Source organism: Prionailurus viverrinus, chromosome F2 (assembly GCF_022837055.1).
Source record: "Prionailurus viverrinus isolate Anna chromosome F2, UM_Priviv_1.0, whole genome shotgun sequence".
Taxonomy (NCBI): domain Eukaryota; kingdom Metazoa; phylum Chordata; class Mammalia; order Carnivora; family Felidae; genus Prionailurus; species Prionailurus viverrinus.
In genome coordinates, this window is record NC_062578.1 from 33,497,663 (window position 1) to 33,569,751 (window position 72,089).

The 72,089-nt window shown below is 38.9% G+C and overlaps 1 protein-coding gene across 3 annotated transcripts; it reads right to left on the bottom strand.

Annotated features, from left to right (window-relative positions):
• Positions 1-32,719: 32,719 nt before the first annotated feature.
• Positions 32,720-45,735, bottom strand: CA1 (carbonic anhydrase 1). Of its 3 annotated transcripts, none has more exons than XM_047842443.1 (8): positions 45,638-45,735; positions 43,831-43,909; positions 43,132-43,329; positions 41,616-41,734; positions 38,804-38,899; positions 36,151-36,213; positions 34,655-34,810; positions 32,720-33,060 (listed from the first exon to the last, which is right to left on the bottom strand). In XM_047842443.1, the coding sequence occupies exons 2-8, from the start codon at positions 43,865-43,867 to the stop codon at positions 32,944-32,946; spliced, it is 786 nt and encodes a 261-aa protein (XP_047698399.1). In that variant the 5' UTR covers positions 43,868-43,909; positions 45,638-45,735; the 3' UTR covers positions 32,720-32,943. The 3 variants fall into 3 exon arrangements, with proteins under 3 accessions (XP_047698399.1, XP_047698400.1, XP_047698398.1); XM_047842444.1 differs by having other exon boundaries at positions 43,831-43,890; positions 45,638-45,732; XM_047842442.1 differs by lacking the exon at positions 45,638-45,735 and having other exon boundaries at positions 43,831-43,935.
• Between the last annotated feature and the right edge of the window lie 26,354 nt (positions 45,736-72,089).

Here is a 72,089-nt window from a genome sequence, read left to right on the forward strand (position 1 = left end):
ATGTTTATTGTAAATGTGTCAACTTATAACCAGGTCAGATACTACCTTTTAAATGGCTTGGCAAAATTTAATCACATGCTATTGCTCTGTAATAACTTCATTTAGGTTAGCTTACATGTGAATATTCAACTAAGTCATAAGTTCTTCTCTGTCACCTTCCTTTACTCTTCTTTAGTCTTGGCATGGAATCAGAGAGAAATACTAAGTACTCAATTATGAGTTTAGTTATTTACTAGACATAAATACACTGGATACACCCACCTACACATAGGTACATACACATATAGATATATACACACACTCATACCTATAATACACACCCACAACTATACATACATGTATGTGTATGTACATTTCTATCTCTTCACTTTTCTTTTTTTCTTTTCTTTCTTTTTTTTTAACTCTTCACTTTTTTTTTTTTTAGCCTTTTTATTCATTTTTTGAGAGACAGAGAGAGACAGATCGTGAGCAGGGGAGGGACACAGAAAGAGAGAAACAGAATCCGAAGCAGGCTCTAGGTTCTGAGCTGTCAGCATGGGGTCTCACGTGGGACTTGAACCCACGAACCATGAGATCATGACATGAGCTCAAGTTGGCCTCTTAACCGACTGAGCCACCCAGGTGCCCCCTCTTCACTTTTCTTCTGAGACAAATCTCCTGGTTTCTTTTGTCCTCTCCAGGTGTTTGTTTGTTTTTCTAGTTTGTTCTCTCTTTATTTCACTCTTTTCTGGGTGATTTTTTTTCTAGTTCCATGATTTTAACCAACATTTAGGTACACTGATAATACCTGTATTTGCATCTCCAACCACAACCTTCCCCCTGAAATTCTAACTCATATATCCAACTGTCTAGAAGACAGCTCCATGGGATTCCTGATAGACCTCTCACAACTAACATGTCCAAACAGGTCCCTTGATTCCATTCGCCATCCCAGTTTCTTCCCTGCGACACCTCCTCCTCCCAGTTCTCTCATCTCAGTAAATGGTACCACCAGCTACTTAAAACACATTCATCTCTCACCCCTCTCTTTATCTTAAACCACGTGAATCTGTCAGCAAGTCCTATGGACTCTGTGCTTAAACTATGGCTCCCAAGTGGTCTCCTGGCTCCAGTCTTGCTTCCTACAGTCTTCACACAGCAGCCAGAGTGCATCTTTGAAAAAGTAGGTCAAAGTGCTTCATTCGCTTGAGCTCCATGCTTCAGGAACTTCCTCTCACTCAGGATAAAAGCCACGTGGCTTACAGGACTTTGTGTAACCTGTGCTGGCTGCCTTTGTCCCATTCTCTCCTACTATCCCACCCACTGCCCTCTGGTGCAGACACACTCACTTTTCCAACAGGCCTTTTCAAGCCTTTTCATCTGACCTTCTCTTCACCTGGAATGCCCTTCCCTGGATCTTCCCACAGATCCTCCCTCATTCATTCAAATGTCACCTCCTGAAAGAGACTTTCCCTGACCACACTCTCTTTCTCCTTACTTTGCTTGACTGTTTTTTTTTCGTAGAACTTAACCTAACATAATATTATTTATTTCTAATGTTATCTGTCTCTCTTTCCTCCTAGAATGTAATTTTCCTAAGAGCAGGGTTTTTATTTTGTTAGCTAGTGTTTCTGGCATCCAAATAGTGATTGGCACATGCTAGACATCAATAAATATTTATTCAATGAACAAATGAATATATTTTCTTGCATATTTAAAATAACAGAGCTGATACAAACTTGCAACTAGAAGATGAATAAATTCTGGAAATCTAATACAGTTTAGTGATTATAGTCAACAATACTGTATTATATACTTCAAAGTTGCTAAAAAAATTAGACCTTAACTGTTCTTACCACAGTAAAAAGGAATAATAGTTATGTAATGTGAGGAAGGTGCTAGCAAACCTGAGGTGGGAATCATATTGCAATATATAAATGTATCAAATCAACGCTTGCACACCTTAAACTTACACAATGTTATGTCAATTATACCTCACTAAGAAAAAGAAATAAGATAACATAAAGATTCACACTATAATCTTTAATTTTCTGGATTAGTTTTGTGCTTCCATAGAAGATTGGGTCTAGAATTCTATGTCAGCTTTGGTGCTAGATACAGTGTGCACTGTTTCTTAAGAAAACTTCTTTCAATAGTGCTTTAGTACTTTGAAAGTCTTCTAAAAATTTTCATGCAGTGTTCGAAGGTTTAGATTTACTGTCTAGGGGCGCCTGGGTGGCTCAGTCGGTTGGGCGTCTGACTTTGGCTCAAGTCATGATCTCAGGTCCGTGGGTTCGAGCCCCGCATCGGGCTGTGTGCTGATAGCTCTGAGCCTGGAGCCTGCTTTGGATTTTGTGTCTCCCTCTCTCTCTCTGTCCCTAGCTCCTCCCCCTCTCAATAATGAACATTAAAAAAAAAAAAGTGGGGCACCTGGGTGGCTCAGTCGGTTGAGCGGCCGACTTCGCTCAGGTCATGATCTCGCGGTCCGTGAGTTCGAGCCCTGCATCGGGCTGTGTGCTGAGAGCTCAGAGCCTGGAGCCTGTTTCAGATTCTGTGTCTCCCTCTCTCTGACCCTGCCCCGTTCATGCTCTGTCTCTCTCTGTCTCAAAAATAAATAAACATTAAAAAAAATTTTTAATTTACTGTCTAGTAGTTGATTGACTCAAAGACCCTTACTCACAATTTAATAGATGCCATATTTCCCAACTCAGGTGTCACTTTGCCCTGGACACTGTTATCTTCCAAAACACTGCTGAGTGAGACTAAGAGAAAAGCAGCACAGGAGAGGATGATGAAGAGAACGATGTTCTCATAGTGAACGGTGTTTGAAAGGGAGAAAATGCAGAGGAAGAAAGAGTATTTTAATAGGCATTAAAGAAACTTTAGGAAGAAAAATTTATGTGACCATAATCTCCCTAAAGGGCGAAAAAGGAAGGGGTTAAAAAGCAGAGGGTTATTCCTTCTGTTAACCACCAGGTGGTGGTGTTGGAAAAGAAAAGCTGATTTGCCTTCCGGGGAGTGGACTGGCCAGTGCCAGACCAGACGCCAACGGCCTCTAGCACGTTATCATTCTTTACTTCCTCTGCTGGTGCCAGATTCCAGTCCCTTCCAAAGGCTCCCACTTATCCTTTACTTCTAAGTTCTTCCAGGGAGTGTCTCATTGGTGTTCATGGATAAGTCAGGTTAGCTTATAGTGTCCTTTCTTCTATTGTGTTCTGTCCTCTCTTTTCTCTCCTCCCCCCAGGTGCATCTCCTAGCCACCATGCCCTCTGGGAGCATCTCTGACACCTGCTCAGGGTATTGCTTAATCCTCTGGGCACCATACAGATTCCACTGGGCTCTGTTTGTGCCCCTGCCAGGGGAGAGAAGGCTCAGGAAGTATTCATTAATAGTAAACATTTTTGTGCCTACTCTGTGTTTCCTACCTTTTTTTTTTTTTTAAGTTTATTTATTTATTTTTCAGAAGGAGACAGAGACAGTGAGCAGGGGTGGTGCAGAGAGAGAGGAAGAGAGAGAGAATGTCAAGCAGGCTCTACACTGTCAGCACGGAGCCCAATGTGGGGCTTGAACTCACAAACCATGAGATCGTGACTTCAGCCGAAACCAAGAGTTGAACTCTTAACTAAGTCTCCCAGGCGCCCCGTCTACCTCTATTAAGCACAAAATCAGGGGAAGTGGCCCGAGGTGGAAGCAAGTTTGCATGTAAATTTCCTGAAGTCAAGGCTGCTTTGATACTGGGTTGCTCTTCACTTCTATAAATATGTCATCCTTTCCTATGTTTTCAAATGCCATTGAGTCTCATCTGTGACTGTTGTCTTTCTTTGCAAAAGGGATGAACTTGATTGAGGTCTTCAAGCAATGCTTAAGATCTATCAGCAGATATCGAGGACTTATTTGTTAAAAGCTTTGTTATCAGAGACTTACTTATAAACATCTCTGTGTCATTTTTACCATCCTGTCCTCTTCAGCATGCCTCATTCTTGTTGAGACTCGTGGTGGGGTTAGGAGACCCACTGGTATTCTTTCTTCAATCTTCATTTTCTGTTGGGTGAAGACTGCGCTTCTGGCTTTGGGCAATCTACTGACTTGCTCAGTCTGGCTTTCTTCCCTTAGATTCCCTATACGACCATCCGCCACCCCCACACCTCCCCTCCTCAGAGGCCATTCCTACAATGAGGGGAATTCAAAGAACATATTTTATTCAAAAAGAAGTTATGAGAGCATGAATGGAATTTTTCTAGCTTTAGGATTCTAGAGAAATCAGGTTACTGCTTTCTCATATAAGAAAAAAGTAATTTTTTTCTTTATCTTTTCTCAAAGGTATATCTTTCTCTTTTTGAGAAGCCTTTGGGATTTCTGGTCCTACCCTCTCACAACTGAATCATCAAGGCCAAATCTGAGCCCTCTTTTCTGGCATATTTTTAGATCTGAGGTTAAGGGCAGTGTCCCTGAAGGAAGTACTGATTCTGGGTTTTTTTTTTTTTTTAATGTTTTTAACATTTATTTATTTTTGAGAGAAAGGGAAAGACAGAATGTGAGTGGAAGAGGGGCAGAGAGAGAGGGAGACACAGACTCTGAACCAGACTGCAGGCTCTGAGCTGTCAGCACAGAGCCTGACGTTGGGCTTGAACCCACAAACTGTGAGATCATGACCTGAGCCAAGTCGGATGCTAAACCGACTGAGCCACCCAGGCACCTCCGGAAGTCCTAATTCTGATCAGGAAAAAGGAGGATGAAGTGCAATGGCTTGTGAGTAAGGGGAAGACTTCTCCATGTCTTTCTTTTCTAATTCACACACACACACACACACACACACACACACACACACACACACATTAGTATCAACATAAAATGTTTTGTGCATCTTAGGTGAGATGAGGCACTTGAAGGAATTACAACAGGTCTTGGCATACTCAATAAATTTATTATTTGAATGAACACGGTCTGTCAATGAAGGAGATACAAGTAAGAACAATCTAGTAGTTCCAAATTCCTTTTAGACTCCAGACACTAGATGTCACTGACGAATGGTACTTTCCAAGTGGAAATTTTAAAAAGTTCTAAAGGAAAAAAAAAAAAGCTTGGGGGATTGGGAGATTGCTTCTTGAAAACATCAGCCTGAAAGCATTTCTTTAAATATCGTGTTAAAAGTGAGTCAGCTTTAGAAAAATTGTAAAGCTTTAATCAACGTGTTTAGATAGCAAGGAACCCAGTAGGGTTTGCTGATTAACCGATTGAAGTTAATACAAAACTAAATGCTATTTCTGTATTTAAGAAGTTGCTACTTTGATGGAAGTCTGAAACACCTCCCTCAGAAATGGGAGGCTTGGTTGAGGAGGTGGGGAGGGGATGTTAGCAAACAGCTTCCTATGCGCCCTGTATTTAGATGACAGGTAACATCCGGGCAGATATGGATCTTTCCTTCCCATTCAAGATTTGGTCAATGAACTTAAATTTTGGGGCCTTTTTAAAAGTACCTTCTCTGATTTGTGCATGTATAGAACATCAGATTAAATGAAAATATACAGCCTAAAGTAAAAATTTCTGAATTCCATATATATGTGAGAAGAATGGCACTTCTGGTGTGATGATTTTGTTAATCACATTACAGGTTTGAAAAGCAAAGTGCTGTTTTTATCAAGTATTTAGGAAGTAGGGGTATGGGGGCCTACATGCACTCCTAGCCACTGTTTTCTAGGATTTTTCTACAGCTGCAGAGAGTCTTAGCTCAGGACAGCCTCTATAGCCAGCGTAGTGGGTGTTTACTGGACTGAGAAAAAGATCAAGGAGATGGGCAGGTGGCTAAATCTGAATTTTTCTCTCTTTATGTCAAAAACGTTTACAACTGGGTGTGTGGAATGATAATATTCCTAATGACAGCTAAAATTTGTTAAGGCACTGTTCTGAGCCCTGTACACAACTCATCTGAGGCTCACAGTAACCCCACAGCACAAATACTGTAATTATTCCCATTTTACAGATGGGAATGCTGAGAAAGGCCAGGTTAATTGCCTAAAGCATTAGTGCTAATCATGACTTTGATAAAACACGTTTCCACTAAGTAGAGATGTAAGTTTCTAAAACAGCCTGGAGAGATAAGGGCAATTATGTTCATGTCTCCACCATCTTTCCAATCTTCTTAATTACACACTGATACAGTTGTGTGCGTGTATGTGTGTGTGGTATGCCTGTGTTCCGTTCTTCCCATTTAACCTCACCTTACACACACTGTCTCATTTTGTTTGTATGGCTGCACTCTTACTTTTAGTGACAACAGAAATGATGCCACAGTAGCTTTCACATTGTCTCACGGTGCCCTGTGAATTTCTCAGAGGTGGTTTGGGGCCACTTTGCAGCGTATAGGGGGTCAGGGCACAAACGAGCACGACTCAGTCCTACCCCTTTTTCCCGCCTCACCTAAAGTGGTTGCTCTTGAAAATATTTTAAATCCACTGACACATTTATAGCTTATGAGTAATGTTTCAACGATGCCAGGGTCTCACTGTCTTGTCTAAACAAAGTTTAAATATCATAAACTACATCAGAGTTTTTAATTCCTCTACTGTTGAACACTTAGGTTAGCTCCATGACTTGTTATTGTCCTATTGATATGAACGTCTTTGTAGTTTCCCCTCTTTTGTTTTCTTGTATTTCCTGGAGTTGGTGTAGGCTCAAAGCACATGGACGTTTATAAGCATTTTACGCAGCATTGCCAAGATGCCCTGTGGAAGGCACTTTGCGGTGCCAAGGGTGCGTGAGGACCCTTGCCCTTTGCCCACAAACCGAAAGTAACAGCTTTGGAAAAACAAAACAACAACAACAAAAACCAAACCCCAAACAAACTGCAAGTTAAATATGGCCGAGTTATATTGGCAGCACCGAAGTCAGCTCCCTGAGGAAACTGTTTCTCTGAGTTCCTTTCTACTGAAGTAGAAGAATGTGCCATTTACAAAGGGTTATGTAGGGACCGCAGGAAGGGTGGGAGATCTTGGTTCTCCTGGAATCTTGAGGGACCCTGACTTGGCGAAGTGACTTCCCTGGAAGAAGTCTTACCTCTGAAAGTCAGATAGGGCAGAATGTAATTGGTGCTGCTCATTCACAAGGCTCTATTGGGAAAATGTAATGTGTTTAACACATGCAAAGAGTAGCTTTGAAATACCATTTATTAAAGACAAAGAAAATAAAGAAAGGAAATCACTCATGTTCTCACTTCCACACCAATAACAACTGTTGACTATTTTGCCTTTTAGGGATTAAAAAAAAAGAATCTTTAGTGCATCTGGGTCTTATAAAGTTTTGATAATTTGCTTTACCTTAAAAAATTTTTTTAATGCTTATTTATTTTTGAGAGAGAGAGAAAGGGAGGGGCAGAGAGTGGGAGACACAGAATCCGAAGCAGGCTCAAGGCTCTGAGCTGTCTGCACAGAGCCGGATGCGGGGCTCGAACTCATGAACCACGAGATCATGACCCAAACCGAAGTCAGGCGCTTAGCCAACTGAGCCACCCAGGCGCCCCTAATCTGTTTTACTTTTTATAAATTGAATAATGTGGCAGAAAATTGAAGGAATCAGATAAACTGGGTGTAATTCCATGCTTGTAAATCACAGATTTGCAGTAATTTACAATGTATTTTGTAATATGAAGGGTAAAGTTTGCTTTCCATCCTAAGCACGCATTTATTTTCCTGGGTCAAATACATAAACACTCCAAGTGGCATTTCTGTTCCAAGCTCAGCAGAGATGACTAGGAGCAAGGGTGCCATGTTCTCACCTCCACATGACATTACTCATTTCAGAGTGGTGGCAAATGGTTGAAGAATGTCACACTCTGCCCTATGATGCTAATCTCTCTTCTCATAAAGCAGAGAGATTCAGTTTACGGTGTCACGCAGATGCCAACATTAAGGTTAGAGCAAACAAGGACGAAAACTTTCTTTATTAAGTATGTGTCCAAAGAGATGCCAGGACTTTAACTATTAAAAGTCATGTGTTTGCTTTTTTGCAACTTTTAGAAAAGTTCATTTTAAGTTTGAAAGGAGAGATTGGATTAATGAGGCCACAGACTACCGGAAGCTCACACATTCACACTCAAATCCACGAACCTAGAAATTGTGTGTGCAGTATGACGGTGTTTGGAAGCTGGAGCACTTCCTCATACCCACTGTCCTAGTTCAGGCCATACCCCCCAACTTTCCTGCCTTCAGTCCAACTGTCTTACCACTGTACAAATCATCTCTCCAAGATAAGAGCTGGTGATGTTCTTTTCTGGCCATATACCTTGATGGGGTTTACACTGCTGACAGAGTAGAGCCCAGGCAATCAAGAGTTCCTGCATTCAAGAACTTGTGCTCTTGGCCTCCACCCCCTTTCCGGCCCCACTTCTTGCCATTTACTGGCTGGCCCCACTGTGTTCTCGTCTCTCCAGACATCCTTGCCATCCTCTAAGCAAGCTCTGTTCTTGTTCACCCTTTCTTCTTTCCCATTAAATTCCTTGCTCTATTTCTTTGTCCTTTAATAGCCAGCACAAATGTAGCCTACTCTCTGAATCCTTCTTTGACCATCTCTCTTTGCTGGGTTCCGATGTAGAGCTCTGCTCTGATGTACTTTGTTCATAGTACTGTTCACCTTATAATACAGTTTTTTGTATTTGTCTCTTTCACAACTAGCAGACTGCAGCTGTATTTCATGGTTTTTTTAAAATTTTAAAGTAATTTTATTAAAATATATTTGATATACAACATTGTGTAAATTTAGGATGTAAAACATGTTAGATACCTTTAAATATTGTGATATGATTGCCAGTGTAGTGATAATTTGCACATCTATCATTTTACATAATTGTCATTTCTTTTTTATGGTGGGGGTAATAAAGATCTATTCTCTTTGTAAGTTTTATAATTATGAAGCAATATTGTTTGTTATACTCACTATACTGTGCATTGAATCTCTAGGACTTACTTTTTTAAATGTATCTATTTCATTTTTTTTTAAAGTTTATTTTATTTATTTGAGAGAGAGAGAGAGAGAGAGAGAGAGAGAGAGAGAGCACATGAGCTGGGGAGGGGCAGAGAGAGAGGGAGAGAGAGAGAATCCCAAGCAGGCTCTGCATTGCCAGTGCAGAGCCTGATGTGGGGCTCAAACTCACAGACTGTGAGATCATGACCTGAGCTGAAGTCAAGAGCTGGATGCTTAACCAACTGAGTCACCCAGACATCCCTCTGTTTCATGTTTTTATCCCCAGAACTAACAGAGTATCAGAAACATAATAGATGCTTTTTTAATATTTCTGAACAAATTAATCTATTTATAAATAGGTTATAGTCACTGGTAAATCAATAAAAAAGTAAGTAATGATTGTTTACCAATATATATTATTTGTTTATTCAATCATCTTTTACTGGGTCCCTACTATGTGCCAGCCATTGTGGTATGCAATGGTACCCACTGAAGAAGACATTGTTTCTGATCTGAAGGGGCCCACAGTCTTCTAAGGGAGATAGGCAAATAAGCAAGAATTATATTCATTTATTTATTTTGTAAAATAAAAAACATTCTTAATATGGATGTGTTTTCCTCTATGATATTACAGTGGGTAGTGGCATTTTAAGAGTATGAGTAGCAAAACTATATAATTATATCTAATTTCTGGTCTGTACTATTCGGAAAAGATATATTTAAGAGTAATTCTGATCTTTGCCAGCAAAGGTGCAATCCTGGGTGTTTCTGCTGGCTGTACCGGGAGTTTAGATTCTCCCTTTTCTGCCACAGGCAGCTTCCCCTCCCCCTCCACGGTGGACCATACTTCTGGGGAGACGAGCTGTGGCATTAGAAATACAGAGAGAGAGGCTACTTCCTTCACCACCAGAACCCTGCTGGGACTCTGCCCTTCCCGGAATCCATAGCACTAGCAGCAGAGCAATGGTGTCTCCACAAATACCCTCAGCCTTCTAGAAAGTGAGAAGATAAAGAGTTTAACAACATAACCAGAAGAGAGTCTTGCATCAATCTTTAATTTCAGTATAAGCCTGTGACACAAACTTGGAGTGAGGATTTGCTATGTAGTCTTCCTCTTGTCTGGCCAAGGGAGACAAGGAGTCCCAGTTATTAATGAACCGTGACATATAAAGGGGACAACCTGAGATAGTGAACTGGCATTTTGTAAAGGTCAGGGGTTACTATAAAAGGACTTGTGCAGAGACAACGATTGTTCTTCCACTAGACAAGGAGGAAAATCCAGACGCGTAGGATCACAGGACTGACAGGGACACCAAGAGGTAAAGTCGTTCAGCCCTTGCCTCCAAACAGGAGGACATCTAATCATTCAAAAAACCAAACGAAAATAGGGGCTCCTGGGTGGCTTGATCAGTTAGGTGTCTGGCTCTTGATTTCAGCTCAGGTTGTGATCTCATGGATCTTGGGATAGAGCTCTGGGTGGGGTTCCGCACTGACAGTGGGAGGCTGCTTGGGATTCTCTCTCCCTCTCTCCCTGCCTCTCCCCTGTTCACACTCTCTCTCACTCTTTTTCTTTTTTTTTTTTTTAATTTTTTTTTCAATTTTTTTTTTTTATTATTTATTTTTGGGACAGAGAGAGGCAGAGCATGAACGGGGGAGGGGCAGAGAGAGAGGGAGACACAGAATCGGAAACAGGCTCCAGGCTCTGAGCCATCAGCCCAGAGCCCGACGCGGGGCTCGAACTCACAGACCGCGAGATCGTGACCTGGCCGAAGTCGGACGCTTAACCGACTGCGCCACCCAGGCGCCCCATCTCTCACTCTTTTTCAAAATAAATAAATAAACTTTTTTAAAAAGTGAAACTAGAATGGGCCCTATCAACCAGATCCTATTTTGGAAGCCTATCTTTCCAGCAAATGGCTCAGTTAATACCTGCATGGCATCTGAGCTGATGTTCTAGAATAGTAAGGGATCCTAAAGACATTTTATAATTTTCTTACCTGTTTTATTTACTTATCTCTTAGAAATGAGTCTTTTTTAAGATTATGGAAGATAATACAGTAGTGGATCTATCATATCATGATATAGCCTGTAAGGTGTGTGCTCCTGAAGTTACCATGGAAATTAGTGTCAGTTTTACTGGAGGAGGAGGTGTGCTTCCCATGAGGCATGGGAGTGAGTATGAGCTCCAGTTGTGGAAATGTACAACTTCTAGATATAGGATGTTTATTAAGAAGAGTTTGTTGGGGCGCCTGGGTGGCTCAGTCGGTTAAGCGTCCGACTTCGGCTCAGGTCATGATCTCACAGTTCGTGAGTTTGAGCCCCGCGTCGGGCTCTGTGCTGACAGCTCAGAGTCTGGAGCCTGCTTCAGATTCTGTGTCTCCCTCTCTCTCTGCCCCTCCCCTGCTCATGCTCTGTCTGTCTCTGTCTCAAAAATAAATAAACTTTAAAAAAAATTTAAAAAAAGAAGAGAAGAGTTTGTTAAGATTTTTAGCAAAGCAATGTCAGAACTTATTAAGAGGATTTTATTGGGGCACCTGGGTGGCTCAGTCAGTTGAGTGTCTGACTCTTAATTTTGGCTCAGGTCATGATCTCATGGTTCTGAGTTGGAGCCTCATGTCGGGATCCGCACTGAGCATAGAGCCTGCTTAAGATTCTCTGTCCCTCTGCTCCTCTCCCTTGCTTGTGCTCTCTCTCCCTATCTCTAAAAGAATAATTCTAAAAAAGAAGATTTTTATTTAGCAAAGCAATGATAAGCTCTTTGCAGTGTAATAATATTTACCAATTAACAATCCTTCTATGGCATTATTTTCAACTATTTTAATGCATTGTCTTTTTTTTCTCTCCCTTACCAGCTTTCCCAAAGTTTAACACAACTTCTTAAAAAATATGTTGTCTGAGACACTGATTTAATTTCCTTTGGATATATATACCTAGGAGTGGGATTGCTGAATCATATGGTAGTTCTATTTTTAATTTTTGGGAGGAAAGTTCTATTAGCTGCACCAATATACATTCCCATCAACAGTGCATGAAAATGCCCTTTTCTCTGTACCCTCATCAACAGTTGCTTACTTCTTGTCTTTTTTATAATAGTCATCCTAACACATGCGAGGTGTTATCTCATTGCAGTTTTGACTTGCGTTGCCCTAAATATTAACACCTTTTCATATATCTGTTGGCCACTTTTATGTCTGTGAGCTGTAAAGATGGAGAAAAGGGGCCATGAGCCAAGGAATGCAGGTGGCCTCTGGAAGCTGGAAAAGTTAAAGAAACAGATTCACTCCTAGAACTGCCAAAAAAGGAACTCACCCTGCTGCTAATTTGATTTTAGCTCATGAGAACCATGTAGAGTTTCTGACCTGGAGAACTGTAAGACAATACATTTGAGTTGTGTTAAGCCACTAAGTGTGTGGTAGTTTGTTACGGAAGCAATAGGAAACTAATACAGGAGTGCATTGTGACAATAATTATGAATGTCTGACAAGAAGAGTCGAGTCTGACTCGTAGAAGGATGCAGTGAACAGCTCGTTGCAGCTCTCTATGGCAGCCACCTTCTGGCACGTAGTTCCCATTCAGTGGGGTGGCTCAGTTGGAGGGAATTAATGGTTTTGTTGGAATAAAGAGAAAATAAAATCTTAAGCTCCTGCCTAGGAAATCTGGAAAAGATCATACAAATTCTCATGAGCTGAATCTCACGTGATGTTCCTAGTTCGTTGCTGAGAACTAAGATTTATGGAACACTTTAGAAAACATTTCATTTGATCTTCACAACTGTCCTGGTTTCTTTATTCCTATTTTACCTAAGAAAAACCGTGGGTAGGAAGTTAAGAGAAACTAGAAGTCAGACATTAAATGATCCATCCAATAGATGAAGGAAGAAGGACCTCCTTGTAGCTTGTAGCTTCTCACTCATCCTCAAAACAGAGGTTTTGTACTGTAAGACGGAGTCATGCTCTTTCCTGGTCTTATGCTATATCCTTGAGTATTGAAACGCAATAAAGATTTTCTCCAAAACTTGGGTTTTGTTTTCTGCTAATAGAGCAACACTGGATATATATTATTTTCCCCAAATTGTTTCTGAATATATTTTAAAAAGGAAAGATCCGCTATTATCTTGGCTGCTACATAGCTGATTTCCACTTGGCTTCATTGATAGTGGCTTTTACCCTTTTCACAGCAGAAAGCCCAGCTCTGATGGAGACCATTGGAATCAGCTATTGTTTTATTCAAATCACGTAAGTTTAGCAGCTACATACAGGAATGTGTACTCTTGTAAATAAATATAGTCAACATATATATAGCACAGTGCAGGTAAGGCATTTTTCTATACTACCAGGAACTGCACCTTGGACAAAGGAAAAGAAACCCCTGAAACGTAATTCCAAAAAATATCTAATATGTTTCAAATTTACTTGTGACTTCTTCTTCAAAGGATTTTTTTTTAATTTTTTTAAATGTTTATTTCTGAGACAGAGAGAGACAGAGCATGAGTGGGGGAGGGGCAGAGAGAGAGGGAGACACAGAATCTGAAGCAGGCGCCAGGCTCAGCACAGAGCCCGACGCAGGGCTCGAACTCACAAACCTTGAGATCATGACCTGAGCTGAAGTCCATCACTCAACCGACTGAGCCACCCAGGTGCCTACTTGTGACTTCTTAAACTAAAGTAATTCAGATGCAGAGAGGGAGAATTTTTATAAAAGAAGTTAAAAGAACAGTTTTATTGAGACATAATTCACATACCATACAATTCACCCATTTAAAGTGTACAATGCAATGGCTTTGGGCATATTACATTATTGCTTTTTAAAAACTTGTGATAAAATGCATATGCAAAAATTGTGATAAAATTTCAAACCATCTTTAAATGTACGATTCAGTGGCATTAATTACATTTACAATGTTATGCAACCATCACCACTGTCTATTTCCAAAACATTTTCATCACCCCAAATAGAAACTCTGCAACCATTAAGCAATAACTCCCCATTCCTCCCTCCTCTCAGTGGCTGGTAACCTCTAATCTACTTTCTGTTTTGTCTATTTTAGATATTTCCTATAGTGAAGTCATACAGTATGTTTCCTTTTGTGTCTGATTTGTGTACTAGGCATAATGTTCTCAAGGTTTATCCACGTTGCAGCCTGCATCAGAACTTCATTCCCTGGTATGGCTAAACAGTATTTCACTACATGTATATACCACATTTTGCTTACCTACCTATTTGTTGACGGATACTTGGGTTATCCCTTTTGGTTGTTGTGACTAATGTTGCAATAAACATTGGCATGCAGTTATCTGCTGAGTCTCTTCTTTCAGTTTTCTGGGTATATTACCTAGTGGTGGAGTTGTTGGAATCTATGGTAGTTTTAGGTTTAACTTTTTGAGGGATGACAAACTGGTTTCCATAGTGGCTGCAGCATTTTACATTCCACTGGCAACGTTCAGTAGTACCAATTTCTCCATTCCTCACCAATATCATCCTGGAAGGTGTGATGTGTAATCTCTTTGTGGTTTCTATAAATAAACTTTTAGACTTGGGGCACCTGAGTAGCTCGGTCAGTTGAGTGCCTGACTCTTGATCTCAGCTTGGGTCTTGATCTCAGGATCCTGAGTGTGGAGCCTACTTAAAAAAACAACAGCAACAAAAACACAAAACAAACAAAAAGATAAATAAACTTAAAAGGATTAAAAGTTGAATCCTTTCTAGCCCTTGGTTTTAATTTCCCTCCGTTTTGTGTGTATTAAATCATTTTTAGGTGTTTACTACCGCTCTTCAAGTTACTCCAAGCTAGAACACGAGTGTTCTAGCTCTTGCCCTTTCTTAGAAAGAACCAGGTCAAGGGTGCCTGGGTGGCTTAGTCGGTTTAGTGACTGACTCTTGACTTCAGCACAGGTCATGATCTCACAGTTTGTGAGTTCGAGCCCCGTTTTGGGCTTGGTGTTGACAGTGCGAAGCCTGCTTGAGATTCTCTCTCCCTCACTCTCTCTCTGCCCCTCCCCTGCTTATGCTCTCTCTCTGTCAATTAAATAAATAAAAATGAACATAAAGAAAAAAGAAAAGAAAGAAAGAAGGAGCCAGGTCATCTCAGAGGAGGCTTGGACAGAGAATAAACAATAGATGGAGGAATTTAGTGCAATAGGGAAATAAGTGTGGAATGTAAAAGAGCGCAAGAGGGGCGCCTGGGTGGCGCAGTCGGTTAAGCGTCCGACTTCAGCCAGGTCACGATCTCGCGGTCCGGGAGTTCGAGCCCCGCGTCGGGCTCTGGGCTGATGGTTCAGAGCCTGGAGCCTGTTTCCGATTCTGTGTCTCCCTCTCTCTCTGCCCCTCCCCCGTTCATGCTCTGTCTCTCTCTGTCCCAAAAATAAATAAACGTTGAAAAAAAATAAATAAAAGAGCGCAAGAAAGGAGTACACAGAGGAAACATAGAGTTTATAAAGGATTATAAAAATTACGTGGGAGAGAGATAACAAGGGTGAATTCAGGGAAAGGTGCTAAAGGAAATGGCAAGCAAACTAGGTACACTCTGTGAATAGAAGCCATAACTGGAAGGTCCAGGTTTCAAAGTTGTCATGTCTGTGGACTTGATGCTTCACTGTAGAAAGAGAGAGGGTGGACTGGGTTCCTTACATCCCACTTGAGGAAGGATGATCACGCTACCCCGGTTCCCCCTAGGACAGGGAGGTAGCTCTTGAAACCTGTTAAAGACAGGGAACCCATTTCCTCAAGCCTCCTTCAACTGCCAAAAGGTAATCAGACACAAGTACACTGTACATTGGCCCAGTGGCTGCTGTGTTTGGTAGGGTTAGTCTGTGGGATTTGGGAAAGCTAAAATTTCCCTCAAAAGAAAGCAAAAGCCTTGTGTTATTTTTTTCTAAGGAGACTCTTTTTTTAAAAAAAAATTTTAATGTTTATTTATGAGAGAGAGAAAGAGAGAGAGAGAGAGAGAGTGCATGAATGGGGGAGGGCAGAGAGAGAGAGAGAGGGAGACACAGAATCCTAAGCAGGCTCCAGGCTCTGAGCTGTCAGCACAGAGCGTGATACAGGGCTTAAATCCACGAACTGTGAGATCATGACCTGAGCTGAAGTCAGACACTTAACTGACTAAGCCATCCAGGTGCCCCTGGAAACTCTCTTTATTAAACTATTAGGTCCCATATTTATCAAAATATTAGACCCGCCATTTGGTTGATTATCCCCGAACAATGGTAAAGGTGATCCCATATGGATGAGCAAGGGCACTCTTCATCGTGCCTGTGACACCAGGTCTGCCTTTAGAGGAAGTTCTATACCAGAAGCTTGAAGATATGCATGCCCTTCCATAACTGTAAATTTATACCAAGAAAAAAATCAAAGCAGTGTACAAATACCCACTGTACATTTTGTGCCAAATGGTCACCACAAGTTTTGCCTGTCAAAAATGTATTGACAACAATCAAATATTTAAGTGTAAGGGCTCTATTAAATAAATTTGGCTCACCCACTTACTATTTTGCTATTAAATATTGTAGAAATGTATTAATTGACATGAAAGAATGTTCATAAATTATTGACAGTCAAAACAAGCAAATCACAAAAGAATAAAGTCTCAATTTGTAGTATCATCTATCGATCCCCCCCCTTGGTTTATCTATCTGGAAGATTCATGCCACAATAGTGGTCTTTGGGTAGTAAGATTACAGATAAGTTTTGTTTATTCATTAGGATTGTTTGTATTTTTCAGGTTTTATTCAATAAACCTGTGTTACAACCCCACACCCCCCACCCACACATTCTGGAAAATGCCAGAGGGTGGCAAATTCACAATTCTGTTCACAAAGGGGCATGATTCTCCTGCACCATCCACAGCATCATACCTCCCCGTCTCCACATATTCAGAAGAGTAGCATGGCATTCTGGGTCTCCTTAAAAAAAAAAAAAGAGAGAGTTCTAAATTCTTAGAGAAGACCAGCAAGATGCGATTCTACAAGGCAGCAAATGCTGATGGGGAGAGTAAAAGTGGAGATGGTTCAGCAATGACGAATCTTCCTGGTTTGGTCACAGAAAAGGAGAGTGTTGCCAGTTCCCGCTGTCGGGATGCCTTTTGTGTTCTGCATCTTTTTTTTAGCTCAGGGATTATCAGGGCAGGGTTTCCACGCCAGAGCATTCAATAAGGCTTGCCCACCCAAATTCAGAGCTCAGTGTGATTACTATCAGCTTTTAAAAACTTTGCTAGATAAGAATTTAGCTCTTGCCGACAAAATCTTTTCATATGGATGGCTTATTTGTTCAGGAAGTGAGCAAACAATGCTGTGGTGACATTAATGCACCACAAAGGCATTCACTCAGAGTTAATTTCAGCAGAGTATAATCTTTCAGTTGCTTTGTTCATAAAATGTCCAAATCGCCTCTTTCCACACTGACACTTCACATACTTGGCTTGCAGAGTCTATAGGCGTCACGGAGACTGGCAGGACCAGATGATCTAATTATACCATTTATGCTGTCAATAATGAAGAGCTGTAAGGCCTGAGCTCAATATCTCTTAGTTCATCTATATGTTCATTTTTAAGATCTAAATAAAATGTTAAAACTTAATTTTCAAAATGTTACACCATAGAGTGAAATGTTAAGTTTTTGAAATTGATTTTTGAAGTTACTTCTGAAATGTCTCTTGAAAAATATTGGGTTGAGCAGGTGTTTGGTCTCTAAGTCTGTTTTCCCAGAGGCTTCCACTAACAAGGTCCTGAAGGGAATTATAACAGATCTAAAAACATCAGGTCACAGATTAGGAAAGGTGTTTAAAAATTGAAACTACAGGGGCGCCTGAATGGCTCACTCAGTGAAGCACCTGACGTCAGCTCAGGTGATGATCTTGCGGTCTGTGAGTTCCAGCCCCGAGTCAGGCTCTGTGCTGACAGCTCAGAGCCTGCAGCCTGCTTCAGATTCTGTGTCTCCCTTGCTCTCTGCCCCTCCCCCACCCAAGCTCTGTCTCTCTCTGTCTCTCAAAAATAAATAAGCATTAAAAAAAATTGAAACTACACACAGAAGTGAGGTTCTTTATCAAGTTGAAAGTGTGCAAGGAAAGAATATCTTCATCCCACTAAACTGGAAAATGATTGAAGAGCTTTTTTCAGGTAAAGTGCTTTGGGGACTGCTTTTAAATGGGCCCTTTATGTTTTTTCTGCTCTTGTTTATTATCTAAACTGGAGGCAACTTTTTTTTTTTCCTATAAATCTCACAATATTTGTCATTGCTGAACCATCTTCACTTCTACTCTCCCCATCAGCATTTGCACCTTGTAGAATCGTATCTTGCTGGTCTTCTCTAAGAAGAATTTAGAACTCTCTTTTTTCTTTTTAAGGAGACCCAGAATGCCATGCTACTCTTCTGAATGTGTGGAGACAGGGAAGTACGATGCTGAGAATATTCAGGAGAATCATGCCCCTTCGTGAACAGAATTGTGAAGTTGTTATTGAATATGGACTCTGCACCTCGTTCTTCTCTTCTTTTCTCTTTTCTTGTTGTAAGAAATATTTATTTATTTTGAGACAGGGGGAGAGGGAAAGAGAGAGAGGGAGAGAGAGAATCCCAAGGAGGCTCCACACTGTCAGCACAGAGCGCCACACTGGGCTTGAACCCAGGAACTGAGAGGTCATGACCTCAGCTGAAATCAAGAGTCAGAAGCTTAACCAACTGAGCCACCTATGTGCCCCTCTGCCATCTGGTCCTTTACTATCTGATGCCTTAGAATATTCTTTTATATCACTGTTGTCTCAGATTAGTATCAAAAAAATAATTACCAATTAGCACATGGGAAAATGAGGTCCAGAGGGCTGCTTTAAACTGTCAGCTAGCTGGTTTTTCCTCTTCCACATATTGTCTAATTCCAGTCCATCTTATTCTTTTTTTTTAAGTTTATTTATTGAGAGAGAGAGAGAAAGAGAGAGAGAAAGTGGGGGAGGGCAGAGAGGGAGGAAGAGCGAGAATCCCAAGCAGGCTTCACATCGACAGGGCAGAACCTGACTCGGGGCTTGAACTCATGAACTGTGAGATAATGACCTTGAGCCTAAACCAAGAGTCAGCCACTTAACCGAATGAGCCACCCAGGTGCCCCAATCCATCCTCTTCTTGCTGGTCGTGTTACTTTAAGTGGACTTGTTCCATATATAAAGTTTGGGAATATGAAAAACTTGGAAGTTAATAAAGAAAACCAGTGTACGATCCATGTAAGACTTGCTACCATGATATTAGAATTTTGGCACACATTTTCTGTATGTTTCCATAAATCTGCTTTTTTTCTTCCCTCAAGAACAACAAAATTTCACTCAAAATAGAAACAATAAGGCACTCTTGCCATATTGACAAATGAATCGTCTGTTATCAATGAACAAATATTCATCAAGTACCTACTGCATGTCAAGCCGTTGGAATACAGCAGTGAAATGATAAACAAGGTCCTTGACCTCATGGGAATCAAACATTAATCAGTAGTTATAAGTGTGATGAGCGCTAGGAAGAAGGGCAATATGGGAACTCTATTGCTTTCTCTCTTTCTGTTCTTTTAATAACTCCCCTTAGAAATTCGTGTTGTCACTTGTGCCTCTGTGGTCTAGGACCTACACTGAATATATGCAGCAAATGCATTCTTAAAGTGTATAACAGTGAGTATATGAACAGCACAAAGTGTGCTCAGAGAATATAAAAGCAACTGCCCGAGGCAGGAAGAATACATTACATTTCAGAACTGTGATCTCAGGGCCTCTCTGACCCTTTTATCTATCCTTCTCTCAATTCTAGCATACCTCCTCAATTGTTCTGTTGGTAAATTAACACTGTATGGATTTTAGGGCAAATCAATGGCATTTCTTCTATGATATCACCATCTTGACCAAATCTACTTATGTGCACTCTTCATGTTTCAATATGACAAGTGGCTCGTCATCTTTGACATATGATTCCTCCACTGCCATTTTTCTGTTTCTTAGTATGTTTTTCTGACTGTACTATCTAGTTCAACCTGCAAGGGTGAAAACAGCATTGTGCAAAATCCCCAGGTTAATAAACTTAAATCTCTTCCATTTCTGGCCGTGTTAGCAGGTACATTTTATAAAACCAGTGCCTGTCTATTTTTTTTTTTTCCTATGAGATATATAATCCTTGAGGAGAGAGATGTCTCATGAAAAGTTTATAAACTCAATAGTATAAAACACAGTGGTAGCCCCTCCAATCCAATGAAGTCACTTACTAATGCATGTCTATGGTGCTACAATAATTCTAATTTTGTTCTTGGAAGGAGCATTAAAGCCATTATTTCAGCTCCACAGACAACCTGACAGAAGTAATTTCTTTTTTTCACCAGGAAAGACTCTCATGTACTTCCTGTACCATAGAATAAATACCAGAGTGGTCATAAAATACTTCAATATCTGAGGTCATTTAGGAACATGTTGTATTTTTAAGGGCTAGTGACTTATGTTTGAGCTCATTGTTTTTATTTATATTTAGCAATGAAATATTTTACCCCTTTTGATTTATTGTCTGCTAAACATCTGCTGTCTTTTGTTGAGATTCATAACACTTTTTCCTTTGAAATCTTTTCAGAACAGTATGACAATTTAAGAAAAATTAAATAACACTGAATAAAATTAATAAAAATAAAGTTAATAAAATAAATAAAAACTAATTTAAAAATTATTCAAAGCTAAATAAAATAGAGCATTAAGAAATAATTCTGCAATTATATACACACACTTTTTTCTTCACACACATATTTTTATTTTTTTATTTTATTTTATTTTTTTTTTAAAGAGAATGTATCCATTTCTTTTTTTTTAATTTTTTTTTCAACGTTTATTTATTTTTTGGGACAGAGAGAGACAGAGCATGAACGGGGGAGGGGCAGAGAGAGAGGGAGACACAGAATCGGAAACAGGCTCCAGGCTCTGAGCCATCGGCCCAGAGCCCGACGCGGGGCTCGAACTCCCGGACCGCGAGATCGTGACCTGGCTGAAGTCGGACGCTTAACCGACTGCGCCACCCAGGCGCCCCTCACACACATATTTTTAAAAAATGTTTTTTAATTTTTTATTTACTTTTGAGAGAGAGAGAGAGAGAGAGAGAGAGACGGAAAGATACAGAGCATAAGCTGGGGAGGAGCAGAGAGAGAGGGAGACAGAATCCGAAACAGGCTCCAGGTGTCAGCACAGAGTCTGGTGTGGGGCTTGAACTCAGGAACTGTGAGATCATGACCTGAGCCGAAGTTGCACGCTCACCCGACTGAGCCACCCAGGCACCCATTCACATACATATTTTTATAAAATGGTTGTATCTGAAAAGAAAGTTCAGGGTTCAGGCTTTGCCTCCAAACTTTAGAATTCTAACCCTGACTTTGCTAGTCTCCATCTGTGTGGTTTTGGACAAGCTTCTAACGTCCTGGAAACCTCAACATTCTCGTATGTAAAGTGAGGATAACTGCATGTAGCTCACAGGGCTGTTGTGATGAAAGATGAAGGTGTCTGGTGAAAGCTAGAGAAATCTAATCTGATGTCATTGAGGGATTTATTTAGTAAATACTACTTAATATGCAGCCACAGTTCTAAGACTTTGCAAAGATGACCTCATTTATTTTCTCATTTAATACTTCAATCCTAATAGCAACTGAATGAGGTGGGCACTCTTTTTTTTTTTTTTTTTTTCTTTCTTGTGTTTATTTACTTTGAGACAGAGCACGCATGAGCAGGGGATGGGCAGAAAAAGGGAGAGAATCCCAAGCAGGCTCGACATCGTCAGCACAGAGTTCAACATGGGGCTCTATCTCAAGAACTGTGAGATCATGACCTGAGCCAAAATCAAGAGTAGGACCCTCAACTGACTGAGCCACCCAGGTACCCCAAGGTGGGCACTCTTTTTGCTTCTATTTTGTAGATGAGGAAACCAAGGGGCTGAAAGGTTAAGGTAACTATTCCAGGTAAAGAGAGTATCAGAGCCAGGATAGCAACCTGGGTGGTTAGGCTAAAAACTTAATGCTCTTAAATAATGTAGCCCTATTTTATTTATGTACGAATGTAACCAATTTACTTAACTACTACTATATATGTTAGGAATTGTCCTAGGCACATGAGTTACAAAGATGAAGAAATCTGTGCCCTTGAGAAGATCATAGTTTAGTGGTAAAAAAAAAAAAAATTGGAAACAGATAATTATGATACAATGCTGTACATCCATAGAAGACATAAGCTCAGTGGCTGTGGGAGTCACTGGTCTATTATTAACATTTGAAGGGCTTAGGAAGAGGCATAAATGAAAACCCGCATTCCATATGTTCAAATATTTAAATACTATAGACTAAATTTCACAAAGCTGTTTTTTATAATGACAAAATTGAAAGTCTGAGTAAGTCTGGGAATTTTTTATTACTAAAAGTTACCATAGCACAAGAGCAAAGACAACTGAATTTAAATATTAGTGGGCATGTCCGTGTATTCTGTTGAAGGGCTGGCAATGTTTGGGTGAGTGATTAAATAGCAATAAACATAATTCATAAATAAAATTCATTTACCCACAAATATATTTTTCTGAACTTACTCTTACCAAAATAACTAATGATGATTTTATAATCAAGATTTTCACATAATTTGTATACTGTTAATAGTAATAACCTAAGTGTCTAAATATATACCTATTCAAAGTGTATAAAATTTTAACATATTTTCATCAAATCATAAATTTACCAAAGTTAAATTATTTTCATATTTTTTCAAAAAATTCTCTTTATATATGAGGTGCCTGGGTGGCTCAGTAGGTGAAGCATCTGACTTTGGCTCAGGTCATACTCTCACGGTTCATGAGTTCAAGCCCCACGTCAGGCTCTGTGCTGATGGCTCGGCGCCTGGAGCCTGCTTCAGATTCTGTGTCTTGCTCTCTCTCTGCCCCTCCCTCCCTCATGCTCTCTCTATCTCTCAAAAAATAAATAAATGTTAAAAATTTTTTAATTCTCTTTATATAAAATACCCAGTTATCTCTTAAAATAAAATGTAAAATAAAACATTAACAATTTTATTTATTTAATTAATTAATTTTTTTAAGTAGGCTCCTCACTCAGTGCGAAGCCCCACACAGGCCCCAAACTCACGACCCTGAGATCAAGACCTGAGCTGAGATCAAGAGTCTGACACTTAACTGGGGCGCCTGGGTGGCTCAGTTGGTTGAGGGTCCAACTTTGGCACAAGTCATGATCTCACAGTTTGTGAGTTCCAGCCCCACACTGGGCTCTGTGTTGACAGCTGGGAGCCTGGAGCCTGCTTGGATTCTGTTTCCCTCTCTCTCTGCCCCTCCCCCACTCATGTTCAGCTCTCTCTTGCAAAAATAAGTAAACATTAAAAAAATAAAATAAAATAAAAAAGAGTCTGATGCTTAACCAACTGAGCCACCCAGGTGCCCCAAAACACTAAAATTTTAAAAAAATTAACTGAAACTGAATTAATAAATCAATTTTTTGAATATTTCATTAAACCGTATCAAATATATTTATGTATTTGAGTATACCTGACACACAATGTTACATTATACTCAACACACAATGTTACATTAGTTTCAGGTGTACAATATAGTGATTCAACAACTTTGTATGTTTCGCTATGCTCACGGGCAGTGTAGCTACCATCTATAATTGCTATTATAATGCAATTGACTATATTCCCTGTGCTGTACTTTTTATTTCCATGACTTATTCATTCTGCTACTAGAAGCCTGTATTTCCCACTGTACTTCATCCATTTTGCCCATCCCCCCATCTCCCTTTCCTCTAGCAACCATCAGTTTGTTCTCTGTATTTATAGGTCTGATTGAGCTTTTTGTTCATTTATTCATTTGTTCTGTTTTTTTAGATTCCACATATAAGTGAAATCATATGGTACTTTCCTGTCTCTGTCTGACTTATTTCACTTAGCATAATACCCTTTCGGTCCATCCTAAAGTGTATTAAATATTTTTATACAAACAAATGGATTCTAATGTCCATGTAGTTGCTGTTTGGATCGATGAGTCACACATGTTACATCTATTTATATACAAATTAAGAGTAATGTGAATTGTTAAAGGTTGCAAAATGTTCCTCAGTTGCCATGTGCAACTATTGTAAATCCTTGCTAATTTGTGAGTAGCTCTGGAACCGTAAATCTGAACACATAGATAAACAAGAAAATGGGTACTTGGCTCTACTGGGAATAGCATTTTGTTTTGCAAGGATCTATTGCACAAACGCTATTGGAAAGCTTTATTATCATGGCCCTTCTCTTGCCTAAATGCTATTTCTGCTCAAATTCCCCCCACACTCTGCAGCAGTGTCTGTCTCCAACATCAGCACGGGCATGACCCCACAAACCTTTATGTCGTCTAGCTCCATTTGCCTTTTGTTTCAAGGACGCGGCTAGAGATACAGAGATGTATTTCTTTGGAGCCTGAATCATGTTAGTGGAGGAATTGATGATTAGGGTTATGAGTCTTGCTGTGCCAGTGCTGAATACCAGATCCTGAGAGAGAGAGGTGTTCATATGTTCCTTCATAAATTTATTTTTGTTTGTTTATAATGTATGAGGCCCTCAGAAGTGCAGGGTCCTTCTTGCTTGGGTCTTAGGGTGGTACTGTGTAACTACTAGCTACAGGACCAAGGAATTTTTTATATGAAGCAGATATTTGGTTGAATCTTGGAGACAGAGCACTACTATGGGGCATGTTGCTGAGAGCATATGCAAAGGCACTGAGGTACTTAGTAGTGTAGCCTGCTCAGTAAACTGCAGACATGTCTGCATGGCCAGAGCACAGGAAGCTTGAGGGGAGAGGTGGAGGGTGAAGCAGGAGAGATAAGTAGGGACACATCACACAGGTCTTAAGAGCCATTTGATGTTTATCCTGAAACAAGGAGGAACATTAAAGGATTTTTTACAAGGGAGGAATTTGTTTAGAATGGGCTTTGATGTGGATCATACTCGGAGAAGGGCAAGCACTCAGCAATTAGGGTAGCAATTATTCCAGGGAGAAACAATGCTGACACTAACAAAGTTGGGGTAGTGGAAATGCAAATGATGAGAGAAGTTGAGAGGAATTGAGAATATGAAGAGAGACTGGAGATATAGGAGGGCCTAGAACATTTTAGTGGTTTAATAAATGTTTGTTTGAAGTGAATTGTGCTCCTGTTGCCAGTGCCTCTGGCATTTCAACTACATTATCACACATGCCTTTGTTTAACTGTGAATTAATCTGAATATAGTGTTCTAATCCTTTGAATTGTAAAGTGGGTACATTCTTACAAAAGGAAGATTGATACCAAAGGGAGACACACCAATAAGTTCTCAGTGAAGTTGGTCTGATACTGTTACACAACTGTGTTCATTTCCAATAGGAACATCTCCTTGAGTCAAAGAAGTTCATCTCACAGGTCCATCAGGTCATACATGGGTGGGTTATAATGTATACTGCTCATTCACAAGTTTTCTGTACATAACCACACTGCCCTTCAGTTACCTTTGCTAGGATTCTGAGTCTACTTTGCCCAGTGGGAAACATTTGGAATCCTTGAGTTTTCTGCACGGACTGTAACTTCACAGAATGTTCCCTTTGTTCTTTAAAGTGGTGACTCATTTATTTCTAAATCAAATTTAACCTAAAATGACTTTTTGTTGTTATTTTGTTGTGCTTTATTTGACTTCATGTAACCTTTCAAAACTGATTGGGGACAGATTTGTAACAAATGCAGCTTGAAAGTTTGGAAATGTGACAGTCGCAGACAATGGGGATCATGCTGTTTTTGTATCTGTCTTTAAAAGTCCCTTTTTGTTCATGCTTCTTCTATCTGCCTTTCCACCAATAGTTGGGTCGACCGGCCTATCTGATGCAAATTCAATCCTGCTTGTCTCTGAAATTTATCCTGACCTTAAATAGAGGGATATGAGAAGTCCAGCCCTAACCTGGGACTCCACACCAGTCAATGCTGCTACTGCTCCTGACTGTGTGCTTCAGTTCCAGTAACTGCTGCTTCTGCCTACACTCTGTGTCTAAGTCTAGGCATCGATAACCTGAGTTTCCTAAGACATAGACAGCAAGTTGCATTTAGCCATTTTTTTATTTTATTTTACCCAGGAAGTGAAGCCTGGCTCCTCGACTTCACCTTTGACTCTGTGACCACCTCCTGGATTTTCTAACTGGTCCTGGATTTCTTTACGACACAACATTATCTTGTGTCTGATTGCTCAGTACAGGTCTACTACTCTCTGTCTGCTGCCTTGCCTCTTACACATTTTACTTCACAGGCCAAGATGGCCTTTCCCTGAGCTAGGTCTATTCTCCTAGCATGTGCTTCATACCAGGAGACAAGGCTGATAGATTCCAAACCCTTCGATTGTGTTCCAACTTGTTGAAGCAGGTTGGTTGTGTCCTGAAAGATGGGTAAATTTGTAGCTCATATACAGGTAGAAAAACCTTGCTGATAAACAGCAAGAGGAAGTTAAGGAAGTTAAATCATTCTTCCTCTGCCTTCCTATAGCATTTGACTGTGTGAATATCAGTATATATTTAATTCTGTAATGATTTGCAGTTATTAACATGGATGTCTCCCCCAGTAGATTGTAAGCTCCTGTGTGATTTGGTCTATTTTTATCTATTTTTGTATTCCTGACAGCATTAGCATAGTGTTCTAGAAATAAAGAAATACAAAATCAGAGTTCATAAGATACTTATTAATAGGATCAAGTGTCTTATTTTCTTTATATTTATTACATTAGTGCAATGCTATCCTCATGGTAAAATGCTTAGTAAATGTTTGAAATAATAAGTAAGAAAAGAATTAGAATTTCATTTTTCAAATTTCTAGGTTAATAATTTATTGTTTGTGATTTTTTTTTCCTGCATAGAAATCAGAAACTGCTATTAGACTGGTTGTGCCTAATTTTCATAGGCAATGTATTATTATTTATTTATTTTAAATTTTTATTTAAATTTTTTTATTTAAAAATTTTTAAAAAGTTTATTTACTTTGAGAAAGAGAGAGAGAGAAAGAGATAGAGCTTGTGTGGGTGAGAGCAGGGAAGGGGCAGAGAGAGAGGAGAGAGAGAATTGTAAAAAGGCTCCTCACTGTTAGTGCAGAGCCGGAGGTGGGGCTCAAACTCATGATCTGTGAGATCATGGCCTGAACTGAAACCAAGATGGACGCTTAACTGAAGCCACGCAGGTGCCCCATTATTCTTTTTTATAGCCAGAATAATTACATCTGTGTTAGAGTCAAATACGTTAAACACTCATCATATGTTCTATCTTTTTGAGTTTTTCAAGAGATACAAAGATGAGTGATAAGAATGATCACAGTCTTTCTGCTTCTTTTCTCTCACCTGTTCTTTTTGCAATGTTTATAGTCTAAGGGAAGAGATTATTGAAGTGTACAAGAATTATGAAATAAGACAGAAAAGAAGACCCAGGGAGATGCTCCCATAATGTTCTGTGGGAGAACTCTTTGCTAGGCAAGGCTTGTAACTAGCTGTGGGAATTCTACCATTTAACTCTCCTTTCCTACATCGAACCTAGCATTTCATTACATGATTTCTGATAATAAGATTTGTTCTGGAGCACAACTTTTGCATTACTCATGAACAGACTATACTACTTTATGTTCTTCCCAGCAATGTATGACAGTTCTTATTTCCTTGCATCAGTAGATGCTATCAACAATAGCTGAATCATGGAAGGAGTCCAAATGTCCATTGACTGATGAATGGATAAAGAAGATGTGGTATATACATCCAATGGAATATTACTTGGCAATCAAAAAGAATGAAATGTTGCCATTTGCAACAACATGGATGGAACTAGAGTGTATTATGCTAAGTGAAATTAGTCAGAGAAAGGCAAATATATGACTTCACTCATATGTGGAATCTAAGAAACAGAACAGATGAACATAGGGGAAGGGAAAGAAAAATAAGGTAAAACTGAGAGGGAGGCAAACCATAAATGTTGGTTCTCTTAAATACAGAGCACAAACTGAGGGTCGCTGGAGGGGAGGTGGGTCAGGGGATGGGCTAAATGAGTGTTGGGCATTAAGAAGGGCACTTGTTGGGATGAGCATTGGGTGTTATAGGTAACTAATGAATCACTGGGTTCTACTTCTGAAACCAATACTACACTGTATGTTAATTAACTTGAATTTAAATAAATAAATTAAAAAAAATTGCTAATTTGGGGTGCCTGGGTGGCTCAATCAGGTAAGTGTCCATCTCTTGATTTCATCTCAGGTTATGATCTCATGGTCCCTGAGTTGAGCCCCATGTCAGGCTCTGTGCTGACAGCATGGGGACTGCTTGGGATTCTATCTCTCCCTTTCTCTCTCTGCCCTCCCCACCTCTCAAAATAAATAAATAATCTTAAAAAAGATTAAGATTGAGCAGTTTTCATATATTTACTTCTTTACTGATTGCTTATTTGTATCTTCTTACTATTTTCTCTTGGGAAGTCAATTTTTATTTTAAAAACTTATGAAAGCTTTCTCTATAGCAAGGCCATTGTTCCTGTTGATGTCATTTACATCAAAAAAAATGTCTCCAGTTGCAATTTTTTACTTTCATTAATTTTTTTTATTGTTGATTGACCTAGATATTTAAGTTTTTCCTAGCTCAATCAATTATTCTGTTATTTCCTGGTTTGTACCTTTGGTGTTTTGAAAGTTCTTCAACCAGATATTTAAATATTTACCTATTTTTCTTGTATATTGATTTCCTTGAAAAATTTACCACCTTGGATTTATTTTGGTGTATGGATGAGAGAGGGTCTTTTTTTTTTTCCTAAGTAGCTAAACATTATTTCTGCATGGTGTGGTTCTGTTGTGCGTGTTTGTGTTTGCAGACAATTTAGTCATCAGTTAACGTGATGGAAAATAACATATTCAAATAGCTTAACATGTGTCTGCCTCTAAAGGGTATTAAAATATTTATTGATTATTTGGGAAAAGTATATTCTCTAGTCTTTGAGGGGAAAAAATAAGGCCACTTAAACACTATGCCTCTCTGACATAATTGCTATTTCTACCTTCTCATAGCAAAGGGATTAGCATCCCAGATGCCATTGTGAGAAACCTCTAGTAAGTGCACTTATGCTCTGAGCATTCTAACACCTTCAAACATGACCTCTTTGTCCACCAGGGCACTTTTCGTATAAAGATACTAAAGATACTTGTAAAGATACAAGATGAGAGTATGCACGTATCTTTTTTTTTTTCTTATTTTAGGGCTTTATTCTTTTTTGTGCTTTGCTTTACTTTTTAATTGAATTATAGTTGATATACAATGTTGTATCAGTTTCAGGTGTACAATGTAGTGATTTGATATGTTTGTACATTACAAAATAATCACCTTGATAGGTCTAGTTATTATCTGTCATAGACAACATTATTACAGTATTATCGATGATGGTCTCTATGCTGTATATTACATCCTCGTGACTTATTTATTTTATAACTGGAAGTTTTTACCTCTTAATCCCCTTCATCTATTTTGCCCATCCCCCCATCCCTCTCCTTGCTGGCAACCACCAGTTTCATCTGTGTGAGAGTATACACATATCTTAAGACTCAAAGTTACTCCCATGAGCTACTTCTCTATTGAAATCTAGATTTGTAAGCCAGAATGCCTAAGGCCTTTTCTCCTAACTTGTTTTAAGCATGTTATGTTTCTTTTAAAATCTTTCTTATTTTACACATTTTTCCCTTAGCTTTATAAATGTGTCCATATCATTCTAGGAACATATAATAAACTGTGTTCTTAATAGGTTAAATATTCATATCTATGTTTCTAATTTGTCAAAGTAGACCAGTCCTGCAATAAATACAATCATTTATTCATTTATATCTATGTCTGTCTGTCTGTCTGTCTCTGTTTCCCTGATGAGATTGAAAATAGCCAAATCTAGTGAGAGTAATAAGGAAATCCTAGAACAGTGTCTTACAGAGAACAGTAATTAAGCATTTGCTATTTATGGATAATCATCAAGATTATGCTCATAAAATAAGTAATTCCCTATGCGTTTGTGGTCTTAGATACAAAGTATGTTGATGACTTTCAGAGTGATTTTGAGTTATTATTGATCTAATGAGATCCTCCTCAATTGAATTTTTTTCTATGCTCTTTTCACTCTCACTTGCAACTTTTTTTTTTTAGCTTACCCACTAATAAATGAAACAATTCCCTAAAGTTTGAATTCTCTTTCTTTTTTATTGTTTTATATCTCTTCTGCAATGGAGCCCTATACCAACTCAAAATAATATTTGTAAAGGAGAAAACAACAAGAAGATAATTTATGAACTATATGAGAAATATACATGATTCCATCTAGAAACCTGCTCTAAAGAAAGATGTAGAAAAGCAAAAATAAATGTTAAATTAGGAAGCAAGATCGAGAAACCTGGAGTCAGTCCCATTGTAGTTCAACTTTTTTTGTAGTTTAGAGCCAGAATCCTATTTGCAGTCCAGGATTGACTTTGTGATGGGGAAGGGAACAAAGGGTTCAGTTTCTAAGTACTCTAAAATTCCATGCAAAATTTTGATTATATCTATTTACATTTTCAGGGGAAGTAGAAAGAGGTTTCATTGCTTAACTTACATACTCACAGGAATCCACGCAGAACCACTGATAGTAACCAGAGTTATAAGAAATAGAAATGTCCTCTTTTGAGTCATGTAAAAAATAAATATAAAGAAGATATTTATCTCCCTTTCTTTTCTTTTCCCTAATTCTGTCTTTGATGAATTTAACGTTCTTTGAGCTATCTAAAACTTACAAAAATGAATCATTTAGAAAATATCTTGGACTCACGAATTAGCAAAAGGACACCGTAAATATTCAGCATGGTGTTTCTGAAAGCAAGGGTGGGACTGTGGGGCTGGACAAGACAGGAAACAGTAGGGTATAGAAGCACCTTTCTACTCTTGAGCTGGGCCCATCAGGTGGCACTGTCATTCTGGATTACTGGAAGAAGGTCAGCTGCCAAACCTCATGGAAAAATCAGAAAATACTTGCAGGATGTTCAAATCATTTACCTACATTGGCAAGGGAAGAGGGCACACAGTGGGAGAGTGAGTCAAAGAAACATATGAGTTGCCTTCTTAGATCATCCAATGCCTTGTCCACATACCTTCTCTCAACAGCTGCTTTTATCGGCTACTTCAGAGAAATGTGGAAAGCCCCCATAATGCACCTCGTGAGTTCTGCCAAATAAGTGAAATTCTGGCAGAAGCAGTAAGGGGAAACATGCTCCCCAGTTGGCATTCAGCTTAGGGATGAAGTTTGATGACCATCATATATCTTGTGTCATCTCTTTGCCCTCTTCAAAACAAGACTTACAGATTTATATTTAAATTCAAGAATACATTTTAACCTTCTTAAAAAATATATGGGTCATCAAGTTAAATATTTTTCAGATCCTTTTTGTCAAATTTGTTTTTTTTTTTAATTGCTCAATTTCTTCTTGGGAAATATTTTCAAACACTGTGGGTCCTGAGTAGATATATTTTGCAGATATCTTTCTGCAAACATTTTTATGCCTCTCATACCTCATGCAAATATATTTCTCAAATTAAACTCATACCCCTCTTTCTTTGGCTTTCATGATGACCTTTGATAACTTTAGAATTGAAATCCCATCAATGTCACTCATGTAAAATAAGAGGATCATAGGACAAGTGTAACTGCTTCAGGCGTTCTCGGTATCTGGCAAATATACAGTAATATACACACATTACTTTTGCAAAGAAAGTATTTCTGTTTATATAATGCTTATGTGAGCAGAGCTAAAGTATTATTTGAACCTATTACATTTTAATAAGAAGGATTCTTTAAATTCTGGGCCCCAGATCAAAAATTTCAAAAGAAGTCTCTTAGTGCGGTTTTTAGGTACAAAGTAAACACAATCTTTACACAAAGACTCTCTCAGAGCAATGAAGAATCTGCTTGATCTGTCTTTTTAAACTATGTTTATATTTATTTAGAAGTTTTTACTGATTCTGTAACATTAGACAGCTCTAGGACATTGGAATGGGTATGGGCTTTGGTATCTAATACAGTTCCTTGTATTAAATCACAGAGAAGGAAACGAAAGTCAATTACAAGACTATACACTAGACACAAGATTTGAATTCTGGATGTAGACATGGCTTCAGAAAGAACTGGCTTTAGTTTAGGGACATATCTGACTTAAAAATTATGTGATGTTTTTATATGATTTTAGGTCCAAATGACTCCATCATTTTTATAAACCATTCACTGGTGAATTTTCTTCAAATTTTGAATTATAGATTCTCTATTCAAGCTAATCAGTTATAATAATGGGGGGAAGGGGAGAAACCACTGGCTTTACTAATGGGAGGAGCAAAAGTGGAAGCAATATCCAGAAGCAACATCTTCCTGTATAAAAGACACCATTTTAATCACAGAGAACACAAATGTTGGGCTGGTATAACGATATTAAGTACAGTTGTCATCTTAGCTATATATTTGCCTTTAAGAGTAAGAAAATACATTTCTCAATATTTCATCTCAAGCTGCTCTTAGGTTATTACATTTGAAGTAAAATAATATTGCAAATAAGGCACTTAAGATTTTTGGATATAAATGGGGTAGAAAATTAATATTAAAAAAACAGAGCACATAACAGATAAGAAAAGGATAAAATTACTTTATTGGTTCCACTAAACTGAATAAAATGGAAAGAGATACAAGTCACTAAGAAATTATCCAATATACCTTAATTGTAATTATAAATAATTCCACAAAATAAACTTGAATTTACACACAAGTTTAACAAGCTTATAGATGATTATTTGAGTTAAGCATTAAGAACAAAAATTAAAACTTTTCAGTTCTACAGATTAAATTTGCAGCTATGCTGTCTTGCTAGTATTGAAATAATTTTATTTCTTCAAAATTTGTTTTACTGGTTTGTGTCAGAAGCAGGGCAGTGTTTCTGGAAGGAAGATAAGTTCCTTCCTGTTCCCGTCAGAATGAAGCTTTCACTATTCTGCCCTTCAGAGGCTGAGGTGGTCGGTTGTTGTGCTGAATGGGGACAGCTTTGTCACCTTCAACATTTGATAGAAGACTTCGGAACTGTGCCAGCTGGGAGGAAGAATAAAATATTTAAGGAATCAAAGGCTATTAAAGTTACACAAAGCACTTTATTTCCAGTATAATCAATGCACTGATATATAAAAAACTAAGTTATTGATTGCAATGACTTCACCAATTGGAAGGGTGGAAGGCAAAATTCCTTCACATTTCTTTGAACTAGGTATTTGGTTTAAATGATCAAGGATTGACTGGATTAGAATGCCAACTTTCTCAGAGTGTCAACTGGGCTAATTGGGTCAGTGACTTTCTGCTTTTGGCCTCAGTTTCTGTATAGTAAAATTACAATCACATTGACTATATTCACTGTGCTGTGCCTTTTACCCCTGTGACTTATTCACTCCAAATCTGTACCTTCCCCTCCCCTTCACCTGTTATGCCCATCTCCCACCCTTTCCCCTCTGACAGCCATCAGTTTGTTTTCAGCTTGTGTGTCCGATTCTGCTAAAAATCTAGCCTATTTAGAGTAAGTGACTTCAGCTATGGATGAAGGCTTCTTTGTTAAGGCACAATGTGTGATAACTTATGAGTTCTCAGAATAATCACTTTCCCACCCCAAAATATATTCTTACCTTTTTCTTAAAACATCACCTTACAAAAACAAAACAAACAACAACAACAACAACAACAACAACAAAAAACCCCACAAAAAACCCTGTCATTTAATGTAGACAGACTTTTAAGAGTTCCACAAAAACATCAACTGGCCTATAAAACTATTGAGGCATGAAAAAAAAGTCACTGACTTCACAATTAAAAGAAAATTGCAAAAAAGGAAATAATGATTGCAACTGAAAAAGAAATTGGTGTGTCCTCACCATTTTATCGCTCCAGATTTAATAAGAGGCAAAACTTTATACAGATAATGTGGTATGGAGCAGGCCCCTTAAATAGCTGATAGGAAAAATATTGAACACTATCAGCTATTTACAATGGGTTTTTGTGAAGATTAAATGGGTTAATACACATAAAGTTCTTAGAATGTTGCTTGGCATGTAGCATATGTTATCAGTAGGCTACATACTTGGCTGTCCTATAGGTTTGTTCTGAGAATTGGCTGACAAAACATGTATAAGGCACCTAATGAAAGTACTTGCTCAATCAGTGGTAGTTATTATTATCATAATTATAAACAATAATTAAAGAGATATTTTTTTGGATAGTTAATAATTAAAACCTTCAAAAAAGAACAAAAAACCTTTGTCAACTCTGAAGTTATGTCTATTGTGAGCCATACTTCCTCAAAGTCTTGGTAGAATTTCCAGTGACAATCTTTTCTTTGTTTCTCAAACTCTTAGGAAGACACTTGTCAAGGTTGGATTTTTTTTTTTAATAAGGTCAAAAAGATAGTAGGAGTTCAGAATCTCATATTTTTTTTCTGTATAAAGTAGAAAACAGTATTATAACACACATTTCTGTTTAATTATTCAATAGATCTAAGTCAGAAATGAATCTTTTTCACTGGGAGTGGAAAACAAACTCCTCAAAAATCTATTTGAAATCATAATGTCCACCTTACTATGAATTGAAGTGATATTCCTGCTTTGCACTCCTAAGTCCCACTCTTTCACCTTTTATACTCTACCTGTTCTGGGCTGATACCAATGCTCTCCTTACAGATGATCCAGATTACACTCTCATGAAGAGGAGGATGAGTCAGAGAGCCAAAGTAGGTCCAGTAATCCAGGGATGAAGGAAGGAGAGTAGAGGGGTCAAAATTTGTGAATGGGGCTCGTTTGCCCTGGAAGGAAAAGAAATGTATCATTATACCATGATTTAAAATACTTACAGCATATACATATATGGTATCTATGTTATATAATTCTGGTATATATATTGTCTTGATATTTTAGCTGAAAATTTAATTTTCCTACTATATAGTATACACTGGTGTGTTTGTAGATATAAACAATAAAAGTAATAGAAGACTGAAAAATTGCTACACTGGCATTTTGGCCAAGCAATCTTCTTTCCTCATTTGGCTGAACATAAACAAATGTTAAGAAGTTTTAAAATAATCTATATTCTCTAGAAGATCTTTCACTTCCAGAATAAAACATTTATTGTTTCTTTAAAAAAATTTATTTTGTTTATTTATTTTTGAGAGAGAGGTAGAGAGAGAGAGGGAGACAGAGTGTGAGCAGGGGTTGGGGAGGGGCCAGAAGCAGGGTCTAGGCTCTGAGCTGTCAGCACAGAGCCTGACATGGGGCTCGAACCCACAAACTGTGAGATCATGACCTGAGCCAAGGTCAGATGCTTAACTGACTGAGCCACCCAGGTGCCCCAAACATTTACTGCTTCTTTAGGAATGATGCCAGAAACTGTTCCAGTGACAAAACTATTTATTGATGTGCAAACTAGTTATGTTTTAGCCTTATTCTATTTATTCCTATTTCTGTTTTGGTTGTTTATTAATGGCTTGTTAATGGTATCTCAAAAAAATACCCCTAACTCCTGCATTTTTGTACTGCTAAAGAAATAGAGACATTTTTCTTCATGAAATGGGAAAAAAAAATCACATTTTAGTTGGATATAGTTTTTAAAGAAAATTTGAATGGCTATGAAACTTCTTCTTCTATAGGCTTCATCCTGCTGAAATAGATAATAATTGTGAAAAAAGAAAAAAAACAAAACAAATACCTGAGTCAGAGACCTCAGAAGCAAGCAATATCCAAGTAGTACCTTGATTTTCAGAGTGGTAACTTTTGCTTTAGGCTTCTTATTCCCCACTTCGAATATGTAAATGATTTCAGTAGTTCTGTGGATTCTTGTTCTCAGATTTAAATGTTTTCATTTATTTATTTATCTTTTAAAGTTTTTTTTTTTTTTTTTTTTGAGGGAGAGAGAAAGAGAAAGAGAAAGTGTGTACATGCGCAGGTGTGCTTAAGCAGGGGAAGAGCAGAGAGAGAATCCCACGGAGGCTCTGCGCTCTCAGCATGGAGCCCAATGCGGGGCTTGATCCCCCAGGAATTGTGAGATCATAACCTGAGCTGAAATGAAGAGTCAGTCGCTTAACTGACTGAGGCATCCAGGGACCCCCTCTTGTTCTCTGATTTAAACTAATGTGTTTAGTCTATTTACCTTGGTTTTAACTGCGTTTAGGGCATCAAGTACTTTCTGCAGTCGTGGGTTGGCCTTATCAACCTGGAGATTTTAAAAAAAAATGTGTGTTAGAAAGTATTATTAAGTGAACCTATGTTTGGCTATTTTTTTTTTTTCAATTGGAAACTGTAACTGAAGAAAGGTAAGATATTTTCTCTCTGCTTTAGGAGAGGGAATTTTGTTGGTTGTATGTCCTTGCGGGCCCTTGTGCTCTGTAAGTTGTTCATAATGTGTAACCACCATCAACCTAAAAACAAGAAACCAGCTCAAGAGGTAAAGTGTTTACCTGAGATCAAAGAATTACAATTCAGGGCACACAGATTGAGGTAGAAACCCAAATAGCGTTCTAATTACAGGACATAGACTCATTTATGGAAGAGAAGGATGATCATGTCAGTAGTTTGTTTGTTTTTTGTTTTTTTGTTTCTTTACATTTTTTAATTTTTTTTATTTTGAGAGAGAGAGAGAGAGAGAGAGAGAGAGAGGAAGGGGCAGAGAGAGAGTCCATGCTGTCAGCACAGAGCCCAGCTGAGGGTTCAAACTCACAAACTTTGAGATCATGACCTGAGCCAAAACCAAGAGTCAGACGCTTAACCAACTGAGCCACCCAGGCGCCCCCATGTAAGTAGTTTTTGAGAAGAGTTCATTGGTGCTGACAAGCAGGGTGAGATTTGTACATTACAGATTTGTCAGGTGAAGTGGTCACTACGTAAAAGTTCACTTTTGTTAGTTCTCTCAAATAGGATATTCTTGTTCTTGTTGATTTCTTGGAATATTGGTGGTTTGGCCCAGTTCTAAGGTTCAGAAAGCAGGATGTGCAAGGCAGCTCTGAAATGGCCACTATATCTCCATTGTAAATGGCTCTGTGTATGTCATTTTTTCACACCACAGATGAAGTGGAAAACAAAACCTTGGTTTTAATTTAATATGGACAAGATGTTCAGGGATATACAAGACAAAATCCAGGAATTTAGCAAAACTGTGATACAAAACACAACCTCTTACTTTTGGCTTGTTTTATTAGTTATAATGAGTACAATGCGTGGCATGTTGTAAGTGCTCAAGAAAGGTTAACGAGAATTGCTATAATCCCAAAAGTTAGCTACCTGTGATGTTTATAATAAGACATATGTTTAAGACACAGAGCTCCTAAAATCCTTGGAATTTGCTAAGTGATGACAGTGATAAAGGTGTCTTTTGTTATGTTAATTAGGGGACTTCTAGACTGAATCTGAAGGTGAGGGCTGGTTGCCAGGAGAAACAAACAGGGGATTAGAGGGTTGGACCTTTCAATTCTACCCTCAGACCTCTAGGGACAGGAGAGGGGACAGGGCTAGAGCTTGAATCAATTGGCAATGGCCAATGATTTAATCAATTGTGCCTAAATAATGAAGCTCTTATAAAAACCAAAAAGGACTGGGTTCAGAGAGTTTCCAGATTGGTGAATTAAAGGAGATACAGGTAAATCAGTGTGCCTGGGCAGTGCACGGAAGGTCTTTGCCTTTCCCCATACCTAGCCCTATGCATCTTTTCTATCTGGCTAGTCCTGGGTTATACCCTTGTATAATTAACCAGTAATCTACTAAGTAAAATATTGCTCTGAGTTCTGTGAGCTATGCTAGCAAATTAAGCAAGCCTCTTTGAACCCAAGGAAGAGGTCATGGGAATCTCTGATTTATAACCAGTCAGTCAGAAGCACAGGTAACAACCATCTGGACTTGAGGACTGACATTTGAAGTGGGGCAGGGGGACTTGTAATCTTGCAAGTCTGAACCCTTAACCTGTGGAACCTGATGCTATCTCTGGGTAGATAGTGTTAGAATTGAATTCCTGGACACCCTGCTGGTGCCCAAGAATTGCTTGTTAGAGGTGTGGGGGGAACCTGTCACATTGGAATTTGGTGAGCAGAACCCAAAAGATCCTAGTATATCCAATTTAATAATAACTTCCCTATAGGACTTTTCAGGGACTCTCCTATAGAGGGTTTCAGCAACATATGCCATTTTATTTTATTTTATTTTATTTTATTTTATTTTATTTTATTAACTTTATTTATTTTGAGAGAGAGTGAGCAAGTGGAGGAGGGGCAGGGGGGAGAGAGAATCCCAAGCAGGCTCTGTGATGTTAGAGCAGAGCCCAATGGGGGCAGTGGCGGGGGGGGGGGGGGTGCTGATCTCACAAACTCTGAGATCATGACCTGAGCTGAAATCAATAGTCAGATGCTTAACTGAGCCACCCAGGTGTCCCAACATCTGACATTTTAAATATTAACTGAACTTTCTTTATGGGACAATAATCCTCTTAGTATTTTTTTTTCTGATGATACATTAAATTGATAAATTCCTGAACCTATGAAGTAGAAGTTTAGAGGAAAAGAAGTTTAGAAAAGCTGGAAAATAGAAATTCCACCCTCCTCCAATATCTTCCCATGTTAGCCCTACCTGAAACTTAATTCTCTCAAAAAAGGGAAAAAAAACAAGAGAAAACAAAGCAACAAAGTATTTGAGAACTGTTTGCTCACCTGTAGCCATTAGTAGAATGGAAAATTTTAAAAAGAAAGACTCAGATATCCTTTTGCCTTATTTTATACTTTTTTGATGTAAGAAATTGTGTTAACCGAGCTCTAACTCACCTTCATCAAAACACCAATAATTGCCAAACCATCAGCCTGTGAGGCAGCTTCAGCAAAGCTGGAGTATTTTGCAGAATTCCAGTGAACTATGTGAAGCTAAAAATGATAATGTGGTCAATTAGTTATTTATACTTCTGTGAAGACAAAAAGTTATAAATTAACTTGTTAATATATGAAGATGTACTGTTGGCTTAAATAACATTTATGTGAACCTTTATCCAGTGGATAAAAGGGCTATATTCTCACTCTTAAGAAGGGTTATGTACATTGAATAGAGTGTGCAATTTGCAATTTCCAGGGAAATAGTAAAATTTCTTTTCCCCTAGTATTATAATTATTCAATATTATTTATTTTATTTTTTTTTAATTTTTTTTCAACATTTATTTATTTTTGGGACAGAGAGAGACAGAGCATGAACGGGGGAGGGGCAGAGAGAGAGGGAGACACAGAATCGGAAACAAGCTCCAGGCTCTGAGCCATCAGCCCAGAGCCCGACGCGGGGCTCGAACTCGCAGACTGCGAGATCGTGACCTGGCTGAAGTCGGAGGCTTAACCGACTGCGCCACCCAGGCGCCCCCAATATTATTTATTTTAAAAAATTGCTTTGGTATAAAAAGATCAGGAATTTGAACTGACTAGTTTTAAACACAGTTGAAATAATTTCTGTCATGTGAGATACTTTTTAGTAATTTTATGGGTAGGGGTTCCTGGACAATCTAGGAGTCTTGGCCAAGAACACATTCTCTTGAGCATATGTAGGCTCCTCTCATATCATTATCTCTAGCCTAACCTCTCTGTGGAACTCTAGATCTGAATATCCAATATGTATGTATGTCACCTTGATATCTTCTTGATATTTCCACATTGATGTCTAATAATATCTCAAACTTAACATGGCCAGAGTATAACTCTTGATTTTTTCCTTGCCAACACTGTTTCATTTTCCCAGCTTTGGAAAAGGTACCATCATCTACCGAATTGCTCAATCAAAAAGTACCACATTTATCATTAATTTCTTGCTCCCCGCCCCCATCAATAGCCCTCTTTCAGCAAGCACATCTCATAGATAATACCTCTTCACTTGGTTCACAGCTTTGCATTAGCTGCTGATTTTGTCTGGAATGTCCTTCCCCATAATCTGTCAATGGCAGCCTTTTGTCTTGAATTAGGGCTGAACACAAATGCCACTACTGAAAGAATTCTTTTATGACCTCCTAACATAAAGTGATCATCTGGTCAATCATCACTTTCAATTAACTAGTTCTCTCCATACCACCTATTTAATTTCTGTCTCTTTCTCTTGCTCTCTGGTTCTTGCTTCTCTCTCCCCTCCTCCTCTCTCCCCTCCTCCTCTCTCCCCTCCAACTCCTGCTCTCCCTCCCTCCCTCCCTCCTTTCCTCAATCACATGTGGAATTTTGTGGCTAAGTGCCTCTCATCTCTAGCCTGGATTATTTTTATTTTTCTTAAATTAGATGAGAGAATCACTGATTTCGATTTCTTAGATACAGCCAGATACCCATCTAAAAAGATACTATTAATTTAGGCTCCGAGTCCATTTAATTTTAGTCTACTTTTTTTTGAGGGAGAAATGGGAAGAAACATTTAATAGGTTTCTGTAGTATTAAAAGTTATTAGCCAAGCTTTACAATGTAATGTAAAGCCAGTTATATGTGTATATAATTCCCAAAACTTCTATCAAAATAATAAGAGCACATACCCTGTAACCTAGTAATCCCTCCTATAAAAAAAAATCTGCCCTACTGATGTGTTTTCACTGGGGTATAAGGTATATGTATTTGTTGCAGCGTATTTTGGTAAAAGTCAAAAACCAATGGAACAAAACGCAAACGGCATTGCAATTGTCCATCGGGGCAGGGGGAGGGGGAGGCAGTTACATAAATTCTGATATATTTATACAATGAAATACTATACAAACATTAAAAGAATGAGGTAGAATTAACTCTACTGACTTGGAAAAAAAATGATTATGATAAATTGGTAAGTAGAAAAAATTGCAAAACTATTTGTATTACAAATTCATTTTGTAAAAGTAAAATAAAAAGTCAACCTGTATATATGGGAGTATATATATATATATATATATATATATATATATATATATAAATAATATTTTGTATTATATTAATACATATAAAGAACAGAAGTTCTTCTTTTTCAATCTCCCAGATGCTCTGTTGACAGTTTGATGCAAATATTCTTGATTTTTCTATGTATATACAGACGAAGAGTCTTGAAATGGATCACAGACTTCTGTGTGAGGGCAAGTCAAGAGGGTGGAGGGTGGTGGCCTACAGCAGGAGCCCTCAGGCCCTCACTTAGGTGTATGTTATTCTTTGTATACATTCCTATGGTTAAACTTGCACTCTTAGTAGAGTCTTATTGAAGTGTTCCAGCCTGGCTACACCTATGCCACTGGTGTGTCCAAACTTGAACATTTGAATTAGAAGCAAATGGTGTGGTCAGCTTAGAGTCAGAGCTTTAAAGGAGAGCAGTGTCTCCTCTTGATGCTGTTGTCAAGGTAACAGTTTTTAAGGCATTCTGAAGAGAAAGATGCTTCTTGGGCTCAGGAGCTCAACTCCAAGTTCAGCTACCTTTTTCACATGCAAAATTTCCTTCTATTGCCAAACTCAGTATGTGCCTGTTTGATTTTAAAGGGGCTTGGGAGTTCTCCTATAGAGACCAGAATGCTCATTCCTTTGGAGCTATTATAATGGTGTCCTATATGTAAAGCAGCTGCTTCTGAGAGTAATTCTCAGTGTAATTATGTCTCAGTTACTAAGTTACATTACCTCTCCAGAATATTTGACTCCATCCACTGTGTGTTCAGAACCATAGTCATTTGTGCGGCCCCAGTGAAAATGGAACTGACTGAGCCTATAGCTTTCAGAAAGAGGACCACCTCTCAGCACTAGAAGAAAAAGGGAACTACTATTAGTTTTATGATCATAAGCTCCTGCTTATCTTTGCATTTAATATAATCCAACACGAAAATGGATTGAGTAGAACTAAAAACAAACGCTGGTGCCAAAGGCTTTTTCTTGTTGGATTTTTTTCCCACATCCACGATGATGGCATTCATATGTGTGGTGCATCCCTGACCATTGCATTGAGTTATATACAATTCTCAGCCCATGAGCTGTAATTTTACCTTTTTCTGCTGCCAAGAAAGTATATTGGAAGGTGGGTGAATTGTAAGGATTTCCTCGAATCTGCTTTAATTTGCAAGTTTATTCATTCATTCTTTCAACAAAGACTATATAGGAAGTATGCATTAAGATCTTTAGTAATTTATTTTGAGTAACAAATTACTCATCACATACTTTTTACTAGTCAAAACACAACAGTGTATCTTGACAGCTTTGTTTGAGAATGCCTGTCCAGGGATCGAAAGAAAGTGCTAGGGGGTCAGTGAGGTCACTTTAAAAATTTTAACATTGAATGACTATGTCGTTTTTAGAGAGTCTACACAATCATATGACTAATTAAACACACATAACACCAGATCTCATATAATATAACAATGGACATAGCCCCAAGGTGCTTAAAATTTAGGGTCAGAACCTTGCAGGAAAGTGCTAAAACAAGTCTGGCTTTTTGTCAGTAGAGTTGTCTTAGGAAATTGCCATTCGATAGTTATTCAAGAAACATTTATGAGAATCTTACCATGTAGCAGGAAATGTGCCAGATTCTGGGGTATGAAGATAATTCAGTGACTACAGTATAGCAGTGGAGGGCGGGGTGGGGGGGGGGGGGAGATAGACAAGTGCATTTAAACACTGAATAAATCTTGCAAGATTTATGTAAGACTTACATTCTTACTGGTACCCGAGAACTTCACAACAACAGAGCTATTTTTCTGGCGGTAAAAAATAAATACATTCTTCACTCCGTTTCTCTTTCCTACTGTGCTCCTCCGTCCTCATTCCAATTAGAGAATATTTGCCTTTTCAGTTTCATGTTCTATATTCTATATTCATTATGATGGTTCATTAAACCTTCTTGGGAAAAAATACTGTTTATTTAGAGTGTGAAGTGAGTGCAAAGATTCTAGAGACCAGAAGAGATGGGCTGGTGTCATGGAAGAGAAGGGCTGAAAGAAGACAGAGCTGGGGGTTCCAACATTCACCTTTACCACTTGGGAGTTTTCCAGAAGTCCAAGATGCTTCACCAGATCGCAGCCAAGTTATGTGTACTACACACATGCACAAAAGGCCGAGGATGGTGTTTGTGTTTCTTAAAGTCCTATTGTTTAATTTGTCCCAGAAGAGTTAAAGAAAACATAACCAGAAGGATCTTTTGGCTCACCTGATCGGTTATCATTGTCCTCAAAGCTTACGTGGAAAGAATGTCCCACGTTGATAATTTCTTTGGCTGTGGCTGGATTGTAGGAGACACTGATAGGTTTAAGAGAGGTGTCACGTTTGGTTTCACTGGTTTTAATGTCAATGGGAGATTGGTTATTTCCGTTTGCAATGGGGTACAGCTTGCCCCATTGTTCAGGACCTAGCAAGGTAAACACATGCATACAATCATCACATGTCTGATTCCAAGTTTTAGGAGGATAACTAGTTCTCTGCTTATTAGACTAGGATTAATTCTGGTATCTTAAATGATATTATGTCTAACTTAATGAAAATTCAACATTTAAGAATGCTCCTTTTCTATACTATCCTATGAAATAGTGTATTTGTCAACACCACAATAAATATTTTACAATTAGCACTAGATTTCTAAAATACAGATGAGAGAGAGAGAGATTGAGAAAGAGGAAGAGACAGAGAACACATTTTGTAGACAACCATGTCCCAAAGGACAACTGTTAAGGGTACATACAAAGTTATTATAATTATTCAAGTCAGGCAATTCAAACTGTTAACCTAGGACTGTACAGCTATTTTATTTATATTTATATTTATTTACTTTTTAAAAAAATGCACAATATCTCTTTTACTGGAAAAGGCAATGAGCTAGTATTTTGTTTTAAATGAACAGAAGAACTCTTACCATTGTGGTCATCATATCCCCAGTCAGAACTCGCCATGATCTTCTACTTGGTTTTCTTTTCTGCAAACAAAGGTAATTCCTGGAATAACTGACTGCAAGTAAGCATGCAGGAAACAATGGAAACCACCTCGTGTGGGTTTTTATAGAAACTTCTCTGCCCTTAATAGGCCACTATGTCATCATTTCTGCCTATCAGGAAATATAGATAAGTAAAAAATAAAAATAAAAAAAGATATTATAAAAAAAGCCCACAAAGGTCAGATCAGTTTCAATTGTTTTATTATATTGTAAGAGCAAAATATCTAAGTCATAGGTTTTATAAAACCAGCCCCATTTCTCTCATGTTAGTAGAGATACAGCTAAATACTTTCATATATGAGTTGCTGGGTTTCCTAAATTAAAAATGGATTTGTGCACTTGATATTTCCAATTATACCCTTGCTGGATACTTAAGTAATACTACAAATGGTAAGGAGAATAATTCACATGTTTATAGGATGGTTGCAACTAGTATCATGATGTTAATTTAAAATCAGATAACAAAATTACTGATCATTTATAATATATGCTGTCTATGAAATACATTTCACAGACACACAGGATTAGAAAAAAGTCCTTTGTTTTAAAGCAATATTGTAATTCATAAGTGGAGATAATTTTATTGATATTGAAATTCCATCCAGCTCGTATTTATTTTACACATCAAATTCAGTTCTACTGGAATAGAAACTATTCTTTTATATGCTTCTATACAATTTATAAAGCAATTTCACCACTACCATATGCACAAAAATCCTACTGAGTAAGAGTTATCATTTTGTAGCTGAGAGATATTGAGACTTCACCAAAACTAGCAAGAAGTCAAGAAGCCAGGCTTCAGCCACAAGTCCAGTTGCTTTTTTCACTATACCCTATGTGAAACCTATGCGACCTATGAGGTGGGTGATCCCTTAATTCTCCTCTTACATCTACAGTTCTCTTACACCCAATTTAAGCCTGAACCAAGATAAGAATTGCCACCTGTTGAGTGACCAGAAGATATATGGAAGCTTTCAAGCAGGCAAAGAAAACCAATTAGGAGGTATCAGACTCTGGCTGGGTCCATGTAACCAAGGCTCTGAACACACTCAAAGGAAATACAACCAGAAAAATGAGCTTTCACAGTAATGCTTTTTCATGTCATGGTAGTTATTATCTCCTTTCACACTTTCGAATTGTCTGAGGTACCTGGGTTCCTTGAAGGGAGAGGAGGGTCAGGCACAATTCTTAGCTAGTTTGACTAGAGAGACATATTGTTTGTCCCTTTTTGACTAATAATGGCCAACTGCCTCAGATACAGTGGGGACTATGGCTCATGAACAGAGTAGGGAGAGGTCCAAGCTCCCATTCTATGTTCTGGTGGGCAGAAGGAACTATTATGTAAAGGGAACATTTTTTTAAAGGTACCATTTATTGAGGGCCCAGTATGTCTCAACTGCTGTGTTGGAAACCTTATGTGCGTTAATTCATTTAAACCTCACAGCAACCAAATTAGGCATTAAAACCTGTATTCTGCATAAGACGAAGGCTTCACAGAGGTGAAGATACCTCCTATGGTTACAGAAGCTTTTAAGTGGCTACTTACATCCTGTAAGTCTAGAGTTTAAATCTAGATCTAACTCCACAGCTTAGACTCCTTCTTAACCTTCCGTTGTCAATAAATGCCCACAGACTTCCACTTTATTCTGTTTTCTGGAGGATTGGATTAGTTGATCTGTTCTGGTCTGGCTCAAGATGACCAATAGTCAGACTTGATTGTTGCACTTACTTCATTCCAGACTTAGTGTCTCAGGTTGGCCAGAAGTTCATGCAGTGATAGAAGGTACTCTTTGCCTTGTACTTGCTTCCCAATATTTGCTAAAAATAAGTAAACACAGAACTATTTTAATTAACATATTTGAAAAACATATTTGAAGAAGACGACCTCTTTTCATTATATGGTTATGTGATGATTCATCACATGAGTATTTTAACATTCAATATGGGATGGTAATTCATTTAAAGTTTTTGGCACACAATTACTTCAAGCTCTAACTATTATGACCTTTTATTCCATTACATACCTGGGTGTGTTTGTATACTCCCACAAGCAGAAAACTATATAGAGAAAGGATGTAAAATTTAATGAGTACCTATGGTTTGAGTCCCAACACCCCACCTATTTACTTTTATTCTCTTTTTTCTGCTTACAAACTTTGCCTCTTTCAGCTTAATATCTCTACTCAGTCCAAGATGTCTCATTTTGCACACTTCACTTTCACCTATAGCCTCCCCACCGCCACCCCTTTTCCTGTTCCAGGGCTGTGATCTTTGGACTGCTTTTACATACCCAGGAGCTCAATCTACACAGCTCTGCTCTTCTAAACTAACACTTTATTTCCTAAGGCCATCAAATATTGAAGAGGACTATTTTTCCTGATAAAATATTCCAAATAAGTCTAAATGTACTTGAAAATGAATCAGGAGCAACGAGGCTGATGGAAAAAAAATTTTTTAAATGTTTATTTATTTTTGAGACAGAGACAGAGAGACAGAGTGAGAGCGGGGGAGGGGCAGAGAGCAAGGGAGACACAGAATCCAAAGCAGGCTCCAGGCTCTGAGCTGTCAGCCCACCATGGGGCTCAAACTCACAAACCGCGAGATCATGACCTGAGCTGAAGTTAGATGCTTAGCCGACTGAGCCACCCAGGTGCTCTGAAAAATCTATTTTTTTTTAAAGTAATGCAAAAATATGTGAGTAATTCTGGGAGAGAATTGCTTAACTCATAACATTAGGAAGTGCCAAGTTATGTCTCAATTATATCTCAATAAATTACTGGGAAAACCAAAAATAAAAAAGATTTTAGCTCTTTGGAGATTTTTAAATGTTGAAAGCATGATGAGCAGAAGGTTTAACTTTAATAATTACATTGGTTCAATTGGCAAATTTTATGAAAACGTACTCGTGGGCTGAGGGGAAGAAAAGAAAGGTTTCCTTCATTACCTTATGAAATGGAATTTCAGAGGCTGAATATTACAGAAAAAAATTTAAAGATGAAATGTCGATTATCCTAAGGGGAAGCCCATTATCCTAAGGTGGCCCACCCTTAAACTATATACCACAATTTTATCTCTTGACCTTCATGATAAGTAAATTCCTGCCACAAACATACAGAAATAGCGAGAGTGCTAGCAGATTGAGTGCTATTGGGAGAAATGCTTCCCGGGGCCCTCGTGCCAGGGGGCGGTGGGCTGGTTAGAAGACTATTCAAGGAGAGGCACCAGGATTGGAGTCCCTTTCTGGTTACCTCAAAAGCCCGTGTGTGCTTCCTCTTCTCTATACTACCACGTTTTTAACAGGCTGTCTATAAAACATTTGCTTTAAATTTAGTTAATATTTATTGAGTAACATCAGTTAACTTTGCTGAAGATTTTTCAGTGTCCTGAAATGTTTTTCAAAAAAGCAGCAACTTCTCCTCAGCGTTTTACAAAATTTGGAAACCATAATTAGCTGAGTTTATATTATATTTAAAAGTCTTAGCATTTCTATTTGAGCTTTTATCTTCTGGTTTCCTAAAGGGACATTTTCCTCTGGTTGCTCCTTTAACATTTTAAAATTAAAAACATGAACTCTTCTGTAGGTGAAGAATGACGGTGAGTCTCAAATTTAAGTCTGTAATTAAAAAATAATTCTCTGGTCCAGAAGGAAGGGAAAATGGGAGGGAGGGCTGTGCCTAGTTATGGTAGAGATCTGCTAAATGCCACTGGAAAGGAATTCCGAAAGGAAATAGCTGTTCTACAATGTTTAGAGCTCCATAAGGATAAGTGGCTTCCCTGGGACTCCTACTTTCCCCCAAATAAGGAAACACAATTGAAATTTTTTAACATAGTTAAAATCAAGTGTCATTTTTAACCATTTATATCTGGCATGACTTGGGGGCACCTGGATGGTTCAGTCAGTTAAAAGTTAAGCCTCTGACTCTTGATTTCAGTTCAGGTCATGATCTCAGGGTTGTGAGATTGAGCCCCCTGTCAGGCTCTGTGCTGTCAGCATGGATTCTCTCTTCCTCTCTCTGCTCCTTCTTCATGAACCCTCTCTCTCCCTCAATAAATGACTTAACTAAAAAACAACTTGCATGACTCTCACATTGCTCCCTAACTTCCCTGCCCTGCCAGAAGTGGTACCGTACAGGGTGGCAGAAGAGGGTGGAGAAGAGGGTCAAGGAAAATGGGGATATCAGCTCAGACATTTCTGCAGTAAGACAACCAGAAATTCTGATACATTGATTTATTTTTTTTTAAATGTTTATTTATTTTGGAGAGAGAGAGAGGGAGACACAGAAACCGAAGCACAGTCTCCATCAGCACAGAGACCAACGCAAGACTTGAACCCACGAACCATGAGATATGACTTGAGCTGAAGTCAGACACTTAACAGACTGAGCCACCCAGGTGCCCCAATCTTTCTCTTCTCTTGAACGAGATGTCTTACCACCTTTATTCTTCCCAGTGGATGTCTTTATCTTCATCCATACTAAGTTTGTTCCTACTTAAAAGCCATTGCACTTGCTGTCCCCTCTGTCTGGATTGCTCTGTATCTAGACTTTTGCACAATATCCCCTCCTCAGACACAATTTTCCTGACCTCCAAATCCAATATATCTCCCCTCTTCCCAGTCTGTTGCATCATTCTGTCTTATTTCTTTCATAGCATATTTGTTGCAGCCTGACACTCATTGTTTGCATTCTGAAATTAATTTTATTAATAAATAAATAAGTTTATTTATTTACTTGCTTAATGTCTATAACCATCTCTATAATGACATAGGACTTTATTTTTTTCTTTTTCTTTTTTTTTTTAAACTCACTGAGTTCACTTACAATGTGCCTGGAAAACAGTGGTACTCAATAATATTTCACTGAAGTGAAAAGAGAATGATGAAAGGGTCATTTTAACTTCAGTGATTGTATTTTTATAAAGACTTAGAAGGGCAGAATGCTTAGCAGGGACTGTGCCTACCAAAATGCACAGATATGAACTAGGGGTATGTGCCACTCCACTCATGTTCATATCTGGAACTAAGGAAAAAGAGCCTTTCCCCTTTCATTTCTGTTAATGGGAGGAATTAAGTGCCCCGTCTGTATCTGTCAGTCATTGCCAGGAGAGTGATAATGTTGGTCTTTATAAGTGTCAAATTTTTTGATACTCTATAAGTGTCAAAACTTAACTCTTCAAATGCTGTTTGAATTTTTGACACATAAATTTCAAAGATCCATACTCTCTTGGTTTTTATTACTGTAACTAAAGAAAAAACTTTCAACCTCATATTTCCTGTCTTAGAATGTATTTTTGAATGCAATTTTTTTTTTAACGTTTATTTATTTTGGGGACAGAGAGAGACAGAGCACGAACGGGGGAGGGGCAGAGAGAGAGAGGGAGACAGAATTGGAAACAGGCTCCAGGCTCTGAGCCATCAGCCCAGGGCCTGACGCGGGGCTCGAACTCATGGACCACGAGATCGTGACCTGAGCTGAAGTCGGACGCTTAACCGACTGCGCCACCCAGGCGCCCCTGAATGCAATTTTTTAATGCACTAATGAATATCTTTTATTAACAACTAAGTCAACTCTCTCAATAGGTAACTATTTTAATTCACAGCACAGAGGCGTTTATAATTTCCTACAATTTCATGTTTTTAAAAAATTTTGTGGGGGGGCGCCTGGGTGGCTCAGTTGGTTAAGTGTCCGACTTCGGCTCAGGTCATGATCTCGCAGTTCCTGGGTTCAAGACCTGCATCAGGCTCTGTGCTGACAGCTTGGAGCCTGGAGCCTGCTTCGGATTCTGTGTTTCCCTCTCTCTCTGCCTCTCCCCCACCCATGCTCTGTCCACCCTTTCTCTCAAAAATAAATAAACATCAAAAAAAATTTTTTTTAATAAAAAAATTAAAAAAACTTTTTTTAATGTTTATTTTTGAGAGAGAGAGAGACAGAGACAGAGACAGAGCATGAGCTGGGGAGGGCCTGAGAGAGAGGGAGACACAGAATCTGAAGCAGGCTGCGGGACTTGAACTCACAAGCCATGAGATCATGAGCCGAAGTTGGATGCTTAACTGACTGAGCCACCCAGGCGTCTCTACAATTTCATGTTTTTAAAACCATTAAATTTTAAATACATCTAGTTGACTCTCATGCTTATTGGAATTACTGGTTGGAAAGATATACTGTATAAGCTAAGAACATAGGCTTGTGCACTTTTAAGCTAATGGTTAAGAAGCTCTTTTATTGCATGAATGGTAACCTGAGAAGGTTAATGGTACCATCCTTATATTTATTTTTGTAACCAACAAAATACTATTTGTATCTTATCTCTTATAACTATTTGGGGGAATTGATGAGCCCTTCTACAACAGATGACATATTAAGCAATATTTTTCACCTAAAAATAAAATAACATGAACGATGCTTTGTAAACCATACAATATCATACAAATATAAATGATGAACTTCAGCCTCAAAAAGAAAGTTTGATTTTAACTCTCAGGTCAATACATGATTAACTAAAATAAAGTAGTACAAGTGATTGCATGTGGCCTGAAATTCAAACAATTGCATAACAGAAATCTGTTTGTCACAGATTAAAGTAAATGCTACAGGTGAAAGAAGATAAGTTCTCAAAAGTAAATATTAAAGGAAGTGAAGGTCAGTCTTATCAGTCAGCTTGTTAAAATATCTTTCATGCAAACTTTTTTGGCTCTTAGGTCCATCTACCTAAAATTTACCCTAAGATTAAAAAAAGTTTCTGCCGACTCCCTTAACAGTTTTGTTGCCTCTCAGACTCTTTTATCAAAGATAAGGTTTTTAAAATACATTTGCAGTTGAACATTCAATTTAATACATGCCTTTTTAAATGCAGTGTTTCTTAACGGACAGTCTGCAGGTCACTTGCCTCAGATTCATATGTGCATGAATTAAAATGCACATGTGTTTGTGTCTCAACCAATCCCTTACTTTTGTGAAATGACCTAAGCTGATTTGGATGACTAACGAGTATCAAGCTCTCTTGGGAAGTATTGGTAGGCTTTTTAGATGTATCAGGGGCCTGTGTGAATCTAGCCCAGCAACCTAATTACCAAAGATATATTTCAACGAGAACAAGTCTCTGACCAAACTTTCCAACTGTACATTCATTATTAGCAGACAGGCACAAAATAGTCACATGACTTGTCTGTAGTTTCAGGAAGGCCAGCTATAAAGGAGGTTCAGCCACCAGCACTTGGTATGAAAGACTCACTCTAAACAGGCTTCAATAACATCAGGACTGGTGTACTTTGTGGTTGGGACAGGCAGCTGGGGCTGAGTGGGGACTTCACTTACAAAGTACATCAATGGTATTCAAGGACTGGACTTGTCCACTCATATCTCTTGTTCATGTAAGAGTTATGGGTCTAGTAAAATTTCCTTAGCCAGTTCCTAATCTTGATACCACTAATCTCATGAGTACAAAATTATTTCTAACATACTATATAGTAAATAATAAGCCTTTCAGTGTTGGTTCAGTTGCAAATATGCTAAGTAGTCACCTCTGAAGATGCTGGATCCTAATTAGAATGCTGTCAAGCATTCCTATTAAGCATTAGATTATATGAACAAACACATTATTTTTAAAAAAAAAAATTTTTTTTTTCAACGTTTATTTATTTTTGGGACAGAGAGAGACAGAGCATGAACGGGGGAGGGGCAGAGAGAGAGGGAGACACAGAATCAGAAACAGGCTCCAGGCTCTGAGCCATCAGCCCAGAGCCTGACGCGGGGCTCGAACTCATGGACCGCGAGATCGTGACCTGGCTGAAGTCGGAAGCTTAACCGACTGCGCAACCCAGGTGCCCCCAAACACATTATTTATATGGAAAGAATATATAAATATAACACCGAATGAATAAAAATCTCTGCATATGAGACTTGGAATCTGTATTTAAAAAAAATTTTTTTTAATGTTTATTTATTTTTGAGATAGAGAGTCAGAGAGACAGAGAGCGAGTGGGGGAAGGGCAGAGATACATGGAGACAGAATCTGAAGCAAGCTCCAGGCTCTGAGCTATCAGCACAGAGCCTGATGCGGGGCTCAAACTCATGAACCATGAGACCGTGACCTGAGCTGAAATCAGACATTTAACCACCTGAGCCATCCAGGCACCCCACTGGAATCTGTATTTTTTAACAAAAATTCCCAGGTGGTATTTTTAAACATACTCGGATAGTTTTACACTTTTTTAAGACCCTGAATGCCATTTGCCTGACATGCCTTCTCCTTTAGGAAAAATACTGAATAGTAGTAGCTACTTTATGAATTCGTCTTTTCTTCCCCCATAAGAATTCTTCAATCCTTTAATGCTTTTGCTAGTACCTAACTGTAGGAAAGGAATTCTTTTTTGAATTTTTTTTTTTTTTTTGTGATGCCCCTTTATCTGTTGGGGCAACATGCTACATACAGAGTGGTGACCTGTTATACAAGGGTTTTTGAATTAAACGCTCAGATCAGATCCATGATTAAGTAGAGACAGGTACAATAATAAAACACCTTTCGGTATTGGAAATATTCATTGCTGCAGGCAGCGGTTTGTCATGTTAATTCACTCTTAACTGGTCCCTGTCTTCCTAAGTCTATCAAAGAAAAGTGGCAAGAACACTGATTGAACCAGTGGTTTGCAGAATGACTCATTCAAAGGCAGAGCGCATGGAAGTACATTACAGACCTTCTTTATTGATCTAAACAGAGTGAACAAAGACACCTTATGGGGTGAAGCAATATCTACAATGCTCCTTCAGTCTCTAAAGACTTTGTTTTGTTTCATAGCTATTTTCAGGTGTTAGCATTATCTATAAAATCCTTTATCCAGGTACCTCAATTTATTTGAGTCATGCTATTTCTTTGTTGTAAACTGGGTTAATAATACTCAACTGGAAGGTTGTTTTTTTTTTTTTTAATATAATGAGGATTAGAGATAAAGCCACACAGCAGATGCACAGTAGCAGAGACAGTATTTTTTTTTTTTAAACTGAGTGTACTACTAATAATGGAAAACTGCATGGGCTGTGGTTAAATAGGATGGGATAGTTAGATGCTGCAGAGTTGAGGACACAGGGCTGTGTCAGAGCTCCTAAAACTTTGATTGATGAAGTATACTGGCTAATCAGGCTTGAAACCATGAGGCATAATCCTCCCTAGGGCATTATCTAAGAAATTAGTAAGGAATAAAAGGAATGATTATGGGTGCTTTTCAAGGAAGAAATTCCTTTAGAATTGCTCCCTAGAATGGGGGGTTTTACTCATATGATCTTCTTTATAACGTTTAAGAAGTCTGTAAGCTGGGTAGAGAACACATTTAAGTATCCTCACTTTGAAATGAAGAAAGAGGCTCTCATGGGTGAGGAAATGAAACCATGTATCCAAACTCAGATATAAGTGTTAGAACTAGAATGTCAAGTCTTCAAACTCTGTCAAGTGTTCATCCCACAATGACAAATTATAAAATCAAATGAACAGTAGCTTTCCTTCTATCACTTTTTACTTCATTATTACAGGGTTCACTGATATGGTGAGTTCCCACCCCAAAACAGTCAGTGTAGTTTCCCTAAAATAGATGCCATAATGTTGTCATAGATAGGGTTTGGTTTTGTCTACAGGGGTCCAGAGTGTGATATGGGCCATCATCTCTCCTAAAAAAATGGATGCTGTGGTTTTTTGCATCTCCACAGCCAGCCTCCTTAGGCCTGTAGAACTTTCCCATACACCACCCCTCAGGCTCTTTCAATGCCCACCTTCCCTACATTTCTGTGGAGAAACCATGATTTGAATTCCCTGGTTTTCAGTATAACTGATGAATGCATATTGCCACATTTTCACAAAAATCTGCTTTATTTCTTCTAGTCCTAGGGGTGAAGGATCAGAGCACAGGGCAGAACATAATAAATCCTCCTCTCTTCTATTTCTAGAGCTGGAAGAAGAAAAAAGTAAATATATATTAAGTTCCCAACAACAAGATTTCAGAAAAGATTCCTGTCCTTTTAGCTAAAGATGAAATAGCAAGATTTTAATTAAAGTCCCTCCTGGTCCTGTCTACCTTTATACAAAAAATTACTTGGACAGTTAATTTACTTGGTAGAGGTCTTGTGTCTTATTCTGGGTTTCCTCTGTTTTTCAGGTTGCTTCAGGTAAGTGAGAGCTACCTAAATATACAACTTACACTAAGCTAATATCTAAATGGGTTTGATTATAAGTAAGTGAAGACTTTTAAGGACTATTAAAGTCTAGCTCTTCCTTCAGCAATGACCCCCACAGGGTCTTCTCCTATGCTGAGGGCTCCTTTAGCTTCTGGACTCAGAAGAGTTTGGAGAGGCTGCTTGAACTGTGGCATGAAAGGCCTTGGGTCTCAAAACATCAGGGTTAAGAGTGAAAAGCTGTTGAATGAAAGCCTTCTGATTGCATTCCCTTATGCCTAGTTTATGTGGTGCTGTGCTGCAATTCCTTAATATGCGATACTTGGACATTGCAGTAATAGTCCTAAATCTTTTAAGACTGCCCCGGACTCTGCCTTTCACTAGTTGGTAGAGTTCCACTTAACCTTTGTGCAAGTGCCCAAGGATTACAAACTGAGAGGATGACACGTTGGCAAGTGCCTTACTTTTCCATCATCACCCAGGAGGCAGCCGGAACCAGTCTGGTGAGAAAGAACTCCAGGAAAAACACCGCCCCAGGTTCATGTCAATAATGCTTTTAAAAATGGAGACCCACGGAATCTAGCGGGTCCTTAAGAGCCCTAGTGGCTAGGAACCAAGCTCCAGTTAGAATGAAGCTTATGAATTTAGACTTCCTAGAACAAATAGGGCTGATTGTATGCAGTGATTTGATCTGGAGAAGATGAATTCCTGGCAATGTTATCAATTCCTCCTGTTGCTAATTCCTGGGGGCGCTAGCTAGCCAGGTTTACATTCAGTGTTCTTACAATGTGGTCTTTTGTTGCTCCTGTCCAGGCTCCGAGAGTTCTCATGGCTCAGCTTGTCCCCCTGCAGAGTTGGACAAGATTCTACTGTGTGGTTGCTCACAGCTGGCACCAGCTGTTGCTACACTTTTCCATCCTAACGTTGCTTCTTGGTTAAGATCTTGTCTCTAGTCCTCCCCAACTTTTGATACTACATATATAAGGCCAGACTGTTGGCTGGTAAACCTGATATTGTTAGTAAAGTCTAGTGGCTCCCTCCAAAGGAGTAGTGACTGTAACATAAAGTCACTTCTGGATAGGAAGCTGACTGCCATTTATTTTGGTTACTATAATGGTTTCAAAGGAATCATTTTAACTTTAAAATAAAAGGTGACAGATAAAAGTTTACTTAAGGTTTCCAGTTCTTAAAACATAAACTTGGAGTGGTAAGGAAGAAAGGAGTCATCTTTTAGCAGCTGCTAGACATAATAAAATTTGAAGACAAGAAAGATAGGGTATCTTTTATTAGATCAGATATTAGCAGCCATGTTCTGGCATGATGAACATACCTTCTGTATGAGACGAGTATGACATACACTCAAAAAACAGCCCAGAGAGGAGAGAAATGCCAACGATAATAGATATGACCTTTCAGTGCCTTGGCCACTGGCATTGCGCGAAGGTAATCCTAGATCCCCCATTTTTCCATTTGGATGTAGCTGAGACTGACAGGGCAGGTGTCCTGCCTAAGGCAACTGATGTATGATTTGCTTTCAGTCTTCTTCCTATTTGCCTCTTCCAAAGCGAGCTTGAAAATCCTGCCCTTTTGCTAGCTCTGCAGAGAACCCAGAGGTGAGGACCTGATATATTATTTGTTACTTGTAAGGCTGCTATTGTACCAATGTGAAGATGGATGACAAATGGACGCACCTTAGAGGTTTTTATACTGCTATGCAGTGCAGGAGGATTGAAACACAGCTATGACGAATGACTTGAACTGCAGTGTCTAGATGAAACTAAACTGAGCACTACTTAATCCCTTCATCATAATATGAACAAGGAACAAAACAAATGGTACTATGGCAGTCAGGTGTTGCCTCAGGCACCACAATTCTGGTTGTTGAAATTAGCTGTGAGTTCATTTTGTAACTCAGTTATTCACCTGCTGCCACTGATGTCACCAACCTGTCTTATTAAACATCAGAGCTGCCCCTCAGATCATTCAACCCAACTCCATGGACAGATGGAGAAAGTTTGCTGGGAACTCAGTGAACATGGCTTCTTAGGGAATAAAACCAGGATAAATGTGGGAGAGAAGAAAACCACATTCTGCCCCAATACATGTTACCAAGCAGCACTTGTAGAATCCTCCCTCTCTCTTTTATTTGTCCCCAGCAGGAAAAATGTTTAAAAGCAGTCTAGGAGGAATGTCATCATTCTAGTCTGCAGTGGTCATGTGTGAACCTATATTTTCTGGAAACTGAACTCTGTTTCTGGTGTCCAGCTTGAGTCAGACCTATACCTGTGTATGCTTGGTTTCAGTTCTGTCTGGTGCCATCCAGAGTAGCTTAGCTCCCTGGACCTCAGCCCCAGTCCTCCCACCTGGACTCTGAGCTTTCCTTTGACTTGAGTGTTGGTGTTCCAAGCACTGCTGCCTTGGGACTCCTGCTCCTGCTCTGCACATCCCTGCCTGCCATCTCAGTCCCCCTTCTAGCCCAGGATCCTCTTATCTTACCCAGATCAACCATTAGTTGGGTTCAAGTTCAGGTGACCAGAGGCTGTCTGGAGACCCAAGCAACAGGAGAAAACACAAGTTGGCATGAGCCAGAAACAAAGGCCAGTGTGAACTCCCCAGTAATCAAAAGTGTGAGGAAAAATGTCTTGTCTAGATGAGAAAAAAATGTAGGTAAGAAGAACATGAGCCATTAATTATGTGCCACATTAATGACTAACACGAGGCTATGCCCTTATAACTCTGCTGATTAGGGATCATTTGCATTTTGACTTTCTGCACATCATGAAAGTTATTTATGAATATTTTTATTTATAACTTTAATTTTTGAGGGCAATATGTTCATGTGGTTCTAAATTCAAAGATATAAAATAGTACAACAACAAAAAAATCCTCTTCCCATTCTCTATCCCAGAGAGAACCAAAATTATCAATTTCTTTCACACTCTTCTAGAGATATTCGATGCAGATATGGGGAAATAATTGCATATATTTTCTATTTTTTTTTAAGAATACAAATAATGGGGGTGCTTGGGTGGCTCAGTTGGTTAGCATCCAACTTTGGCTCAGGTCATGATCTTGCGGTCCATGAATTCGAGCCCTGCATCAGGCTCTGTGCTGACAGCTCAGAGCCTGGAGCCTGCTTTGGATTCTGTTGTCTCCCTCTGTCTCTGCCCTTCCCCACCTTGTGCTCTGTCTATTGGTCTCTCTCTCAAAAATAAGTAAACATTTAAAAATTTTAAAAAAAGGAACGGATAGTGTTATACTATATGTATATTTTTGGCTCCTTTTCCTCTGAATGTGTTGGGATTTGGCCATATAACTATATTAAGAATGTTTTCTTTGGGCTTTACAATATTCTGTTGCATGGACTGCCATTGTTTATTTACCCATTCACCAACTGATAGACATTTAGATTACTTCTAGTCATTGTAAACTGGTAATATAAATACCTAATAAGTGTGTAAAGTCATTCACCAATATAACTCATTACAAATTCCCAGTTGCTCATCTGAAACCCGTGGGGCCACATGTGCTTCAGAATTCAGAATTTGTCAGATCTTAGCAATACCATTCAGATATTATATAAGTAAAGTCTTTTGTGGGGCCTGGAGAAGCACCCTGTAATTTAATGTATTACAAGTTTTGTAGCAAAATGTATGAATAGTCATAATAAGTGGAATAAATAAGGGCTATAAATACCTTCACATCAGTTCAGGTCAATTAAAAAATTTTTGAAATATTTATTTATTTTTGAGAGAGAGAGAGAGAGAGAGAGAGAGAGAGAGAGAGAGCATGAGCAGGGGAAGGGAAGAGAGAGAGAGGGAGGCACAGAATCCAAAGCAGGCTCCAGGCTCTTAGCTGTCGGCACAGAGCCCAATGCAGCGCTGAAACTCACAAACCATGAGATCATGACCTGAGCCAAAGTCGGGCGCTTAACTGACTGAGCCACCCAGGAGCCCCCAGGTCAATTTCTCTTAATGTTTATTTATTTTTGAGAAAGAGAGAGAGAGAGAGAGAGGGCGCCTGAGTGGGAGAGGGGCAGAGAGAACAGGAGACACAGGATCCAAAGCAGTCTGCAGGCTCTGAGCTGTCAGCATAGAGCCCAATGTGGAGCTTGAAATCATGAGCCATGAGATCATGACCTGAGCCAAAGTTGGATGCTTAACCGACTGAGCCACCCAGGTGCCCCAGTTCAGGTAAAATTTTGTTCACAAATGAGTTCAGGTCAAATCAGGTCAGGTTTTTTGCAGAAAAAATTTTTGGTTTTTGGTAAGTTGTAGATTTCCTAATATGAAGCAAGGCATAGTGGACCTGTATTTCCCTCCCCTATGTTGAGTGGGTCAACACAATGGCAATATGATTTAAACTTAGGGAGCCTGAACACCTGCTCTACCATTTACTCCTTGTGTGACACTCTGGAATTGCTATATGTCTATAAGCTTCTGTTTCCTCATCTGAAAAATGGGGACAAGAATTCCTACCCAGCAGGGTTGTAGTGAGAGTTCACATGTCTAGCAGCTGGGATGCACACTACGATTGGGAGCTGCTATCATTGTTCATGGAAGGTGGTGTCTAATACAATACAATTAAGTCATTCTTATTCCATTAAAATTTGAAGGTAACAGGAGAGAGAGACAGGAATTTTGTGTAAGAATCTTAGGAGAGTTCTTTAAGGAAAAAGGATTAATACCCAAAGCTTTCTCTCTGGGGTTTACACTTATTAAAAACTGTTGGTCTGGACAGGGCAGTGCTGACCTAAGCTCAGAGTCAAGGAAGTTCCAAAGACCATTTGAAAATGAAACCCGCAGAAAGAACCTGCACAATGGACTGGTCCCAAACCCAACCTGGAGACAGAAGGGCAACAGTAGTCTGGGTCCACCAAGAACTGGACATAGGAAACTATGTGGCTCCAGGCATCTTGTGATCACCCTTCTGGCCTGTGGGACTGACTGTCTTAATTAATTAGTTAATTAATTAATTGACTTAATTATCTTTGGATGTTGAATGATCATAGTTCTACAGGAATATTCAAGAAATTTACACACATGGCCGTATCTTTGTGGGTATTATGGTTTATGGGGGACTTGTGATAAATAGGTAAACAACAAGCAGATCACTAAAATCTATAGGAGTAAACTAGGTGGGAAGTGGTGGGACAGGAATGGGTGACTTTACGTCAGGCAGACAGAGAAAGCCCATGGAAAGAAGTACTCTGCAAGCTGAGATGAGAAGGCAGAAGCTGTGCATAGAGGAAACCAGGAGGAGGAGGCAGTGAGGGCAGCGGTGGAGGTGCGTGAGCCATTTCTTCTGTCTGGAACACTCTTTGCCTATAAAGTCACATGGCTGGCACTTCTCGTCATTCAGCTTTCAGATCCAGTGCCATCCCCTCAGAAGGTCTTCCTGACCTTGCTAAACTTAACTGTTCCACTTTTGCTAGTCACTTGCTACCCACTATCCTGATGTATTTCCTCAGAGCTCTAATCACCACAGAAATTTTGTTTATTTTTGCACTAGGTTATTGCATACTTTCTCCCTTTAGAATGAAAGCTTCAAAAGCCCTGAACATTTTGTCCAGTATCTGTGGGTGTCTAGGTATTTGTTGAATAATAAAGGAAGAAACTATGCAAACTAACATAGAAAAAAATCTCGGTGCATTCTAAGAAATGAAATTAGGCCTTTGGGTCTTGTGACATGAATGGCCCCTGACGAATGCTGCTTCCTGGTATCCATGCCCTAGTGTATCCCCTCCCATTATTGACTTTGGGCTTAGCCTCGTGACTTTTTTGGCCAATGGTACATCAGCAAACAACACAGATAAGCCATGAGACAATGCCCTGCCTGGTCTTGCCTCTTTCAAATGGAAATACCACTTGGAGAGCAAAGCCAGGTCATGCCAGGGTCCCAACTGAACTTAGCTCTAATTAAATACAGCTGCATGATTGAGTCCAGGCAAAACCAGTAGAACCAACCCTCCTGTTCTCCTCACCCATCACTCCCACTCCATAGAATTGTGAGATGTCAAAAATAGTTGTTTTAATTCACAGAGTTTTTCTGATAGTCTGTTACATGCAAAAGAGCTGAAGCAGAGCTGAGACATAGTAAGCAGAGGAAAAGTGGTATGAGATGAGATTAGAAGAGTAGACAGGGAAACAATCACTCAGGGTCTTATGTGTATAAAGTTAATTTATATTGAATGCAAAGGGCAATTGTTAACAGTTTGAAGGAAGAAATTATTTCCAAAAAGAAGAGTTAGAAGGCTACTCCAGTTATGTATTGCTACTTCCATAACAAACGGAAAAGGCTCTGTACCAATTTCTAGGCTCAGGACTTGAAACTGACAACTTCTATTTCCTTTTTCTCAAAACACTGGGAGGCCTGTGCTTGCATTTAAAAAGCTGGTTGCCTTGCTGAACAAATCATGTGGAGAGGACCTAAGTCACAGAGGCCCACCCAGATCCAATAGCAGGTGACCTGGTGCATTTCTCTATGAGAAGGGTCCAATCTGCCACGAGGGACCCCTATTATCTCTTACTTCTCACAATAACACCATAAATATCAGCATTCTAAGCCTGATAAATGATAAAAATGAAGTTTAGATGGATTATGTGTCATTGTACAAGCTTTCACAGAGGTGGAGGCAATGTTTTAACTCAGGTCTGCTTAATTCTAAAATCAGAATATTTTCACTGTAAGAGATTGGATGGGCTCTAGCTTGACCATATCCGAGAGTTTTGGTGGCAGAAAGAGAGGAAACAAAAAGTTGTCAGAGTTAAAGAGAAGGTAGGAAGAAAGCAAGGGATACTCCAGGAAAGCAACTCTTCCCTCTTACCACCCTTCTCCCAAACTGTACCCAAGTATTGTGACCTTGAGTGATAACTATAATTATGATCTCAAAAGAATAATAGCTCCTCATTCTAAATTTCTCACACTCACAATTGCTTCAAATCACTTTACAAGGAAAAAAAAGATTGAAGCATTGTTTTTAATAGTTAATACCCTGAAAGTTTTCTGCAAAGAACTTAAATATCAACCAACAGGAGAAAAGACAAACACATTGTGACACTATCATATGGCAGAGTATAGACAGAACTATTTGTAGCAACACATAAATCTCAAAAACACAAGCAAAAAAAGTTGCATTAGAGAAAAATGCACATAGTATAATACCAATTATATAAAATTTAAAGTATGCATAACAATGCAACATGTAATTTATGAATCTGCACTGTGTAGTAATCACAAAGAATATACTTGAGGAAAATATACACCAATTTCAGGTTATTATGGTCACCTTTAGGAAGGAAAACAGAAAAGGAATGGGAGGTATAGATTAAAGGCTTTAGCTGTATCAAACAGTTCTTATTTTCTTTAACAACAACAACAACAACAACAACAAACACAAATAAAGCAAATATGGTAGATAAAATCAAGGGACCTGTCTTCAAGACAGATGCTGTGAGATCATAAGCCAAAGCAAAGTTGCTTAAGTGCCCAAGTGACAAATTGCAACAATTTGGGGGACATTGAGCCCATCAGGTCACAAAACACCACACAGTAACTTGAACACAGGGAGAACTGAAAGAAGTGAAGTGTCACTTGATACCTTGAAGTTGTGCCAAGAACCCTCAATTGGACCAAGGCAGGGCAGTAGCATTCCCATAAAGGTGGCCAGCAGCTAAGGTATGGAGTGGTACCTCTTCCAAATTGCTTTGAGGTAAGTAAGGCTTCGGAGTATATGAAACATCTTGAAGTACTCCAAGAGTGAACCAGGGTGAGGTTTTGATTGGGGCAGAAGTGTGGAGAATCTATTCCAGCAGGTCAGATCAAGGCATCAGTGACTTAATTTGTCCTTATAGGTTGGTGGGTGAGGCCTGGGGAAATTCAAGTTACACTTAAAAATATAAACACCTGGAATAGCTAACACATAAATAAAAATGAGGGGGCACCAGGGTGGGTCAGTCAATTAAGCATCCAACTCTTGATTTTGGCTCAGGTTTAATCTTACAGTTCATGGGATTAAGCCTCTAGTAGGGCTCTGCGCTGATGGCGTGGAGTCTGCTAGGGATTCTCTCTCTCCCTCTCTCTTGCCTCTGCTCCACTTGAGTGTGTGCACCTGCTCTTTCTCTCTCAAAATAAGTAAACATTTATAAATCAATCAATCAATCAATTAATTAATTAATAAAAGAAGTTCAACCAAATAAATGCAAATAATGACATCAGGACCTTTCTTATTTTAATTGGTGGAGAGGATTTGAAATGAGAAAGATACTTCATAAGGCAGAAAGGAAAGCTGGAGAAATAGAAGACCAATTTTCTAATGGGTTATTTTCTGTTTCTCTTCATCTGTGCAAGAATCCGGTGGAAACTGCTTGCCATGCTGCTTCACGTTTTGTTGACAACTTAGTGGGAGTTATAACCAAGCTCACTCCACCAAAGGCCATGATAATGTGGACACATATAATATCTCTGAGCATGGACCTCTTGTAGATACCCTGGAACATCCAGATTCTCATAAAAATGAGTTCTTAGATAAACATAACTAGCTCAAAACCCATTACTGGCATTATACATGATACATCAATGAGGAGACCAAATTCCTTGGGGGAACATAGGGAGCATGTGCTGATGCTCCATACAGATTATGTTTCCTGGGTGTAGCATTTAGTTAAAAAAAAGAAACTAAAAAACAAAACAAGAGATAAAGGTACAGAAAGAACAGTTTAAGTCCCATTAAATCTTTGTCAGTTAGTCTCTGGGGACAAATTACATAGCCTTTCTTTCATAAATCCTTCCAGAAAGATGAAAAAAAAAATGGGATTTTGCAGTCTTTTACCTTCCTTAACCCTACTTGCTTGAAATGCACACTAACTCTTCATCTCTTACACAGAAAATCAAGCCACCCAGATTTTATTTGTAAGATGAACTACCAGTGCTCCCTGAAAATAGGCGTATGTTTGTTCTAAAGACACTACTCTCTTTTCCTTGCCGATCTATGAGGTAAAAACTAAATATCAGAATTGGCTTGTACACCCAACACTAAAACTTTCTAAAGAATACAATGGAAGCTAGTGAAGTTAATACATCTAAGATGTCAATTTTGTCTCCCATCCCCACAGTCTTTCTTCCAGTGTTCTCTTTATAAGTGGCTCTATACCTTCCCTATTTCATGAGGAAGTCTGAGAGTCTCATGATTCTTCATTTCATAAAATCTGATTACCAAATCATTATCAAGTTTAATAGTTACTTCCCCCTAAATATATTTTAAATCCATCTACGTTGCCCTAGCTTCATAGCACCACCTTCTTTCCTGCCATTTCTCCTTTGTAGAGCCACCAGGTCCTGCAAAGTTCACACTTTTAGAGAAAATGTTGGCCATACAAGAGGTAATTGATCCCTCCCAGAAATGTACTCTATCCCTCCTAAACTCAACCAAACCCCCAAACCTGAGAGCTGGGTCCTTGGGGCAGGTGTGGCATAATCCTGAGAGTGGGGATATCCTGTAACAATTCTGAGGCTTGAGCCACTGGAATATGAATCCGTGACTCTCCTGCTGAGCCAAGACTCTCAAGGGAACTGAACTGTTTGGTGATGGCCCCAAGCTACTGACCTCTCTGAAGGAAAGACTGCACAATTTAGAATTTAGGACTTCCACAAATAAAGATCAAATAATGAGCTTACAATTAAAGACCACGAACACTCATGAAGACAAGCATTGTATACCTCAAAGATATTTAAAAAGATAATAAAGAGAAAAAGTCAAAGAGATAATATATGTAAAGCATTTAGCACGATGTCTGAGATACAGTGGGAGCTCACTACTAGAAGCTGCATTTGGATTCCACTTCAGCCTTTCTTCTCTGAACCAGTGCACTTAGCACACGTGCTCCAGCTACTGTCACCCTGAGGCACACATTGATCATGCAAGTTACCTGTCTGAGCAGGTAGTCCACTGCCAGGGTTTATGGCAAATGATGCATAGAGGTGATACAGAAGTTTCTTGTTGCTGTGGCAACACATTATTACAAACTTAGTGGCTTAAATTAAAGCAATGTTTATTCTCTTAACATCTCTGATGGTCAGAAATCTGAAATGAGTGTTGGAGCTAAAATCGAGATGTTGGCAGGTCTACACTCTTTCTGGAGGCTCTGTTGGACATCCAATTCCTTGCCTTGTCTAGCTTCTAGAACTGCCTGCATTTCTTGCCTTGTGGCCCCTTATCCATCTTTAAAGCCAGCAGCTTAGCATTTTCTCTCTCTCTGCTCTTCCCTTTTCTATGGACTCTTGTGATTACATCAGGCCCACCTGGATATCCAAAATAAGTGATTAACTTAATCACTTCTGTGACGTCTCTTTGCCCTGTAAGAGTACAAATTCATAGGTCCTGAGAATTAGAACATAGGCATCTTTGGGAGCCATTATTCAACCCACCATAGGCATGAAGCAGAGACAACTTTTCAAGGATTCATTAAGTAGTGGTGGAGATTGGTGGAGGTGGTAGATGGAATATTGAAGAGGAAGCTGGCAAAATGGAGAAAAGAGATAAATTTCAGCCCTTGGCATAATTGGATTGGCATATTTAGGAAAAGAGATTCAGGAAAATTAGCTTCATCTTGAGCTGAAAATGATCTAGGGATTTTGTTTTTTTAAATGCGGGTACGTGTGTATGTGTGAGAGAGAGAGAGAGAGAGAGAGAGGGATAGGGGCAGCAAGGGAAGTAAGGGTGGTTGAAAAAAATATGATGAACTAATAGTTTTATTACTACTGAAAAGAGTATTGTTCTTTGAATATTTTTTAACTGAGTATGGCTGATACAGCAGAAAGGAGTGGATTTTTCTACATTGTTATTTTTATCTGGTGATCTAACTGAATTTTCTAAGTTCTGATTGGCCATCCACTGAGTCTATTGGATTTTCTAGGCAGACAACATGTTATATATTATTTTGAAGAAAATATCACTACTGATGTCAGTAATAGACACACTAGACAAAGCGGTAAAAAGAACTAAGAATGTGTGGTTTGGCAAAATGATTATCAATGAAATAATTCGCGTGCACTGTTCACCTTTAATTCCCCTGTGACACAATAGCATGAAGGTGAGTCAGACTGATTTTGATGTGGATTTTATTTTATGAGAGCTATGAAGTCTATATAGATTTGCTAAGTCATCATGATTGGTATTTTGTAGCATGCGTATTCATTCACAATTAGGAAAAAAGTAAAGGGAACACTTCTTTCTCAACACTTTTGCTTCAAATAGTCCCTTGTTGCATTTACTACTAATGAGAAAAACTCCAGTTTCTGGAGTTTTATTTTAAGTTTTACTTTATTTTGGGAGAGAGAGAAAGAGGGAGAGAAAGACAGAGAGAGACAAAGAGAGGGAGAATGAATATGTACATGTGAGCTGAGGAAGGGCAGAGAGAGGAAGAGAGAGAATCCCAAGCAGGCTCCACGCCATCAGCACATGTATCAATGCAGGGCTCAATCCCAAGACTGGGAGATCATGACCTGAGCAGAAATCAAGAGTCAGGTGCTCAACTGACTGAACCACTTAGGTGCCTTGAAAAACTCCAGTTTCTTCATTTAAAAACTAAACTTTGCCCATATTTTTCCAGCCTCTGCTAGAGTGCTATGTACAGAAGCACAGAACAATAACTATTTGTGTTCATGCAGATAATAAATTCTGTAAAGTGTTGCATCAGCTAGTCATTTAAGAAACGGAGATTTACTGGAGGTATCACAATTCTGGATTTTAAGCCATATTATAAAGCTGTAATCATCAAGACAATATGGTATTGGCACAAAAACAGACACATAGATCAATGGAACAGAATAGAGAACCCAGAAATGGATCCACAAATGTGTGGCCAGCTAATCTTCGACAAAGCAGGAAAGTATCCAATGGGAAAAAAAGACAGTCTCTTCAGCAAATGGTGTTGGGAAAACTGAACAGTGACATGCAAAAAAATGAAACTGGACCACTTTCTTATGCCATACACAAAAATAAATTCAAAATGGATGAAAGACCTAAAAAGTGAAACAGGAAACCATCAAAATCCTACAGAAGGAAATAGGCAGCAAACTTTATGACCTCAGCCACAGCAGCTTCTTACTAGAGAGGGCAAGGGAAGAAGGTAAAATGTTTCTGGAGGCAAGGAAATAAAAGCAAAAATGAACTACTGGGACTTCAGCAAGATAAAAAACTTCTGAACAGCAAAGGAAACAATCAACAAAACTAAAAGGCAACTGACAGAATAGAAGAATATATTTGCAAATGACGTATTGGATAAAGGGTTAGTATCCAAAATCTATAAAGAATTTATCAAACTCAACACCCCCCCCCCAAAAAAAACCCCAAATAATCCAGTGAAGAAATGGTCAGAAGACATGAATAGACAGTTTTCCAAAGAAGACATCCAGATGGCCAACAGACACATGGAAAGATGTTCAACATGACTCATCATCAGGGAAATACAAATCAAAACCACTATGAGACACCACCTCACACCTGTCATAATGGCTAACATTAACTCCGGAAACCATGGATATTGGTGAGAATGCAGAGAAAGGGGAACCTTTTTGCACTGTTGGTAGGAATACAACTGGTGCAGCCACTCTGGAAAACAGTATGGAGGTTCCTCAAGAAATTAAAAATTGAACTACCCTACAACCCAGCAATTGCACTATTAGGTATTTATCTAAAGGATACAAAAATGCAGATTTGAAGGGGCACGTGCACCTCAGTGTTCATAGCAGCGCCATTGACATTAACCAAATTATGAAAAGAGACCAATTGTCCACCAATTGATGAATGGATAAAGAAGATGTGATATATATATACACAATGGAATGTTACTCAGTGATCAAAAAGAATGAAATCTTGCCATTTGTAACAACGTGGATGGAACTAGAGTGTATTACCTAAGTGAAATTAGTCAGAGAAAGATGAATATCATGTGATTTCACTCATATGTGGAATCTAAGAAACAAAACAGATGTACATAGTGGAAGGGAAGGGAAAATAAAATAAGATAAAAACAGAGAGGGAGGCAAACCATAAAAGAAACTTCTAAATATAGAGAACAAACTGAGGGCTGCTGGAGGGGAGATGGGTGGGGGGATGGGCTGGATGGATGATGGGCATTAAGGAGGGCACTTGTTGGGATGAGCACTGGGTGTTATATGTAAGTGATGAATCACTCAATTCTACTCCTGAAACAAATACTATGCTGTATGTTAACTAGTTTGAATTTGATTAAAAAATAAATAAAAAAAGAAATGCAGATTTACATACTTTCAAGTCATATTTGTGAAAATGTTACTCTTTTAACTAAAAACTCATTTATTCAGTGTTTCTGCTAAGGCATCAGAACTGAGTGACTTGCCTGTATTATGAGCTCTTTCTGCCTTTAAATGAGCTCATGATTGTTCTCCTCTTGCCTCCAATATGTCCGTTAATATTGCCACCATCATCAAGGAGGCAGAGTCTAAGCCCACTGGTGTCTGTCCACTAAATGACAAGATTCTAGGGATCTTCCACTATCTTTAGTGGATACTTGGTAAATATTTGTTAAGTGTTGGGATGGATAAACAATTGAGTTGAGTTTATTAATTTATTTCCATGGGACAGTTGTAACACTGTGAACAAGAAATTTGAGCCCACCAGAATAAGCCCCGCCTGGAACTGGCATAACAGGATTTTCAATCAAGTAGGACCACTATAATACACACTAAGCTATGAAACATCTCATTTCTGGAAAATGTGCCAGAATCTTAGCACACCATTTTCGGGAAAGAGATATCATCTCTACCTAAGACTTGGTCTAATCTTAGTACCAGAAACCCGAAACCTTCTAACTGGAGAATAAATAAGTTTCAATTTTTAATAGATCATAAACTGTGACAGACATGAGAGTATCGAATTAGCCCAAGTATTAGCCACCCTGCAGTGCCAGCCGAGGGGCTGGTGGACAGAGAGCTACTAGAGAAGGCTGGAACGGAGTGGGTGCTTAGTTTCTTCTCACGGTACTGGCAGCAACAGCTGCTGCTGGGCTTTGAAGGCAGCCCTCTGCAGTCTCTCTATGGCCAAGAGATGGATGAGAAGAGCTCCAACAGCTAAGAGATCCAAGATGAGATGGTGGGGGGGCATGTGGGAGGGCAGATGGGGCAGGAGCTTAGGAGGAAAACTGGTCTTGGAGATGCATCTGAGCTGTGTGAAGCAGGATGATTAGTCATCATCATTCTATAAAATGGTGGGGATCTCTGAACTGAGTTATCATATCTGCTTGAGAGGCTAAATGACAACAGTTATGAGAAAGAATAACTTCTCTTATCTGGGGTGTACATTTACTGGTGCCTCACTTCAGAGCAACATGAAAACATCACAGGCACATAAATCTAGAATCAGATACCTTCAGCTCTACCATAATGGACGATGAAAGGTGAGATTAAGTGATTCTGAAACTTTGCCTGACCTGATAAACTTCTGTGACTTAAGAAAGTGAACCCTGCTTGGCTAGACACAGCAGCCCTAATATTATTATGGTAAAAGGAATTTCGCACATTGCAGGCTGGGGAAGCCAAATATGGTCTTCATGCTGCAGCGTTCTGCACCCATCTGCACACAGAACTTTTCCTTCAAGAATCGCACTTGGAAGAATTGGCACATCACTTAATAGACTTTGCTAGTGTTTTATTCTAAATAAATTTATAAAGGGTTGATCCACTTTTAATGTTTAACATTTTTTCTCCCTTTTATCTTTAATATAGCCTAGACTTGTTAATTTAGTTTTGAGTTCATGGAGAACAACTGTGGCCATAATCTCTGAACACACAGATGAAGAAAACACAGAAACTGGGGAAAGATGACAACCTGATTGCATATGCATGGCCCCTCTCCAGTTAAGCCCAGGTGATCTCCCTTGGTCTTTGGAGAAAATTTGCCTCTGCCAGCTTCCAGCATGCAGCCTGTCAATTCCAGCAGGCCTAGGGAAGAACTGCAACTCTGAGAGGCACGTGTTAACCCACCCGGCCGAGGAGGCAAGAAGCCCACCACGGCTTTCTTCACTGGAACATACAGAGGTCATCTTTTCCCCTTTGCCTCCAAAAGGAGACTTTTTTCAATTCTTTGCTCACCAAGGGCCACTAGTATGTGAAAAGATATCCTATGTGATCATTGTGTAGGACAATGAAAATCAAAACAATGGTAGATCACTGTGATAGGGAGCAAAACTCAAAACATTGATAGTATTCCTGGAACACTAAACATAAAGTGCTATGCTCATTAGTTTATAGTATGCATTTAAATGACAAGTGGGCATAGAATTGAGTCCCAAATCTCATCTTTAGAACTCCATGCTACTAAAAAAATTAACAGGAGTAATTTGAAATATATGTATAAGGATGCTAATTGAATCAGGGTTTGTGAAGGCAGGCATTTCAGGCAGATGGATGAAATAATGACTCCAGGCAATTTTATGCCTGTGTTATTTTAAGCGTTAAAAAGTGAATGGTAGGGGTGCCTGGGTGGCTCAGTTGGATAAGTGTCCGACTTCTGCTAAGGTTGTGATCTCATGGTTTGTGGGTTCGAGACCTGCATCCGGCTCTGTGCTGACCTCTCAGAGCCTGGATCCTGATTCAGATTCTGTGTCTCCCTCTCTCTGCCTCTCTCCTGCTCGCACTCTGTCTCTCTCTCTCTCAAAAATAAATAAACATTAAAAAAAATTTTTTTAAGGTGAGTGGCAGAGCACCAGCATAATATGATCTTCATTTTGCATATATATACGTATTTTTTTTTGCATAGACACATGCACTCAGCGAAGAGTGAGTGGAAGGAAAAACCCCAATCTCATATCATCTGCTGCCTCGAAGGGAATATGATTGAAAGGATGAGAGATAAGAGGGACAATGAACTTTTACTTGATTTACATGTGTATTGTGTATATGAACACATATTATTTTTGTAGTAAAATCATTTAAGAATTTTTACATTAAAAATCTCATATTTAAAAACTCACAAAAGGAACACAAACCATTTCTGCAGTTTCAGTGAGTCCACAGACATCATGGGAGTTCAGCTGATGTGCTTCCTCTTGAATACTATTTTATCACTTTAAAAAATGGAAAATCTGCTCACCAGAAGAACACATGGAAAAGTTATTTTATTTCGTGTGATCTACATGACAATTATACTCTTACATGGGGAAAAAATGTCTTCTTTTGAAAAAAACCAAAACAGAAAATTCCCACTCAACTCCATTAGCCTAAGAAGAGAAAACATTTATTGGATTGGAAAAAGGAAAAAAAAAGGGGGTCATAGTTTTGAAGCACATAAAATCTTTATTCCATGGTTCTTTTAAGCCACTGGCCCTCAAAGGTTGGCTTGGATCAGAATCACCCGGAGAGTTTATTAGAACACAGACTGTCTGGCCTCACCTTCAGAGTTTCTGATACAATAGGTGTGGAGTGGAAGCTGAGAATTTACATTTCTATCAAGTCCCCAAGTGATGTGATTGCTGTTCTGAGAATTACACTTAGAAAACTACTGTTTTAAGAATATTCTGACCCTTGGTCAGAAATGGCTGAGATTTCCAGAAGCAAGAACAGAAACAAAGGTAAGAGGTACACAAGTGCTATCTGATACTGGAGTGGAAAATGTGTATTATCTACAGTTTAAGAAAAAGCAAGACTACCGTTGAGCTCTCTGTTACACGGCATGTGCTGCGAGCCTATCTTGTATGTTATATAGAACAAATGCACTGAACAAATCCAAAGGATGTAAGCATAATAGACAATTGCTTATATGTCATCAAGTTCCATTTATTTTCTCTTCATTGCTTATAAGAGAATATTAACTGTAGAGTTTAGAGCTAGTCAGTCACATTAGAAAACAAATAAAAAACAGAGAGTATTGGAAGAAAAGGCAGAATATTTGTGAATTGTATTTGTAATAAAAAAAATCCTGTCTTTCATTGTGGTGCTTAATTGCCTTAAGCATATGGAAGTACATTTTCCCATTTTCTTTGTACCAAACAAACACAAATACTTTTTTGATGATTGTGTTTCACTGTGACTGAGACAGTAGACATGCACAGTGTGCTCTTTTGGGTTTCCCTACAATTTTTTCAAGACTGACCCTTTGTCTTTCTTAAAATTAAATTGTTTTGGAAAAAACATTTTAAAAAAGAAACTACAGAGAAATACAATTTTATAGTATTTTGGGGAGCAGCACCCCATTCCTAAGGTGGTCCAAGAGCTATGCATCCAAGCCAAGAGGTTCCAGACTTGTCACCATCATGTCAATCTTATAACTTTCCCAGCAAGGCCCTGCCTCCCAGAAACTAAATCAGACTTTCTCCTTGGACCAATACCAAGCTTCTGGACAGAGCTTCAACAGGAGGATTTTGGGGTCATGGGTTTTCTCCAAGGAGGCTCAGAAAATGCTTCCCTTGCAGTTGGAGTTTGAAGGCTGCAGCTCAGAGGCAGACCAGGACACCTAGGAACATTTTCAAGCAAGTAGCCACTTCCCTGCACTTCTGCTGGTCTTGTACTCTGATCTCTGGACTCTTCCCTCTGAATTTCTCCCCTGTTCCAATTAAGTTGTACATAATAAATGCATGGTCATCTTAGATATTACAATAAACTAAGTTATTTACTTTGTGAAAGCTCTTACTCCCTTCAGGGAAACCAGAGGTCTAGATTGAGTTTGTTGACAGATCTGTGAAATATCCATTTTATCTTTCATGGTATTCTCCCAAGTTTGCAGTTTTCTTTTAAAAAAAATTTTTTTTAACATTTATTCATTTTTGAGAGACAAAGAGAGACAGAGAGTTAGTGGGGGAGGGGTGGAGAGAGACATAGAATCTGAAGCAGGCTCCAGGCTTCCAGCTGTCAGCACAAAGCCCGATGTGGGACTCGAACTCACGAACCATGAGATCATGACCTGAGCCGAAGTCAGATGCCCAACTGAACCATTCACATGCCCCTAAGTTTGCAGTTTCCTAATGCAACCACTTGGCCACCCTACTTTGG

Bases quoted from the DNA above. Each gene is read 5' to 3' on its own strand.
- CA1 (XM_047842443.1), bottom strand. From the start codon at position 43,867: ATGGCGAGTTCTGACTGGGGATATGATGACCACAATG. The intron at 34,811-36,150 runs GTAAATAGACTA...TTTTCCTTCCAG, and splicing joins TAAACGCAGTTAAAACCAAG to GGCAAACGAGCCCCATTCAC. The intron at 33,061-34,654 runs GTAGAGTATAAA...TCTTCCTCCCAG, and splicing joins TTGGTATCAGCCCAGAACAG to CTGGCACAGTTCCGAAGTCT.